The following is a 72,089-nucleotide window of genomic DNA, read 5'->3' on the forward strand; positions in this document are numbered from 1 at the left end:
ATGTAGGGTAGACTAGTGGAGGGGCTTCTCTCATAACCCTGGGTCCTATTCCCAATAAGGTTCATGTGAAGAAGTTTCTAATAAGTGATAACTAAATGAATTCATGGGTAATAAAACTAAGATAATAAAATGTGACATATCGGTATGATTCATCCGAGGGTATGTGCATGTATGATTCAAGTGAGGGTCAAGTGTCTGTATGGTTCATCCGAGGAAATAGTGTGATGGCTCCAGAGGGAGAGTTTTTGTATGATGTTTAGCTTGGGAGTCCTAAGAAATCTACTCTCCACTAGAGTCCCTACATAGTAGATCCACAGAGCGTCTGACCAAGACCTATTGTATTGCATTATCTCATGATCTTGGTTTCAGTCCTTTGTACTATTTGGCATGAGTGTTAGTCATGGATGATTGTACTATGTGTTTGTGGTCAGATCATTATCTCCATTAGCATGGCAGGAGTGGGCCTATGGGTTCCATGTGGTTCTGAGGTGTAGCTACCCATACCATTGTTGGGGAGTGACGTACAGAGTTGGCCATCCTCCATGTTCAGTTTCAAAGCTGGATGTTCACATGGTTCTATGTAACATTTCAGAGCAAGTTCAATTGTGATTTTTTAATTTCCATTTATTGAGATAGTTGATTTATGCTCATGTATGTTTAGTGCGATGTTACTTTCCACTTGATTAGATTAGATGCTATGGATTAGATGTTAGAATTATTCGATCTTCTTTATGCTTTTGAGTGTTTACTCATTGACTCAAATGGTTCTGATACTCCCCGATGTGGAGGTTCTAACTCTATTTGCCTTCTAGATTGATCATCAGGCTTTTCTTTGCAAACCTGGGTGACATAGGTTCCATTGGGCAATGCTGGAAAAGTATCGCATGACTATAGAAAGGAATATCATGCGATACTAGAAAGTATCAAATGATAGTAGCCAAGTGTATTATGCAATATTAGTAATGTATCATACGGCAAAAAGGAAAGTATATCATGCAATACTGGAAAGTATCACATGATAGTTGTAAGAAGTACCACGTGATATTGAAAAACCTGCTCAGGCAAACAACAATTATTTTTGGACTTTTTGAATGTGTTTCAAATGGGTGTTTTGGATACCCTATTGGGTTGTTCCCCTTCCTAGGTCTTGACAGTTCAAAGATTATGTGTTTCTTGCCTGTTTAACTTTCATAGTTAGTTAATGAATGCATTGGTAAGTAGTGATGCTTGGAGATTGTTGGTTGCTTGGATTGTTTGGTAAAGTCTTCCATTGCAATATTTTGATCAATTGCATGTTGATGTTGTTTGGATCCATGCTTGTTGCCTTTTAAAAAAATGTATTGCCTTTTATCTATCTTTGTTCCAAGGATCTTTGATGTAGGGCATTACAACTATACAATCTTTCAAATAAGCATATCCAAGATCTTTGAACAGACTAAACAACAACTCATTTTCCAATATAGCTCCTTTGAAGCTCACAATACATTAATCCTCATCAATCCCTTCTCTTATCAAAATATATTCACATTCAAGTTCACTTACACAAAAAGTGATCTCGCTAATCATACATTGCCCTCTACTATAAGGAAATGATCTTTCCTTTATACCAAGTCCTAAGGAATAAGTATTGAGTTGGCCTTGATGCTTTTTTAATTTATAATAATAATATAGGATAATCTTAAGAGATTACATTACACGTTACATTGTGATTTTATGCATTCCAAGGTTACCAACAAACTATCAGCTCATAGTCTTCATAACTTTTCACATGATGATCTTCTGATTGTGCCCTCTTAACCAGGGGATATTTGTCATGTCATAAAACCTTTGTCTTAGTCTACTTAAGCCAACTCCATCCCTACGAGGAGATAGAATTAGAACAGCAATACCATCTTTCCAGAAGCATTGTCTGAAAGTTACCTTCAATAAATCCTTCATAACTCAAACTAGTCTTCGTATTTCCATATGCACTCATAGATGTAGCATATCAATATACTGATGAACATATCCTCAAGTGCACATAAGATAATCTTTAATCCTCAAACTGCACTAAGCACTTCTTCTTTTGTAACTCTAGTAGTCTTTATAGAATAACAAGTATGTTGACATTAATGACAAACATTGTCATGAATGCAACACATTACCACTGAATCATACCTCCAACAATGCTAATATATTCCCAAATAGGAATATTATCAACATTCATGTTAAGAGGGTGAGAAGAAAACAAGTAGTCAAGATTCATTTGAACAAAAAGGGGAAGGTCTCATTCCAAGACCTCTGTGAGTAGACATTGATCACTAATAACTTTAATCCCAAGGAAGTATGTAACTCCATTTTTTTGACTGCTACTGGCGTAATCTCCACTTGTACTTGTACTTCTTGTCAATGTAGGTCTATCTCTTTGTACATTGAAAGAAGTCTCTACTCTAGGAAACACTTCATTTTGTTTCATCTACTTTTTAAATGTTTATAATCTTGCAAGAAGAGTCTCTCTTACAAAATTAGGCATGCAAAGAATAACTTGTTTAATCATCTATGCTCTTTGATGATAAACATGTGTTAAGGTCTTCAAAATTTTCCACACAATTTCATCTTTTGTCTTTGTACCTTCACAACTCTTAATTTATGTAATTGTCTTTGATATTCTAGCAAAATAACTTCATATAGTTTCATCTTCCAGTATCTTAGCATCTTGAAATAAACATATCCAACTTTACAATCTAGCCTTCTTAGCATGTTCATCACCTTCAAATATTCTTTGTAAAGCAAGCCAAATCCCGTTAGCAAGTTTTAAGTTTTTTACCTGTCCATATTCTGCTTCAAGAAGGGTTGTCAATATTGCTTCTCTTGAAAGCATACTCTACATGAATAGATCTTTTTAAGCTTCTTCACAAGAGTCAAGCTTTTCTTCTCAATCACACTCTTCTTATTTATTATAACCAACCAAAATTTTGGACCCATGCATAGTAGATGTCTCTTCTTCTTTTCTTTCCATCTATCATAGTTAATTCCATCAAACTACATACTTTCTTTTCTGAAGTGTGTCATGGATCTCCTCAAGCAGTTAAGCTTTTATTTCAAAGATCTGATGCTCTAATACCAATTGTTGGAAACTAAAGTCCACCAAGATAATTGAGGGGTGGGGATCACTAATGCATTTAAAACAACTCTCAATATCTTTATTAATTCGAAACATATAAACAATAGATGCAACAACCATAAAAAAATATCCATGCACAATAACACTAGATATGTTAGCTAGGGAAACCCTTGATCAAAGGGAAAACCCTCGTGGGAATGATGCCACAAGATGACATAATAATATAAAAGTTCCTTGTGAAAGGGTAGACCTTGTTAGGAGTCAATGAAATACAATCAGTACTCATGAGTCCCTATTAGGAGACTTTGAATCCCTGTTAGGAGTTGTGCTAAACTTGTTAGGAGTTGAAAAGACGACAACTCAGCCCACTGTCCAAATAGCCTTAGAAATAGTCTTCAATGGACACTATTTCGGATAAGCATATCCAAGGTCTTTGAATTGACCAAACAACAACTTGTTTGCTAATACAGATCCTTTGAAGCTCACAATACATCAATCCTCATCAATCTCTACTCTGATCAAAAAATGTTCGCATTCAAGTTCACTTACATAAAAAAGTGATCTCATTGATCATACACTACCCTCTACCACAAGGAAATGATCATTCCTTTATATCAAGTCCTAAGGGATAAGTATTGAGTTGCATTTGAGGCTTTCAAAATTTACAATAATAATATAGGACAATCTTAAGATATTACATTACATGTTACATTATGATTTTACATGTTTCAAGATTACCAACAAACTGTCAGCTTATAGTATTCATAAATTTTCACACGATGATCTTATGATTATGCCTTCTTAACCATAACATCTTTATCATGTCATAAACCTTTGTCTTAGTCCTCTTAAGTCAATTCCATCCCCGTAAGGAGATAGAATCAAAACAACGATACCTGCTTTCCAGAAGTGTTGTTTGAAAGTTGCCTTTAGTAAATCATTCATAACTCAAACTAGTCTTCACATTTACATACACACTCATAGATGTAGCATCTCAATATACCAATGAACATATCCTCAAGTGTGCATAAGCTAATCTTTAATCCTTGAACCGTGCTAAGCACTTCTTCCTCTATAACTCTACCAATCTTCACAGAATAACAAGTATGTTGATATTAATGACAAACATTGTCATGAATGCAATACATAAGCACTTAATCTTGCCTCCAATAATGCTGATATACTCCCCCATAGGAATATCATCAAAATTCATGTTAATAGGGTGAGAAGAAAATAAGTAATCAAGATTCATTTGAACAAAAAGGGGAAGGTCTCATTCCAAGACCTTTGTGAGTAGACATTGATCACTAATAACTTTAATCCCAAGGAAATATGTAACCCCATTTTCTTCCCAAAACAAAATGTGATGCTTCATACAAATTAAATAGTTGGAATTGATTGTTGATCGAATCTAGCATGTACATGTATTGCCAAAGATGATAAGCTTTATTTGATACCACATTTAAAAGGTAAACATGGAATCCCCCTCTAGGATAATACCCTTGCTTCATAAATAAATGGATAATTAGATTCCAAGGGATAAGGCCTCTCATGCAACATACTTGTTTGTTCCATCCTTAATAGATTTACAAGTAATTTTAATAACCTTAGCATTAGGATAAGTGAGAATGACACCCACCCTAGATCTACCAAGATTATTCCTGGAGGCACCATCATAATTGAGTTTAAATTTATCTCTTAGAGGAGGGGACTGTTTAACCTAATTTTGAATTTTTATTTTATTTTTAGTGTTAGGATGTATAAAGCCCTGAATGGGAAGAATAAAGAGTGATTTCCACTTTTTTTTTTCTTAAATCTCATTGTTCTAAGATTAGAAGAGAACCCCCTCAAAGCTAATTAATTACTTCTATTTAATATTTTTTTGTTGGAGATTTCAAGAACCTTTTTGACTAAGAGACAAGAACTTAGGGTAATCCAATATGTCAAAATCCATTCGGGCAGTTCGAAGAATCTTTTCGGCTAAGAGACAAGGACTTAAGGGTATCCATTCTATCGAAATTCATTCGGGCACGATCCCAACCTAATCCATAGGGCCCGTTTGGTTGTTGGAATATGATTTGAGAATTGGCATTCAAAGTTCTAAATTTGGGATTTTGGAACTTGAAATACAAATTACGGTTTTGTGAATTTGATTTGGGACTGTTAAGTTCATTAATAACTCATAATGCCAAAAGACATTTCCTTCATTTGGTTGCACATTTAGAGAACTAGAATATCACTAAAATAAGCATATTAAAATTTTTATGGACTCCAAAGTAGTTGATTATTGAAGAAGTCAATTAAATTCAACTTCAACAAAGTGAGAATTGTTGGAATTGAATTGGAGAGCTCATTATTGGAAAGGTTTAAAGAATTCAGGCCTTGAATGGATCCCAAAGTTGCAGGAATCAAACCTTTAAATCAATTTCTGGGATAAAGATTCACAAATATCAATTTCTGCAAGAATCGAATCTTCTAGCATATTCTCTTGCAAATACAGAGTATTCAACTGACTCAAATTACTAGTTGCCTTTGGTAACGAACTGATGAATCGATTATTGTCAACTACGATCTTGAACAACTACACCACTATGCCAATCTTTGGTACAAGGTTGCCAGAGAATCTATTGGTGCAAGTCAAGAGCTCTAATAAATTATTTGCATTTCCAATCCCAGGGTTAATCCCACGCTCAAACTCATTGGAGCTTAGATTGATAACTTTCACATGCAACAAACCCCAAATACCATCAGGCACCTTGCCATCACAATTATTGTTATTGATTCTAAAGCATATCAAACTGTATGAAATATGAGGCAGAAGCTAAAATATAAATTAATCATTCGGATGTCAAACCCAATTAAATTTCACTTTATTTGGAATCCTCATTTTGGAAAAATGGGGTTTAAAATGAGATTTACAATGCGAACTCCAAATAACAAGTATATTGAGGGGAGATGGGATTCTTGTTTTTGGGGGTCAAATGGGGACACCAAATCCCCATTTTCTCAAATCTCAATTCCAATTTTGTGGACCCAAACAATGGATTTGAAATTTTTAGGGATTGGGTATGTCAATTCTTGTTTGATTCCAACAACCAAATGAGGCCTTATGGTGTTTGAGCTTTTCACTCAACAAGACTTGATCCCTACTGAATTCATTAAGAATCAACAACTTCACCAATAAACCAAAAGTCCATTAACACTTATATTTATTATTAATAAAAATTATAATAATTCCATAACTCAATATTTCATCCACATATCATTTTACTTTATTTAGAAAAATAAATATAAATAGAGAACGAGTACGTGTTCAAAGCCAACAAAATAAAATAAATAAATCAATTAGACCATTATGCATCACTTTTAAAAATACCTATATATAAGAATCATGCACATGATAAAGATGAAATGTCCCTCAATAATTTTTTGGCACACTTTTTTAAGTACACAACCCAAATAATCAGTATAGAAACTTATAGTTCATTTATGTACTATTGTGCTTCACTGCAGAAAACGCATGAATAAAACGCATGCACATGGGTAACGGTGAGAAATGTCCAGAAGAAGAAAGACTAAAACACGGTGAAAACGAAATGAACCTACCACGAGTTGTTTCAGCCGCTTACCGTGGAGCGTTACGAGTTTTTCACGGGAAAAATCTCTGTTCATCTTATCTTAGAAAAAAGGAAGAATAAGCTACATTTGGATAATGGCGGCTGACAGCTTAGGCATTGTAATCATAAAAAAAGAAGGAAAAAGAAAGCATTTTGCCTGGGTACAAGATAAGAAGCAACTATGGTTGATTCCACGATGTGCTTTTTCTCCGTTTTTTATTAGAGCAAATAAATTATCGCCACGATCTGCAGAATAAGTCCATAGTAGGGGTAAATCTTTAATTCAAAACTAGGTCTCGCTTTAATTGAAGAGCAAGAAATAGGCTTGGAATACAGTTCGAGGTGAAAGGCAGTGTAGATTTTTTGATGGCAGCCATGAAAAAATCTGCAGGCAGGCAGCCAGTGGTAAGAAACAGCAAGGAAGTAAAACTATGGAGGGCAGGGGCTTCCTATAATGGGGAAAACAGTAACAGCGAGCTTAAAAACTTAGTAAATTCATGCCCCGGGGTGAAACAGAGGATAATTTTGGAAACACCCGGGCCTTTGTTGGCAAAATTGTTTTTCAGTTCTCCAGAAGATGCCGTGGAAGGCTTTGCTTCTATTTGGAAGGAGCGTTTGTCAGGTGTTCATTCATGGAGACCCGAACTTTGCTCGGGTTCTGCCAGCGTTCAAAGAAAGGCACAAGAGCGCACGAGAGAGGTTTTTTTGGTATATTTAAAAGAGCTGCGCCGCGGGGAGGTCGCGGGCAAATGTAAGAAGGAAATTGAGGAAATAGACAAGGAGTTTGGTAAGTGTATTAATTTATTGAGGAAGCCCAACAAAGTTCGTGAGTGGCATAAGTTGGAGGGTTTAAAACAGGGGTTGGATGCGCAGGGGAAGATTCTTCGTAAGAAATTTCTGGAATTCGAGAGGGCTTTGCAGTGCTTGGAATCTTATCTGAAGAATCCCCTTGAGGATTATGATTATTTTGATGCCTCCGGCGAGGAAAGGCCTGTTTTTGTGCTGGGCAATGGCTGGACGTGGGAGCAATTACACTGTATAATTGCTAGGGAGTGCAGACGTTTTGAGTCGTCTTTGCCTATGTATTCTAGCAGACGGGAAATCCTGGCACAAGTTCATTTGGAACAGGTTTTTGTTAATTTATCCTATTTTTATTTATTTTAGTTCAATCTCCAGGCTTTTGATGTTTATATTCTTTATGACATTTTGTTATAGTGTTTGTCTCCTTATGTGGCAATTAAGTTCAGTCTTAAGGTTGTTGATGTTTTGATGATAATTTTTTAGTATTTAACACCTAAAATTAGCCGAATTACTGCTATCTATGTCTAATCTTGAGGTTTTTGACATCTCCCTGTGATTGTTTTAGTATTCTCCTTAGTTGTAGTTGAATATTTGTTAAGCCATGCTGAATTTCGAGTGTTATTTCGTAGTTTTGGACCTCCTGTTGTAGCTGAATTACTGTTGACCGAATCAAATGACTAATATTCTGATGTTTTTTGTCATTGATAAATATTTATGCTACTATTTGAGTTTAATTACTGCAGTTGAGATAATTTTTTGAACCTTTGGAGGTTTGCTTTCCAAAATTTTGGTATTCCTCATCTCCTGCCCTCAGTTTAGTTGAATTATTGTTATCTGTTCTCTTCTTGTGATTTCTGATGCATACCTTTTTTTAGAAGTATACTTTATGCTAAACTGAGCTAAATATTAGGTTAATCATGACTACCCCATTATTTTGGTTAATTATTACTGCTTTACTGCATAATGCAGTACACAGGATAAAAATAGTTACCTTGGACGTGGGCTCTGTCGAAACAGAAACTGCAGTGTCATAATACGATTGCTTTACTGTTGTTTCAGCTTAAGAAACATCTCTCTTTTTTCAGGTTGGCTTTGAAGCACATTTTAATGTGCGAAATTGATTAGTTCCATAGGCTTTGAACTTTTGTCCTGTTGCCAACTATACTCAATTTGCTTGATTGCTCTACAGTTAGGCAGAAAACTGAAAGGTTGGATCCCAGACAATGTTTTTTTATGAGTCTTTCGAGCTGCCTGATACCCCTACTGTTCTACAAAGTATTTATCTAATGTCAAGAAAACTAGTCTAGATTTAGACAGGTAAATAAATAATGTAAAGGCTGAATGCTTGTCTATAGGAGAGAAACCTGTGGATGGAGTTTCAATGAGACCATACTTTAACTTTTGGCAGGTAGTCAGTGAATCTGGGCAGTTATTTGGTTGAAAGCAAATGCCAACCTTACCTCCTCCTATTTATTATTTTGTGTTGATGGGTGTTTTATGACCTCATCAACACAGATTTAAGTGCGAACTGACACTACATCTTCTCTTGAGCAAAGACCTCTGGTATACTAAAGATTGCATAGACATAGAGGTGATTCCAAGGTTCCTATTGCAAACATGTGACTTTGTGATGGATATAAGCTTGTTTGGCTTGACTTATGCTGGTAATCCAAGGGGACAAAAGGTAACAACATTTTGTATATTTGTTTATGTAATATCCCGGTCAAGTGATTTAGTTGAACAAAGGCATCAATTGTCCACTACTCTCAATCATAGGCCAGAATTGCCATTCAGACTATGAGCAGGGCATTTGAAATCAACCAGCCGTACAGTGTAGTGATGTGGGTCTACTGTATGGTGTAGGAGAAGCTGACTGTATGGGGTGGCTGAATGGCACACAGATTTGACGATGGGAGAGGTGTGGGGTTACGTACGATATGTGTGGATAAAGGCTGTATGGGGGGATGGGAAGAGTGTGATGTACTGTTGATGGGAGGCAGTGTACGGAGGGTGCCGAAAGGAGAATGGTAGGACCATACACAGTGAGTATGGGGCATATGTAATCCTCTGATTTTCAGTGTTACTTACAATGTGTTGCGTGAAGATGAAGTATAGGATTAACAATGTTATTGCACAAGTGCTAGAGGGATGATTACCATGTATCAAACAATGGCAAGTAACAATCAGTGCCAGAAAGTTGTATTGATTTGCCAAAGACAGGAACAGTTTTAGCCTATGAACACCAAGGTACCGTTTCAGATTTTCCAGATCTGAAACCAAACAACAAAGCAGAATAGGGTAAGGGTTTAATCCCACCAAAACTGTGATAGCTGAATAGGGAAGATCTTGCACTTCTGAAACGGTGAAGACAGTAGAACTCCAACTTGAATTCGCAATTACAATAAACAAATCAACTCGCATACCTACAACAATCCAACCTGATGGACTAGATACTTTGTTGGGTTTAGTGTAGAGATATACTAAATTGATTAGTTCCACATGCAAATGTTTTACTATCTTAATTTGTTTATTTTTATGATGGGGATATTACAATCTTCCTATCCCAAAAATTGCCTGTCCTCAAGCAATTGCAGCCCCAAGTGCTCCAAACTTTGTTAGCCCTCTCAAGTGGCGTTGTCAAGTAGTAGATGTTTCCAATGTATTAGAAACTCCTTGATGGTTTGGTTCCTTAGTTTCCTCTTTCAGATGTCAAGGATCTTGGCAGGTCACAATATGAGTTTCCTTTCTTCATTGACAGGTGGCAGGTCAACTGATACAGTGATGTGGTGATGTTTTGTCCCACGTCTTTCTTCAGGCAAGATAGGTGGAAGACGTGGTTGCGGCCTCCCTCCGATAACTCAATTTCGTAGGTGACTTCCCCTATGTGTTGGGTCACATAGTAAGGACCGTAAATATGTGGCCTCAACTTTTCCTTGCCACCGACCTTCAAGGATGACTATCTATGGGATTGTTGTCAAAGATATACCAAGTCATCCACCTCAAAGCTTCTCTTAATTCGATGCCTGTCAGCATAGATCTTTTGCTGATTCTGTGCCCATTGGAGATTTTCCTTCAGAAGCCTTAAAATGTCTTGTCTTTCCTGAAGCCAATCCTTTGCTCTCGACGCACGATTGTCTCCCAAAATCGTGTCCACAAATGAGTGGGGTTCATATCCATAGAGTGCTTTGAAAGGCACCATTCCAATCGACATGTGGCAAGTGATGTTGTAAGTTGTAATAGTGCTCCCCTAGATGCAACCATTTAACCCACGCCCTTGGGTACGTTAAAAATTGTTGATGCGAGTTTTGTGTCACTACATAACATATTAGTAATTGGATGCTTGATACAGAATATCAAATACACAATTCCTCTCTTGAAAAGTTATCTCTCATGGGACATGAGTATAACTCCAATGTTCCTTACACCGTTGGATACTCGCTCAGTTTTATCAATGTGATTTGCTGGTAATCACGTAGGCGGCCTTACGTTTTCTTGTTTGAGAAAAATTTGGATCTTGGTGAGAAAATGGAGATGGTGGTTCGGTGTGAATGCTAGATGATGTTGATGGCGCGATGATGGCAATGTAGGGTGAATGGCGATGGAAGGTGAGAATGCCGATGTTTTGGTTTACTTCTCTAACTAACCTCTTCTAAGCATGAAATTTGGCTACTCAACTACTCCTACTCCTAAGAATGGAAGGTTAGCAGATGGACGGGGATCGAATCTAATGAAGGCTAACCAGCGGCCCTACCTCCATAGATGCAACGCTTCAAAGGAAAGTAAACTAGATCACCACACAAAGCCTCCCAACCAGCCGCTAGGATGCTAGTGGCCTAGTGTTGACCCCTATCAAACATCTACCAAAGCTACCATGCAACTATCCATTTTATTTTACTCTTACTCTTAACAACTTGAAATGAAATTGCTTCAACTTGAAAAGAAAATTTAACTATGTGGAAGTAGAAAACATGCAATAACACCCAATGTTCTTAGTCAACATGCAATGAAAAAGAGAGCACTTTGGTATTATTTTCGCAACAATTTCTCCAACCCCTCCTCTTTACAAATGAGAGCCAATGGCCTTATATAGAGGTCCAAAATACAATGGACGGTAGAGATCAAAACAAGATCGACGATCCAGATTGGATCCAAAAACCCTAATTAGGGTTGCCACCCCATCGGCCAATGAGAAGATGCCACCTCATCAATGGACCAATGAAAAAAGTGCAAAAGTGGCAACCAATGAGAAGGCACCAAAATGGTGGCCAATCAGAAACAAACACTTGTCCTATTCTAGAAGAAAGAGAAAGTTGCCACTTGGGCTTACATAAGATGATCTTCTAATATAATTCTTCCTTTTTCTTTTGTTCTTTTAGCTAAGGCAATGAACTTAGCTAGCCTTGCGTTAACTTCTTCCATAGGAGGACAAGGTGTGTGCTTCGCTCGGAGTTCTGCTGACTTTGCCACGCTGTTTGCTGCTTGTAGTATCCTTTCGTGATCCTTCTCATATTCCTTTGCAAACCCAATAAAAGCATTGAGTGAGGAAAAGGTGTTCAGATGTTTCCTTTTGACGGCAGCCTTTCCTAACTCATCCAATCTCGATCTAAATCCTGTCTCACTGACATCCTCCTCTCTAATACCCTCAAAATCAAGCGCCACCCCAACGTCGCTCATCATGGTCGAAATGGAAGTGTCGACGCTTGGGCCGTGTTGTGCAATCTCATCATGAATTTCTTCAAGTGTTCTGAATCTGGTAGTCAATGCGACATACCAAGATTCAACTATGCTCAATCCTCTCTCATCACTGTAGCCACTTGATTCTGAATCAGAGCTCACCTCCACTGCGGCCCCTTTATCACTCGAATTGACCTCTTGGCTTCTAGCCTTAGTTATACTCTCCCTTGACGGCGCTGCCCGCTATCTCTTGGCTGGAGGTTCCGAACGTTCTTGGCTTTTCTCTACCTCCAAAGCCCTCTTCTTGCTATTTCTAACTGTCTCCGATTGCCGGCCACTTCCTTCAACTTTTTGTCCGATTGATTCTACTAGACCTTCCTTTGGTTTCATCATCTCATAAGTAAGGAGAACCTTTTGTCTTTGTAGCTTTCTCAACTTGGCATTATACCACGACTTGGTATGCAAATCTACTGTCCTTGTGATTGCCTCCAAGGAAGGATCCTGATGATCGTCCCAATCCACTGGATTCAACTCTGTTCCAACTACTGTCTCATAGTCTTCTCTCAACACACTACGATTATCCTCCAATTGATCGGGAATATCAAGGCCTCTCCATTTGATATCTCTCATCATGTTTACCGACAATCTCGAGAAAGCTAGCTTTCTCACGTGAAAATCATCCTTTGCATTGGCCCAAAAGTCCTCTATAGTGGGAACATGCTTAAATTCGCTTTCATGAGATGCCTTGATAAGATCAACAGGGTCGAATCCTTGCCTTGCTCTGTACCATCCTAGATGATACCACTCCAATTCCTTTTCCGCAGCCTCAAAGGCGGCCCGATTTGGGCAACTATCATTGCCAATTATAATTGAGAAGGAAACGCCTGTTTTCCCCTCATTCCTCATTACTCTATCATAGTGCTCAAGCTGCCTAGCCAATTCCATCAAAACTACCTTGTCGGGCGGGTATCTTGGAAGCCTCTTGGGACAAACTGTACTTCCTGCCACTCTAATGTATGTGAATTGCGGGAATTGGATGAACCAACTCCCAAACTTCTTAATCCTTGCTTCTGCTTCCGATGAAAGTCTCTTAGCAGGCGCCCCTTGTAATACCCTTACTGTCTTCATGGCGAATGCATCGCAAAACATCTTGTAATCCTTGTTATTGTGCAAATGAAGCTGCGGATAGCATTCATGCACCAAATATTGCCCCGGCCCATTACCAATCTCTCCTAAGGCCCTAAGTCCCGGACTCTCATACAATCTAGCAATTAAGTAAAACAGATAGGATCCCATGTAGAATTGCCTTTGGTTTTGAACTGTTCTAAGTTGCAACTCTAAATTTTCACTTATGATCCTAGCCCAATCAAATTTTCCTTTTCCCTTTTCATTTTCATCAATGAAGAAGTACATCCAATTTTCGAATTGCATAGCTTGAGTTAGGCCCATGATCCGGCTGAGAAGAACAATGAGATCGCCATATTCCGGCTTGAAATCTGCCACTGTAAGCCTTGTTGATTTGTTAACTCCTTTCCTTCCTTCGTGTATCCAATTCCGCTTTAGATGTGAGAAGTAGGCCTCTTGGTTACCTTGAAATGATTTGGCCGCCTGATCCACCATTACAACTGTCATGCCCTTGCTTTGGGGAATATTAAATGTCTCTTCAATTGCTTGTTCGCCAATGTTGGCCAACACTCTCTTCCCTTCGCCAAAAATGATGGATTTACTGTTTAGATCAAATCTGGATGCACACTCCATAATCAATTCCGGACAAGGCAAAGTAGGAGGAAAAGCTGCTGCATGTACAATTCCGCTCTTGTATATCCTCATTGCCAAGGGGGATTGTCCTTCCTTTAGTCTGTCCCTCATCCGTATCATGTCCACTGTAGCGATATTAGTATCAGTTATTTTCTTCATTTTCGAGAAGAAGGAAGTTTTGGGCGTCATATCCTCTTTGTCTTTCTTAGCGTTTGCCCGCTTGGGATTCTTACTTGCACTATCATCCTCCATGCTCGTCGCCCTATTACGGGATGGTAGAGTGGTGGACCAAAAGGCAAGAAGAACCAAGTAGTGCAATTCTTAGAAAAGAGCGAAAGAATGGATGTCAGCTTAAGCACTCTTTGCAACTCTAGATGATGACTTTCACCTTAACTAATAATCTTATAGCAACTTTTCGGAACCCGGGATATGACATCAAAGAATTACAAATCCCTTTGCAAATTAGAAAACAAAGCCTCTAAGCTTATCCAACACTTGCCTTCTATGCAAAAATCAAACTTTCATATGTATCTCTTCTCTCAACAAAATTGCCCAAATCTGATATAAAAATTGCAGCCCCTCTAGAAAATCAGAATTTTGTCTTCCACAAATTTCGGCCCTCACAAAATTCGGCTCCCACAAAATTCGGCTAAGCATGAAAAAAAAATCTGCCCTTCCACAAAATTCGCCCAAGCAAAGAAGGAGCAAAATCTGTAAAATCTGCCACCTAGGGCACAAATCGCAGCCCACAAAGTGGAGCAAAAATCCCCAAAACGCAAAAAATCTGGCCCTTAGACAAATCGCCCAACAATGGCAATGGAGAAATTGCTCAAAAATCGCCAAAAAACTGCCTTCCACCAATTTCGCCCAAGTCTGGAAATCTGCCCTTGCTTCAAATTCGCCCAAGCATGAGGAGCAAATGAATTGATGAAAATGAAATGGGAGGGGACTCCCTTTATAGCAGCTTTCACCTTCCTCCCAGGCTAGCCGACTTGGTCCTATAGAGGAAAAAAAAACAAAATTAAAGCTAAGTTAGTGGCCCACTTTAAATACTTTGCCAAAATTTTAATTTTCTAAAATGAAAACTGCACTTTTAATTTACTAATTAACCACAAATTGCAAAACGAAATTGAATAGTGCCTTGGGGATGCTAAAAATTTCTATTTAATGAGGGTTTGCTAATTAATACATCCTTGAAGTTGAATTTTGGCTAACCAAAAGCCATTTCTTAATATTAATTTACCAATTTCATTAAATACCAAAAGCTTTCAAGGCAAATTTAATCTATTAAAGCCAATTTTTGCAATTTTCCTCTAAATCGATTTTGCTAAATAATTAAAATTTTATGACAAAAAATAAAATTGCCTCTAGAGTAAAAATCGATTTTGCAATTTAACTTCATCTTACAAAATTAAATTCTATTTCACCAAAAAAAATAAGATTTTCCAAGAACCTAAGTCTAACGAAAATTTCCTTATTTGAAAATCATTCAAATTTACAATTAAATCCAAATTTTCAAAAGAAATCGTCTAAGTACAAAATTCACAATCTTATCCTGCCAAGTTGAAATCAATTTTGAACTTATTCGGCCTAAGGATAGAATTGATAGCTCTGGAAAATCAAGTTGAAACCGGGTGAAAAATACATCTAACCTTCTCCACTGGCCCTAAAGGCGATTAAAAGGGGGTCCCCAAGATTTTGGGGCGATGTGTGAAAACCTCACAACAAAAATTAGTTTAGAGGTACCCTTCCAGCCACTTATTCAAAATTTCTATTTGGTTGTCAGTTTGGGGGTGATAGCTGGTGCTTAGCAACAATCCTGTCCCTGTCGACCGAAATAGTTTTGTGTAGAAAGTGTTGGGAAAGCGACTGTCCCTGTTACTCACTATATTTCATGGCAACCCGTGTAGGCATAAAACCTCCCTAATAAATTTTGCCACTTGTGCAACTTGGAACTTGGTGGTGGTGAAGAAATGTGCATAGTTTGTTAGCTTGTTGAACACTACAAAAATGCAATCTCTACCATTTTTACCTTTAGAATTCCAATGATAAAGTCCATGGAGATGCTATCCCACTTTTGTTTTGGTATTGGCAATGGTTATAACAAGCCTACCAGTAATGTGTGTTCAAATTTGTTTTCCTAACATGTCACACATTCACGAAAGTACTGCAAGACATCATTCATAAGTCCTTTCCATGAAAATCTCTCCTTGATCTGTCTGTAGGTCTTGAGGAATCTTCGGTGTTTGCCAACTTTAAGGTGTGCATTTCTTTCAAAATTTTCTATTTCATTGTGGATTTAGGCACCTCGTAGATCTTGTCCTTGTAGTAGATGATGTTGCCAACTACCTTGCATCGTTCATCCTGAATGTTGCTATCCATTAGCTTATATGCAAAAGTGTTCTTGGAGTATTCCACGAGCAAGTATGCCTTTCAATTGGCTGAAACTTGGGATAATGAATAGATGGCAGGTTTCTTGACAAAACATTTGCCACAATATTTTTATTTCCTTTCACATATTCAATATTGTAGTCAACGGCTTGAATCTTATCCATTTTTGTTGTCTCTCATTTAGATCCCTATCTTCTAGAAAGCATCTCAGGCTATTGTGATCGGTACGAACAACAAACTTGGCATGCATCAGATATTGGTGAAACTTGGTCAGTGCGTGCACAATGGCCAACATCTTTTTATCATAGATCTAATATATCTGTTCACCCTGTGTGAATTTTTGACTCTCTAAAGCTATCAGGTGCCAATCCTGCATCAATATTGCGCTACTACCCTCATCAGAGGCATCGCACTCAAGATGAAAGTTTGAGTAAAATGTGGCAATGCAAAAACCAGACAAGTAATCATTGCTTCCTTCAATTTCTTGAAGGTGTGTTGTGCCTGTTCACTCCACTGAAGAGATCCCTTCTTAATCAAATCCGTCAATGGTGTGTTGAGCTGAAAGAGCCCTTTTACAAATCTCCTGTAGTAACTGCACAATCCAAAGAATCCCCACAAATTTGAGAGAATTTTTGGCCGCAGTTGCTGATGACATGTCCCTAATATAATACATCTGTCATCCCAAACTCGCACTTGGACCATTTGGCGAACAACAACTGCATCTATAATGTCCCATTTTTTGGAGGAGTTAATTATAAAGTTATCAATTAAAAAATATATATTACAAGGTAACTTTATAAATTAAATAAAAAAAATCTTCTAGAGGTTGCTAGAAGAAGCGGAGAAAAATTAAAAAGGAGGCCGACCTATCAAGGAAAAAAGAATAAATAGGCATTGAGGGCTCATTTCCTATCATCAAGTTTTATTATTGAATTTTTGCTAATGTGCGTTGTGGAGCCTAGGGTTTCTGCAAGTAGTCACAATTGGCCATTGAGAACGAACACTCTCAATTGGTACGCAATTTTGAGGGTGTGAAAGATCACCTGAATTATTGCAACTGTGGGAAGGATATTTCAGTCCTTTCACTTGTGCTTAATTGCTGGTTTGGAGTTTCCAGTGGAGTTGCACTTTCACCATATCATCTTCAGCATTTAGTCTCCACCATTTGATCAATCTAGGTTCTTCATTTCAATCTGTAGTTGCAACAAGTTCTCAATTGTATACAGTCAGTTAGGGTTTCTCTGTAATGTGCTATGTCATAATGTTTTGGTGCTGAAATTTGCCATATCATTTGTAAAAACATTTGGTTTTCATGGAATGAATACATTGGCACTATTATTTCTTTTATTTCAGCAATATATTTAAGCAGTGTATTAAATTTAGGGTTTTGTTTAGTGGCCTATTGGTACAAGTCATTACAGTGGTATTAGAGCGGTTTCCTGCCAGCCTGATAGGGTCACCCAGCCACCATTTAATTTAGTTTACAAAAGAACCAACATAACTGAGAATATGGTTGAGAGACATTCTCAAAGCCCATCCAGAAGTGTGCGAGATGATGAGACTTTACAGCAACAGGAGAGGCTTCTATAGTCAATAGAGGCAAGTACACAGGCAATGATGGTTATGATGCAACATTTGATTGGGGAAAATAGGAGGAATAATCATAATAATGACCAAGATGACAGGAGCATAGCAGGATCACAACATAGGACACGGTCTGGAACAGCTGACAGACCCACACGTCCTACATTTAGAGAAGAAACTCCAGCACGCACACCTGATGCCATGGTAATAGATATTGTAGATGAACTCCGACAAGTGAGGAATGAGTGGGATTCATTACCAGAATATGTACAGGATGGATGGACATTTGACAGGTCCCTGAACTATAGAGCTGCCAGGCAGAAGCAAGTAGATAAACACAGTGAGTTACAACAGGTCACCAACAAGTTGGTATTACCCACATTTGATGGTAGTGGAAAAATGACTGCTCATGCATGGATTCATGAGGTGGATATTTTCCTATCTTTGAAGACGATGACAGAATTTGAAGCACTCAAGTATGCCACTTTACATTTAGATGGGGCAGCACATGATTGGTGGACACATTGCATGATCACATTGCAACACAATCAGGTAACCACTTATCAGGAGTTTGTGGATAGATTGATAGAAAGGTTTGATAAAAAAAATCCTGAAGTTTATTTCTGGGAGTTAGCCCAGTTGAGATAGTCAGGAGGCTTAGAATAATTTATCAATGACTTCCAGAAGCTTGCAGTGATGGTGCTTGAGATTTTAGAAAGGAGGCTAGTCATTTTATTCACAGAGGGATTAACTGAACCACTCAAGGGGTGGATAAAGGCCTTTGATCCTCCTACATTACAGGAAGCCATGAAGAAAGCCCGCAGTATGGCACTTGCAGCTCCAGCAAACCGGTTTAGTTCAAAGAGTTCTTCATCATTTAGAGATAACAAAGGGGAATTCAGCAAGGGTAAAGAGAAGGTTAGTGACTCAAAAGACAAGCTAGCTGCACCTTGGGATAAGGAAACACTTAATAACCTGCGTTGGAAGAAGCTATGCTTCTTTTGCAAAGGTCCTTATGAGTTTGGTCATGATTGTCCTATGAAGCCTAAGGGGAAGGCTAACTGGGTGATGTGGGCTTATTACCAAGGTTCAGATTCAGATATCTCAGAGCACCATGATGAGGCAGAGGGTGAACAAGAGGTAGATAGTGCTGAGAAAAAAGAGGCTCCAGAGATACATTTATAGGAGGCATGTCTGTTTAGTATTCAAAGAGAGGGATCTTTCAAATTTTGGGAAGTCTTGGCAGGACAAAAGATTATTACTCTATTGGATACAGGTGCCACGCATAATTTCATTGATGCACGATTTGTGGGGAGGCGTGGACTCGTTATTGAGGAGTTCGAGGGACTGAGAGTTAAGGTAGCTGATGGATATACTCTTCGTTGTGATAGGATGGTGCGAGATCTACCTTTGCGCCTGAACAACTATGAGTTTAAGGCGGACTATCATGTGGTCAACATGGGTGACATGGACATAGTATTGGGGATGTAATGGCTACATTCTTTGAAGGAGGTTACCCTGAGATTGGAGGATATGGAGATACGATTCGTGGTGGATGGCAAGACTCATGTGCTGCAGGCTATCCGTAATGGTGATGTCAGGACTATCTCATTTAGGCGGTTGGAGAGATTAGCCAAACATAATAATATAGAGTGGGCGGCAATATGTGCTTTGATGCCTACCCAGGAGGGGTAACATAAGACTGAATATCATCCAGATATTCAGAAATTGAGAATCAAGTATGGGAAGGTATTCAGTGAGATTCCACTAGGCAGGCCACCAGACAAAGGTATTGAGCACATTATTGAGTTGGAGGAAGGTGCTAAGCCTGTCATGATCACACCATATCGGCACCCAAAACGACTCAAAGATGAGATCGAGAGGACCATCAATGAGTTGCTAGCAATGGGACACATCAGACCAAGTAAGTCACCCTTTGCATCTTCTGTTGTTTTGGTAAAAAAGAAGGATGGTACTCTACGAATGTGTATTGATTACGAGGTGTTGAATAAGAGAACTATAAAGAACAAGTATCCCATCCCACGCATCGATGAGCTAATAGACGAATTGCATGGGGCTTGTTATTTCACAAAAATTGATTTGAGATCAGGCTATCACTAGATTAGAGTTCGAGAGCAGGATATTGAAAAAACTGCTTTTAGATGTCATTACGGGCATTTCGAGTTTGTAGTCATGCCTTTTGGTTTGACTAATGCACCTGCCACTTTTCAGTCCACTATGAACAAGGTCTTCCACCATCAGTTGAAGAAATTTGTGCTAGTGTTCTTTGATGATATTTTGATCTATAGCAGGACATGGCAGGAACATTTAGAGCACTTGGAGATAGTATTAAGCATTTTGCAGAGCGAGTCCTTGTATGCCAAGGAGTCCAAATGTGATTTGGGGATGACAAAATTGTTGTATCTTGGACACATCATTAGTGTGGAAGGAGTGCGAATAGATCCTGAAAAGATCCGTGCTATTGTTGATTGGCCACCACCAGAGAACCTTACACAGTTAAGAGGGTTCCTTGGTCTATGTGGATTCTATCGCAAGTTTGTTAGTGGCTACTCACGACATGCAGCGCCCATGACAGATTTGCTGAAGAAAGGGGCATTTGTGTGGACTCGGGAGGCACAGGAGTGTTTTATGCGGTTCAAGGAAATAATGACTACATGCCCAGTATTAGCATTACCTGATTTCACAAAGCCATTTGAGCTTCAATGTGATGCTTCTGGAGAGGGAGTCGGTATTGTACTCATGCAGGACAAGCATCCTATAGCTTATGAGAGTAGGAAACTCAGAGGGGCTGAGAGATCATTCAACATATATGATAAGGAGATGTTGGCCATCATGCATGCCTTGGCCAAATTCAGACAGTATCTTGTGGGCAGCAAATTTTGTATTAAAACTGATCATAATAGTTTGAAGCACTTTTTGGGACAGCGGGACCTGAATGATCGTCGACAGAAGTGGGTGAGTAAGTTATAGGCATATGATTTTGATATCACATATGTTAAGGGGACACAGAATATTGTTGCAGATGCTTTATCCCATAGGCCACACCTTACTTCTATGATTCAGATATCAGAGGATTGGCGACACTTGATTGTAGCAGAATATGCCAAAGACACGTGGGCCTTTGCTATAGTGGAGGGGACAACAATGGACACTAGATACACTCTCATAGATGATTTGATCATTTACAAGAACATGATTTACTTAGTCTCAGGATCGAAAGTGAAGCAGTTGATTTTGAGAGCATTCCATAATTCACCTACAGTAGGCCATCCTGGGTATTTCAAGACTTACAGGTTAGTATGGGAACAGTTCACTTGGAAGGGACTTAAGGTTGATGTTTTGCAGTATGTGCGTGAATGTCATGTTTGCTAGCAGAACAAACAAGAGCACACTTATCCAGCAGGGCTCCTACAACCACGTCCTATTCCTGACAGGAAGTGGGAGTGCATCTCTATGGATTTTATTACGGGCTTGCCTAGGGCCCAGGGGCGTGATTGTATCTATGTGGTGGTGGATAGGCTGACAAAATATGCTCACTTCTTCCCTATCGCTACTATATACTCAACAACTCAGGTGGCAGAGGTCTTCTTCAGGGAGATTTTTAGATTACACGGTTTGCCTCGGAGCATTGTGAGTGACAGGGACAGCCGCTTCATGAGTCACTTTTGGCAGGAGATATTTCGGTTCTGTGGCATTGAGCTTACACGTAGTACTAGTTATCACCCACAGACTGATGGTCAAACAAAGATTGTAAACAAATGGGTGGAAGGGTATTTGAGGAATTATGTGGCAGATCAATAGCGAGCTTGGGTTAGATGGATATATCTCTGTGAGTATTGTTACAATACTACATATCATATGACTATACAAATGACACCCTTCATGGCACTTTACGGTTATGAGGCACCTAGTTTCTTAGATTTGTTGTTGGGAGACAGTCGAGTACCCCGTGCAGGTGAACTATTACAGGAAAGTAAGGATATAGTTGCTACTCTCAGAGACAACATTGCTAGAGCTCAGAATCAGCAAAAACAATATGTAGACAAGAAGAGGACCGAGTGTAGTTTTGAGGTAAATGATATGGCTTACCTCATCTTGCAGCCATATAAGCAGTCCACTCTCAAGAAGAGTGGTGTAGAGAAACTCAAGCCACGCTATTATGGACCATTCGAGATCATCAAACGAGTTGGTGAGGTGGCTTATGAGTTGGAGCTTCCCACAGACAGTAGAGTGCACAATGTGTTTCATGTATCACGCCTCAAAAAGGCGTTGGGTCAGAATGTGATGCCTTCTGCAGTATTACCTCCCTTGGATGATGAGGGGAAATTGATCTTAGTGCCAGAATCCATTCTGGATAGTAGAGAGAAGCAACTTCGCAGGAGAGTAATCAGAGAGTATCTAGTTAAGTGGAAAGATTTACCTGATGAAGATGCTACTTGGGAGGGAGAGGTGATTTTGCAGCATCCATCATTAAGATTGCTTGAGGCCAAGCAATTTTAGGAGGGGCGGACCTGTAATGTCCCATTTTTTGGAGGAGTTAATTATAAAGTTATCAATTAAAAAATATATATTACAAGGTAATTTTATAAATTAAATAAAAAAAATCTTCTAGAGCTTGCTGGAAGAAGCGGAGAAAAAAAAAAAAGGAGGCCGACCTATCAAGGAAAAAAGAATAAATAGGCATTGAGGGCTCATTGCCTATCATCAAGTTTTATTATTGAATTTTTGCTGATGTGCATTGTGGAGCCTAGGGTTTCTGCAAGTAGTCACAATTGGCCATTGAGAATGAAAACTCTCAATTAGTACGCAATTTTGAGGGTGTGAAAGATCACTTGAATTATTGCAACTGTGGGAAGGATATTTCAGTCCTTTCACTTGTGCTTAATTGCTGGTTTGGAGTTTCCAATGGAGTTGCACTTTCACCATATCATCTTCAGCATTCAGTCGCCACCATTTGATCAATCCAGGTTCTTCATTTCAATCTGTAGTTGCAACAAGTTCTCAATTGTATACAACCAGTTAGGGTTTCTCTGTAATGTACTATGTCATAATGTTTTGGTGCCGAAATTTGCCATATTATTTGTAAAAACATTTGGTTTTCATTGAATGAATACATTGGCACTATTATTTCTTTTATTTCAGCAATATATTTTAGCAGTGTATTCAATTTAGGGTTTTGTTTAGTGGCCTATTGGTACGGGTCATTACAGCATCTCCATAATTTTGAGGACTTAATCCAAATGCCTCAAATGCTCTTACCAAATTTTACCGTAGATAAGGATCTCATAAAAAATTACCAACAAGAACTTACACAATTGTTTGTTGAATATACAGTTCATGCAAGATTGAAAAGTGGTTGGCGCATTTGTTATTTCAAATGGCATGACCAAAAACTCATAAGGTCTGTGACATTGGAAAGCCTTCTTTTCCGCATCTTGTTCTCTCATATGATTTTGATGATACCCAAAATGGAGATCTATTTTTAAAAAATAAACTGTGCCATGGAACTGGTCGAGCAGTTCATCTATCTTGGGAATCAGATGTCAATTTTTGTCATCTTTTTGTTCAACGCATGATAGTCCACACACATCCGTAATGTCCCATCCTCCTTTTTAACTAGAACCATTGATGATGCAATGGGGCTTGAACTGGGTTGGATCCATCCTTCGTTGAGAAGCTTCTGAATTGTCTTTTCAATCTCATCTTTAAACTTCTTGGGATAGCAGTATGATGTGGTGATGACAGGCTTGGTGCCAACCTCCAGTTCGACAATATGCACAAAACCCTAATTTAAAGGTAGGCTAGGTGGAATGTCTGAAAAAACCATATCATGTTTGTCCAAAATGACTTGAAGCTCATCATCTTGGTAGTACACTCGTTGCCCCTTTATAGGTTTTGTTGAAATGAAGCAATTTGTTGTCTAGGCATTTTTGTCATGTCGAGACAAGGCTTCCATCCGTTGTGCTGAAATCTCCTTCGGTCCATCACCCATCCCTCTCAGCACAACCTTCTTTCCATGAACTTTGAAGGAGAACTCCATTCACTTGAAACTTTGTGTACTCGTCTAAAGTCTCCATTAGAATGATCTTCATGTCATCCAGATCCATTGTAAAGAAGTCATCCATCACCGTGTGGTTTCCCATGGTAATGTTCAGTTGCGGGACTAGGTGAGTGCATGATAAGAGAGTTATTCTTGCCACCTTGACTTGGAATCACACATGTGCCTTTTTAGGTAAACCTCATTGCTTTACGAGTGACAAGTTAATGAAATTAAGTGTAGCTACTTTGTCCAGCATTACTATGACTCTTTGTCCTTGGAGGGTTCACATACCTTGAAAACCATGCACCTCAAGCTATTGACTAGAGCAATGGTGTCAACACGCTGTACCACTGTGGCGTTCCTCTTTTTATGGATTAAGATGACCTCCATGGGATCCTCCTATCAGCTATCCCCTTTGGGTACCAAATCCTCCTATTCTTCCTCATCGTTTGACATGACCTCAATGTAGTGTATTTTTTCTTTTCCTAAGCATTTGTGCCTAGGTTCCCACAACTCCTTATAGATGAAATCGAGTTTTCTCCTCCTAAGTTCTTGTCCTTTGTGTTCGTGGAGGGAAGGTCGACATGGAGGGTCAAGAACGTGTAGGATGAGGATTTTACTTTCCTGTTACTAAGTTGTCGTTGTGCCATTGTGTTCTCCAGATATTTTGTCTTTGGTTTTCATAGGATTTCCTCCACGAGTTACTGAGTGTCGTTAATCTAAACTTGATTCCTTGTGAGCTCTGTCAACAATGACATGAGACCACAAGTGGGATCTTTTGAATCTTCATTCTATCGAGTGGGAACACCTTTGTTTCCAGGTATAAACTTCCATCGACTGTCCATAGGTTGGTAGGATTACTGGCTTCTATACCACTGAAATATCTCGGTTGAGTGATTTAGTCGTACGAAGGCATCAATTGTTCACTACCCTTAGTTGCAGGCCATAATTGCTTTATGATTTTGGAGCTGAACGAGCTTATGAACTATGAGCAGGCCGTCTAAAATCAACCGGTCGTACAGTGTAGGGGATGTGGGTCTAACGTACAGTGTAGAAGCTAATTGTACAGGGTGGTGGGATGTCGCATAGGCTTTTACGATGGGAGAGGTGTGGGCTGACGTATGATATGTGTGGATGGAGGCTGTATAGGGGGGTTGAAAGAGCTTGATGTATGGTTGATGGGTGACAACGTATGGAGAGTGTTTTGATTGCCATACAGTGGTAGGATGCCCATGGACGGAGGGTGCTGAGTGGAGAATGGTAGGACTATACACGGTATGGGCTGTGTGTAATTCTTTGAATTGCAGCGTTACTTACAGTGGTTTGTTGTGTGAAGAAGAAGTATAGGATTAATAGTGTTATTGCACAAGTGCTAGAGAGATGATTACTAAGTATCAAACAACGCCAAGTACTAGTTAGTGCCACAAAGTTGTATTGATTTGCCAAAGATACAAACAGATTTATCCGATGAACACCAAGGTAGCATTTCAAATTTTCCAAATCTGAAATCAAAAGGGCGAGGGTTGATTGCCACCGACATTGTGATAGCCAAATAGGGAAGATCTTTCATTTCCGAGATGGCAAAAAGAGCAAAACTCCAACTGGAATTCGCAATTACAATAAACAAATCAAGGCAAATACCTATGATAGTCTAATCCAATGGACATATATATCCTGTTGGAGGAAAAACTTTTGAGGGAGAAAGAAGTTGTCAACACATGACATGACAAACACCTATATAAATTAAAAATAGAAATGGGCCTTGAGATATACTAAATTGATTAGTACCACACACAAAAACCTGTCCACTTCAAAAAGTTAGGCCTCATCTAAGTCACCCATTTCACATAAGGACAATGTGTTACATCCCAATTTTTGACCTAGCTTGAAATATAGCTGTTGAGGTTCGTATGAAGTCAGTTGGCAGTTTAATTTGATATAATTTGGCAAAATGGTAAGATGGTCGTTATGATTTCAAGTGAAGATGACATGTTAGTTGATTGTTAATCGCGAATTCATGGAATTAAGATGAAAGGTTAACTGTTATGATTATTTATGATTAAATAATTTATAATTTAATTACGTAGAAATTCCTTGCAGGGAGCATGTTGAAGGGGTGGAAGCATTGTCAGAAAAGAATTAGGCAGGGCATCACCATCATTGGGCAGATGGGTAAAGGACCTAGTGATTTGAAATAGAATACATTTGTGGGACTCGCATGAGTTATTTAATAATTTAATTAAATAATTGAGTTAAAATATAAAATGTATTTTAAAGAATTTTATCTTTCATCATATCATTTTAGTAAATACTTATAAACGTGCATTTAAATATAAAAATGATTTGGCACCATTATCATTTAATAATTTAATAGTTGTACATTATAATAATGTTCGAATTATAATAATTGTATTATTATAATCTTCGAATTTTAATCTTCCAATTCTATTCTCTTCTTTTTATTATTCTTGCTTTTCACCGTTTATTGTTGGCATGTTTAATAGAATTTATGTTTTTAAATTCATATAGACTTTTTGGGAATTCGAATTGAATCTTGTAACTGTAGGTAGCCGTAGAGACATGCTTACTCTATATTATGGACTTCCTTGACTATCGGCATTCATTCTTCTACCTCTTTCAATATTCAATTCTCTTGGCAATCGAACCCTTGTTAGATATTTTCATAATTTGCAGAGTGAACCCGAGTTCATATTGTGCCCATTGATTGAATTCTATCAAGCCGCAGATCTCTGAGCTGGTAGGCGGAATCATGCCAAACATCAAGTTTTTATTCAGATTTTCGGTAGAGTCACGTAAGGCCCTGCTACAACCCGTGCACCCTTTTTCATATTGATTTCCTGCTAAGTTTGAATGCGGTATTATTTCTTAAGTCGGCAGTTACTAAGTTAGTGACAATCATCATAAAGAAGATGCTGTTTCATGTTATGCTTGCTAGACATCTTGTAATGCTTGTTGGATAGCATTCCATGGTCATTAATCATGCGACTGGAGAGTCGTATCTTTTGGACAAGGAGCACCTTAGTTTTTCTGTGTACTAACAAAAAGGCAGCAACGATACGTGTAACAAAGTGTTGTGATAATGCTCTGTGTAAATTAACAGATTTCTGTTTCTATTCTGTGCATTATCTTTATCGAACAAGAGATTATTTCCTCTAGCCGCGGGAGCAAGGAGATGAGTTGGATAAAATCACGTAAGGCTTTCTGTGTTCTGAATCCGTTTATTTTCCTAACACTTTACCAGACGGTGTCCTGCCTTATTCATTATGTTTTTGAAAGAATAAATAACCATAAGATTTTTCCAGTAATGGATATGTAAGATGGAAATAAAATGAAATCCATGGATCAACAATCATTCCAGTGTTATCACCATTAATTATAGTATTTGTTTCGCTCCATGCATTCTATAGAAGTTTCTTTGTTTCTCATGATGGCTGTATAAAAGTTTAAGTATTGAATAGCAAGTTATTAAGCAGAATGTAGATTTTGTATTAGAATATAGAATTTGTATAAGAACTTTGTTTAATAAGGAAGTCATATCAATACAAGCTTATACAAAAGTATTTCCCATCTACCTCTGAGATAATGGATAGTACTCTCAGGAAGAACTAGTAAGGATATGTGTGGTCTGAGGTTGGGTGGTTAAGCCCCTGGCAATGTTTCACTTCTTTCCAAGATGTTTGTCATGCATCAAATAGAGATAAGTAATGGAGACAATTGTTATCGAAAACAGGTATTATCACTTTTATTTATGAGGTAAGATTAAATTGAGTTATTTCATTGTTACTGTTACTTTACACCTAGATGCAAGAAATAGAGACGAGGATTTTTTTCATTTATAGAATATCGAATATAAGTATATTTCTAATCTTGAGTTACTGTCACAGTTAAGCAATTAGAAGGAAAGGAACCTGAAACCCTAAATTGATTAAGTGATGACTGGAATCCTAATTGAATCTGTGGTAGCAGAAGTCCTAATTGAATCAATGGTTTTGGAAGCCCTAATTGAATCAGTGGTTTCGGAAGCCCAAATTGGATCAGCGGTATCAGAAGCCCTAATTGAATTTGTGGTATCGGAAGCCCTAAGTGATATAGCGGCAATAGAAGCCCTAAATGAACTGATGGTAAATGATGCCCTAATTGGTACAGTGGTATGTGATGCCCTAGTTTAAAATATAGTGGTATTCAATTGAAATTATTATTTGATTTTGAGATAGCGGTTTTTAGATGTTAGTCATCATGTGAAATTGTTATAGTGTATTTGTGGACTAACTCGAGTGGTTGCAGAAGCATCCCTAGTTTGATTTTGGTCTCAGTTTTCCAAGGTATGTGGTTTTAAATTTCTGTAGTAATTTCAATTGATGGTATTTCAAGTTTTTAGTTAAGAAATTTTGTCTAATTGATTTTAATAGTAAATCTTATTCACATGAACATGCATGATATAACTGTCTCCTTATGAAACAAAGTAATAACTGAATTCTTTTAGTATGTTAGATGTTAATTTAGACCTGGGAAATCCGGTTGTTACACGATGGTAAGAAACTTTTTGAGAAGGAAGGCTTACAGGAATTAATTGGATGATGCAACAAGACTTGACTTAGGAAGAAGGAATTTATGCTTTGCTAGGAGGAACCCTTGGTCCTAGGACATCAATGAATTGGCAAGCAAAAGATCCACTACATTGAGGTCATATTAGACAACAAGGAGGACCATGTTGACAATGAGTTTGACGAGACAAATGAGGAGCTACCTCTTATGAAGAAATCAACATTCCTTGGGAAGAGGAGTGGGACTATTTCTATTATATCCAGTACTTTGATATAATATCTTTCAATGCATGGTGTATAACAAGGACATCGTGCCATTGTCTTGCTTGATAATGGGGCCACTCATAATTTCATTGGTGCTGCCTCGGTTGCTAAAATAGGGCTGTAGATAGTAGAACATGGAGGGTTTGGCGTTAAGCTAGCCAGTGGTCATCAACTACCTTGCACACACTTGGTTCCATTAGTTGAGCATCACCTAGGTGACTACATGTTCACCAACGACTTTTATGTTGTGGCATTGGATTACACATTTAATTGTGGGCATTCAGTGGATGGAGTCTGTCAATAAGCATGGGGTGTTGACTTACACTTCTAGGCATGGTGATGTCCAAATTAGAGTGAAGTAGTGGAATCTTGATGGAGTATGACAAGAAAATATACCTAGGCCCTAGATTGATTTGGGATATTGGTATTATTCAACACGTGATTGCTTGAGGGAAAACAATCTCCAAGAAGGTAGAAACATGATGTTCCATTTATTTCCTAAAGGGAATTAACAATTATTTAAGTGAAGGCTTGATGGATTAATTTAATTTTGACAATTGGGCCACTTTTATTTAATTTTCCCTCTCATTAAGTGTTGTCTTGTAATTCAAATATTGGAGGGAGAATCTTGAAAGGGCACTATAAATGGAGCTCTTGGGAGAGCAATTGAGCGTGGATGTCTGATTGTCTTCTTATTGTCTAAGGCATAGAGCTGAAGACGAAGGACAATTTCTGGTGGTGCAACAAACACCCTGCTCCACTAGGAATCATGATTTCGTGAAGTCTCTAGAGGAGACAAAATTGTAATTATACTTAGGTTGAAATTTAGGCTAGTCTAATGGTTGAATGATAACAGCTCAACAAAGATATTATGAGACAAATATATCCAAACAACTCATTGATTAACCGGAAGAGTAACTATATCAACACTTCAACATGGGACAATCATGAGAGGCTTGATCTTGAACTAGGATTGCAGGCGTACTAAAACCCCATTGCGCGTAACCAGATCATGGAGACAACAAATCATAGTCAGTCTATATAAGTGATTTCAAGGATTTTGAGTAGCATTGATACTTAGCAATTGTTTCATTGTGATAGATTGTGTTGAAGTGATTAGCTCCAAATGCGATAAGGCTCATGACCCTCATCAAATGTGATATTAGAGGGGTATGTTAGGGAATGTACTTGCATGTGCTGTTTTATCATGCAAAGTCTCTTGTTTTGCCACATGGAGATTTTTCTAATGGGTTTTCATAATTTTTCCCTTAAAGAGTTATTTGATGGGTAATCATATTTGTTCCCCTAATTTTTTTTTTGATTCTATAACTCGCGAAGTGTGGGATTCCTTTTGGGTTTATATTTTTTTTCTCAAAAATTATCTATTTACTTTGGGCATCATGCTTTTCTGCAAAGTTTGGTGGGTTTGCTGATTTTTCCTCAAAATCGTGCTAGTTGTTCTCAGTTTTTGTCTCAATCTGCAGGAAAGAGCAGCTCTATTATCCAACATCAGGCTGGTTGTTTTTCTGATGATTTTTGGTACGATGTTTTGCTAATTTTGAGAGGGTTAGTGGCAAACTCATCTCAATGGTAGAGTCGGTGGCAAGCTCTTGTCTTTTGTTGCAAAGCATTCTGAAGAAGGGGACACCCTTCTCTTCTTTTTTGGATGGATTTTGGCTTCTTGGTCATTTACATTTTGTAGATCTAGAGAGAAGCAATAACAAAATGTTTTGCAAAATTTGACACTAAAAGGCAATAGTTAGATGATGACCATTAAGGGAGGGTATTAGAATATTGTAGTTTTTCTTTAATGGACATATTAGTTACTCTTTAGTTTATTAGGTAGTTTATGTTTCCATCTTTAGTTTACTATTGTCTCTTTTAGAAACATTGTCTTTGCAAATCTATATAAGGAGCTTTCATCTTCTTAGTTTAATACAACTAGAACAACGCCAATTTACCATAACAACTTGCACTAAATGCACCATGTGTAGGTATGTTATCATCATCATCATCATCCATAGTGAGTAGTAAGATCTCGACTTTTGCATCCAAGTTGGTATGCTCAGCAGCAAGTTGCAACATACCAAAACTTTGCTACCCCCCTCCTTGGATTGGCATCTTTGCATCAAAGAAGATGCAAATCTGAATGAATATAAACAAAGTCTTTGGCCCTTTTTGAAGCCAATTGGTTTCACTTCAATGAGTGGACAAAGTAATATGCTCTCCAATTTCGTTTAGCGGCAGAAGAACTTGTGACTTGGAGAGATAACCAACAAAATAAAAAGTAATAAAATACATAGCTACTTAAATAATGTTATGTACTAAATTCTACAATATAAAACAAAAACTTATGAGCTGATCCTAATTGTAAAAGATGGGAGGTACTTATAATTTTGATAATGGAGGTACCATAATTTACTAGCCTTCCTTTTCGGATTGGTCATTAACAACACGAGGAGTATGATTTCTTCCGGTGACAAACAAGGTAAATTCTCTTATAATTATCTTCACTTTTGGATCCTGGAAGAGTATACTAAATGCTCGTTTTTACCCATTAGCAACTATAGAATCTTTGCATGGTGGTATTTTCCCTAGCAAAGAAAGCATAACATTTCTGTAGTACCTCAAAGATAAGGCATATGCAAGGAAGTGCAATTACATGGCCATCTTGTTCCAAAGATGATGAATGATTGATTACACCCTTTTGAGAAAGGTTTTTTGGGGGTCATTCTCTTTTCTCAGTATTATCACTTTTATTTTCTCTATCAATGTGTCCATGCCATCGTAGATATCCCCCAAACATTGTGCATTTTTATTGGCCATAGGCATGATAGGTTTGGTAAAATCCAATACATATATCACATGAGCCCACCAATCGTCATCCAAGATCAATGACTTGACCTTTTCGCCTCTCTATATTTGACTACTTTTATACATCCCATTGGTTACTAATAACTAGTTGTCCCAATGCTTCTCATACCTTCAAAAGACATCTCATAACAATTATATGAGAGGCAAGCTGGGTTTCTGCAACTTAGGATCATGTTAATAGTGCGTCAATAACGTAAACAACACATTAAAACACTATTAAAAATTAATATACATAGTGATATAGAACATGACACATAAAATAAAATAAAAAAATTAAATTTATCTTCAATTCAAGAAAGTTGTGAAAATTGCTTGTGACATATGGTGGTTTTTCACAATCATCAGGATCTTTAACCCACTGTATTTGTGAGCCAATTGCTTGCGCCACCAAGTTGAGGAAATGTATGGTGCACGGTGTTCAATGTTAACCCTCATGGGTAACAGGAACTAAAGCATAAATATAGAACAAGGTATAGAATACAGGAAATGTAGAGAACTCAGAAGCAACCCATATAGTCATTACTCATTGAACACAAGGTTGCATCCGTAATGCACAACATTAAAGAAGGCACATACATATAGTGGTCGAGGGGGTGCGAGGCGAATTGTTGCACCTATGTAACTGCTTTGGTTATGCCAATCTGTCTAACTACCAAGTTTCCCGACAACATCATCCCCCCCTAAAAGAAAATTGTCTCCGAACGACAACATCCAAAACGTTCAGGACGAAAACACAAAATAGGAATGGTACAAGTATAGAACTAAGAAGAATAGGAAGTTGTAGGAAGCGTCCCTGGTGGCAACAACTTCCGAAGTTGGTACACCTGTTGGGTCCGAACGTCCAAATTGGCTTGGTATCTCGATGTTTGCCTTGACTACCTCTTTTAACATGAGCGCCACATCCTCTGGTTCAGCCTCCGTCGCACGCCTCTTTGGCCTTGGCTAGCTGGGTCCCTAATATACACTCCTCCTATGCAACTGCTATCCACTGTGTCTTTGCTAGACACTTCTCTTGTAATGTTCCAAAATAACCCCGAGCTGCAAATGGTGCCTCCAGGAATGATGCCTCCAGGAACTACTCATGTGCCGTACACTTCCTCCAGAAAGAATGGTGCCTCTAGGAATGATGCCTCCAAGAACTACTGATGTGTCGTACACTGCCTCCAAAAATAATTCTGAGCTACAAATGGTGCCTCCAGGAATGATGCCTCTAGGAACTACTTATGTGCCATACATTGCATCCAGGGCCCAGAAGTGACTGTACTTTAGTTTAGAAGCCGTACAAAATGACAAGGATGGCTGTACAGATGCTAGTTAGCCATATGGATGCTTGATGATAGAGGCCATATGGGCAAGGATACTAGACGTTCAATGGAAATAATGAAGAGTACGAAGGAATAAGAGACCGTATGGTTAGGAGTTAGCTGTACGGAAGAAGATGGGAGGCCACACGAATGGGTTTAAGCGTCCAACACACAATGCGATATGATTCATATACAAACACAATAGCTCTTGATAAAACACACTTGAATGCGAATAATAATAATTGCCAAAAGATATTACTCCAATTTGCTAGATCCAAGCGACGAAATACATGCAACAATGGAATAGGGTGAGGGTTGAATCCCACCGAAACCGCATTAGCCAAATAGGGAAGATCTTTCACTTCTGAAATGGCGACAATCCCGAACTCCAACGGGAATTCGTAGTACAGAGAAATATAATCCAGAAGCATACCTACTACTACCTACAAGCCGTGCTTAAATACCCATCGGGGAAACCTTTCCGAGGGTGTACAAAGATAGCTGACGACAATACTAAAATTAAAATAGGTCCGAGATATATTAAATCAATTGAAACCACAAATACAAATATTAACTTGGGCCCATATTAATTAATTAAAGGTCCTTTTATTATATTATTTAAATTCTGGGACCAGTTAATTAATTAATTAAATTTAATTATTACATAAAAATATTGGGGACATTACATCTGTGTAATTGCTGCAAATTGTGTCTCTGCCAGACACTTCTCTTGTGTAACTACTGCCAATTGGGCTTCTACGAGGCACCTTTCGTGGGTAACAACTACAAGTTGTGTCTTCACCAAACTCTTACCTTGGGTGGCTACCCCTAACTGCGCCATGAGCGTTGCACACTCTTGAGCCCAAGCCACTTGTTGAGTGGCTAGCTGGTAGCCATCTCCTCCTGAGATCTCTCTATAGCTACCCTAGCTTTCTCCCTAGCCTCCTTGCACCATGCCATAAACACATCTTGCGAAATGCGCCAACCTCTATCCACCGCAACAATAAGAGTGTCAATATATGTCCAAAGATTGTCATTGAATGTATCATTTGGCTCTTCCTCTGTTGTTTGTGCCCCAACCTCAACTAGTTCCTCTGGAAGGCATCCCTCAGTAGCAACATCAACTACCACCGCAAAAGTCATCTATGCACTACCTTCAGTGCCCTCTACTTCAAGGATTGGGACTCCTGGTGCTCCACTTTCCAACATTGTCTAATCAGAGAGGTCTTCACATATTGGAGACTGAATAGTAGCACCTCAAGTTAGTGATGCAGTTTGAAACTGTCATAGTATGTAATTACTGGCATGCCTCATCGCGAGGGGAGTGCGTCCCTTTCTCGGTGCGGAAGGCTTTCCAATCTGCTTAGCCATAGTCATGGGGTCAACTAGTAATGCTGCATCAACTGTTACCACAACATCTAATCCCACTACATCAAGTCTAACTTGAGTCGTTTGCGACATGCTATAGCCTATCTCCTGAGTCTCCATCACCTCCACCACTTCAGTCACCACTCTAGATGGCGACTGATGTGTCTTTGTAACTCCTGAATCTATGTCTAGTGCTACTACAGGAGCTTCCTCCATGACAAGTAGTACCTCTTGGGGTCTCTTCGTGGTCATTACAAGTTGAGCACCATTGGTGGAGTTATAACCACGGGAGCTCTAACCTGGTTGAATGTTGGAACAGGAATAGTGCTGGCAACAGGTGTCAAGTGTGCCGTGGAAGACAACATCGCTGTTGCAAATAATGAGTGAGGCCTGACTGTCAGAAGTATCTTGTCGGCCGCTATCAGTGTCCCCATGTTCCAAGTTTGGACACATCTCCTATCGAGCTCATTTTTGTCATGCGCCTGCCTTCAGCCCACCAAGCGTGTCTAGGTGCTGCCATCTCATAATAGGAAGCCCAGTTGGTACCAACTGTCCTAACCAAATCTCCTTTGATAAAAGGTCATGCAATATTTGTTCCACCATGGCATCCAACAATAGTCCTATGGTGTAATGGGGCATGTAGATAAGTCTTGTTCTGGAGTCATAAACTCATACATCCACTCCCCTAATACAGTAGCCCAATCATACATCCTTCCACCCAACAAGTTATTCATCAACGATACCCGCGGGAAGCAAATGTTGGATGTGCGGCTAGAATCTATCAACCTGCTCTTCACAACATCCATGAGGCATCTCCAATGCCCCTCCCGGATGAATGTCTTCTTAATACCTTAATTGTGATGACTTTCGAAGAGACTCCTCTGTAGTGGTAAGGTCATCTCGACAAACCAACGAAATATACAAATCTTTAGTTTCCTTCGGCATTTTCTATGGCTTCAAATTCACCTTGACACCCTTTCTTGGTAACTCGAACACTCTTCAGAATTCTGATGCTGTGAAGGAAATTGGTACCACTTGGTTCATGTAGGTTACTATGCTCTGCTTTGAAAATCTATTAAAGGAGTCAATCATCGCCTGCAATGGACCTTCAAAATCCTCGATGCACAAGGTGGGCATTTGAATAATTGATTGCATTTGCGCTCTTCGGAAATTATCTTTGACAAGGAGATTATTTGGAGTATCCTCACTCACAAACCACCATCTTCTACAGTCCAAACTGTTTAGGCCTTCAAATGTAAGGATCTGGGAAGTGATAGACTCTCTTTGAGAATCGATCAATGCCATTTGCTGTCCTTGAATCCTTGGCCTTACTTTCTTTTTCGTTCCCCTTGCAACTCTCACACCTGAGGAAAAGGTTTAGGTGTGCTTATTTGTATTCATACTTTTGTTATTTGAATCGCCTGCCTGCAATTGTGCTTTCCAACTCCACTTCCCAGTCGATTGTATAATTGTTTTGCTTATTTTCATTGATGCAAGAAATGGTTAGGTATTTTTGGTGTCCATAGTATAGCTCTCCTCAACCTATTATACCATCAAGCTCGCCGATGCTTTTAGCCGATATGTTCCGTACTACAAAAACCCTTGCGATTGTATGCTTTTGATCCTCAGTGACCTCTGTACGGCTCTCTCCAAGCACTTTGTCCTCTCCAATTGCTTGCTTCCTTTCCCCACGATGGCTATGCCCTCGATTTCCTTTCTAACACATATTCTTGCTTCTAGCTCTACTGTACCTTGTGTAGTTTCCAATGGCCTTGCATTCCTGTAGTAGTGTCTTTGCAAATGCCCTTACTGCCCTTCCTCTCTAACTCCTTGCTCAATGTCCCTCCTGTATTGCCGTGTGACACGATTGCCTCTTTCTGTAACTTGAGTAATCTTCTTCCATTGTTGAGTGTGATCGCTTATGATAGCCCAAGTCTTAGTTCCGTGAGGGACTGAGTGTGCCCATCTTTTTATAATCCCTTACATTTTCTAACTGCAAGTGCTTGAAGTGATGAAGTCTTACAATCCCGTTCGGAGTTGAATATTGTCTATCTCCCCTTGCCATGGTCTGCCTTTGCTCTTGTCTTATCATAGAATGGATAGACTTCTCTCCTTATACTTCAAACGCTCATGCCTTGTATGCATTGTCGTACTATAGAACGTCATAGTATTGTCGACGAGTCCAGGTTCTCCGTATGATACACTCAACTCAGCTCTGAGCCCGCATGTGCAAGTTTGTTTGGCCATATGACACACCCATGCAGGCTGACTACCTCAAGCATATGTTCAATCCTAGTGTTCACTCTTGTAACATAATTCCTATTCATCTTGTACGACCTCTTACGCAGAGGTTGGGCTCTGGGAACCAGAGGAATTTGGTGTATGCATAGCTCCAGGGGTACACCCTTCAAGTCCTTGTTTGTCCAAGCTAACACATTCTTGTACTCTGTAAATATTTTTAAATACGACAACTTTCAGTACGGGATCCTAGTTATCCCCTATCAGGATGGTTTTTGGGTTATACTCATCCTCCAAATTTATTTCTTGCAACTTGGATTCTTGGTACTTGATAGGCTCATCCTTAGGGAATTGGTGGATGGCTTCTTGGTACTTGATAGGCTTCTTTTAATGATAGCTTTCAATTTCCAATACATTGCAGGATGGCGTAAATAGTTCATAGTCACCCATTTGCTAGTGGAATAGGCTGTTCATGGAGTCTGCATCATCTGAATACTCCCTCAATTCCAATACCCCTTCGTAATTGGGTTCCATGCCACTCTTCCCTTCATCCACTTCATTGTCGTGTGGAATCCGAGGAGGATTCCATCTTCTCTCCAACCATCTGGATCCTCAAATCAATTGTGAACTTCCTTCCACCCTTCTCGAAGGATGGAGTATTCCTTTTCCAATTATGGCTCGCCTTTTCTGTCACCAATCATCCTCACCCTAATGTGACATCATATCCCTTGCACTGAAGAGGACTGCTACAAAGTCCAGGGTAAACGGTTGTGTGGTGATTTTGACTTTCTATGCCATTAGGTTCTCAAGAGGCTTGATACCATGTTGGTCAGCTCCCAAAAGATTGAAGGTCAGGGGCCACAAAGTTGGCTTCATGAGGCTCTTCCAAGTCTCTTCCAACAGAATATTCACTCCTAATTTGCCATCCACTATCGTGTCGGTGAGGATAGTGCCTAGTATGCCCATCTCCACCATGACAAGGTGTCATCCATTGTTCACCGTAAGTATCATGGGATCTATTGCCAAACTACTAGGAACCTTGTTTCTTTTTGGGGTACTCATTATGGTTGTTGCATCGTTTAGTTACACGAGTGTGACTGTTAGATGGTTTGGCATAACTTGGTAGTTAGACAGTTTGGCATAACCCAGGTAGTTACACGGGTGCAATTGTTTACCTCACACCCCCTCGGCCACTATATTTATGTTATCTTCTTTGTAAGAAAAGGCATGTTGTGCATTGCAGATGTAACCTTGTGTTCAGTGAGTAATGAATATATGATTTTCTTCTAAGTTCTTTACATTTCTTGTATACAATACTTTGCTCTGTATGTATGCTTTAGTTCTTGTTACCCACGAGGGTTAACTTTTGGCGCCGTTGCTGAATTGAATCTGGGAAGCACGACAATGGAATAGATGGAACTACCTGTGAATGGCAACAGGACAAACCAATGAAGAAGAAATCACATAACTTCTTGAGGGGGAGCACACAATTGACTTCCATATTTTTTTGCGCGCTGTCATTGAGACATTCATACAATAGGAGGCCACACAAGAGGAAGTTACAAAGGACTTTTTGTGGGATGCATTGAACGTCAGTCCCACTATGGATAGGCTTTTGTACCAATTGCCTCATCTATTGGCGCAAGCATTTATTGCACGGCAAAACCAACAAGAAGTCGAGCGCAAACATCGACGACAACAGATCCTTCAAAACTTTGTTGAAAACAACTGTCAGGACAGAGAGGACTACGATGCATCCAAGCGCAGGACAAACCCATGAGCTTTAAGCCTTGGGGGCGACAAAGAACATTTGTAAATTTGTAATGGTAAAGGTGCATAGTCGACTCATTTGTCTTATACGAAGAAATAAATAAATAAAAAGTGTTCTGTTTGTTTGTTATTTATGATGTTTACTTGGAATTAATGCTCTATCTATTGAATAAGGATAAAAATAAGAAGGATCCAAATGATGCCATACACGCAACACACCAAGCCCTAATTCTTGCACAAGCAGCGGAGCAAAGATGGAGGTTTAGGCAACTCGTCGAAGGGAACCTCAAAGGAGTCATGGAGGGTGACCATGGTGGTGCCGTGGGAGGTACAATGATCGAATAACGGTGTATGCCTGAACACCAACGGGTGAAAAGTAGTGAGGATTTATTAGAAGAAACATGAAAAAGGTTAAATTGGATCGAGGAGACGAGAGAGTTCATAAATTTGTCTCGTACACCACGGGTGGAGAATTGGTGTAAGAGTGAAGAGGGAACCAACGCGACTAGAGGTGCCAAAGCAACACGAGCGCGGGTAACCAAGACAGTTTGTTCCTCACATACCAAACGAGCAAGTACAGTTGGGTAACCAAACCCTTTTTGCAAAACCTACCGCAGCACAGTGCAATGCGGGTACCCAGGCTTAGGCGTAGACACAGACCCTGCACGGGGCACAACTGACACATTCGGTAGTACAATTGATGGTACAACAAGTGTCACAACTGGTAGCAATGGTGACAAACAAGTAGAAATCGCCTAAATTTATGGACTAGGCGAAGGAGGATCTGGTTTGCCATTGCCAAATGTGTGAGACAATTTGGACGACAAATGGTGTTACTAACCAAGATGAATGGGTTAAACAATTCCTTGCTACACTCAGGGAGGGAACCATTGATTGGTGTAGATAAGACCAATTTGATGATATGGAATGCGTTGAAGAAGGAATTCCAGAAGGATTTCAAATTACTACGAGACGACAATGAGATACTAGCAAAAATCTATAGTACTAAGGGAAGAATGAGTTTGTTAGAGTGTACGAATGATGTCTGAAGGAGTTACTTGGTAAGATGGAGTGTGCGCTGAAGGATGAACTTAAGATACAGTGGTTTGTTGAGGGACTCGGAACATCTCTCTGTAGGAAAATGAAGATTGTACCTCCTACTTCGTATGAGAACTCCTACAATTGTGCTATGGATTTGGAAAGCAAGTACAAGACATCCAAAAAGGCCGACAAGTCACCATTTGAGGATGAGTCCTCTGAAGGAAGCAGTGATGAGGGCTTAGTAAAAAAGTACATGCCTTGCAGAAGGATCTTCAACAAATGATGAAAGAATTGAAGGCAACTAAGGGAGGGTCAAGCAAATACGAGGAAGGCGAAGTATGGCGTATAGACTGTAAAGAAGCCGGACACGAAGAAGTCTTTCTGTGACATCTACCGGATTATGGGACATTCCACTTAAGAATGTTCCTAAAATATGAGGGTTAGAAACCAACAAGTACTGTTCACACAAGAATAACCCTCCACGTTTGGGATGGGTACCCAACAAAATAGCAATATTGCGTCTTCTAGCAGCTACAAGAATAAGCAACGGGGAGGCCGAGGGAACAATAACAACAATAACCATACTCGTATCTAGTGCGATGCTAAAGGGAGGCAAATGATACAGTGCAAAAATTGCAATCAATGTGGAGACTTTGCCAGGGATTGCCAAAAGGAAGAGACACCATAGAAGCTGTGGAGGTAGTGTGGACCTAGCAACCACGAAGGCGCTAACTTCCCGAGGCTTGGCATCAACCTCCTCTTGATGTTGAAGGGAAAACCAGGAGGAAGATGTTCTGGCGATCACACGCGGACAAGCTAAGAAGGCCGTCTATCTTGTTTCTCATATAGAGAAATAAAGGGCATTGGAGGCAAAGGCTGAAATTGAGAAAGAATTGCTGGCACGTAAAGAGCCAAGAAATACAATAGGTACCTCTGCTCGAGTGATAGCAGAACAAAATATTCTTAGGCAGGTGATGCAACTAGAAATTCCGGTAAAGGTCTAGGCCTTCTTGAGACAATGTCCCACCTTTGTACAACCCTCCTAAACACTCCAACAACATCCAAAAACTATGCTTACATCTTGCCTCAACCAAAGCACCACTTGCAAAACTACAACTTTGTGCATCGTTTGTAATCACTTGGGGACCATATTCTCATGACCCACAATCTCTATGGACCCAATGAGGATTCTGGAAATGAACTTGTATCTTTGACTGTCTCTTCACAATCGATTGCCCTTAAAAACATTTCCCCTTTGGCTTACACTGGAATAACATTTATCGATGAATGGTTTTTGCAATCTTTCCATCCATGGAAAACAATAGAAACATCTCATTCAATCCATGAACCTCTAATTGGTTTTAGTGAGGCCCCATTGCAAATGGGACCCCCTCTTTTTGCTTTGGCAGTAGGAGTAGTGGTCTTAGGTACCTGAAATTTGGCTGAGCCTGGAATTTCTTAGAAGCTTCCAAAATCGAAAACCTTTATTATTACTTCCATGAACCTGAAACCACAACATGCTGAATCCTGAAATTTGGCCAAGTCTTGAATATCTTAGAAGCTCCCAAAATCTAAAATCTATATTATAACTCCTATGAACCTAAAACCACTCTCAAACATCTTGGCAACATCTATATAAAATATAACTCAAGTATAGGAAAGGAAAACCTGTAGTTAAATGTTATATTATATATAAATCATCAATATTCTCTTCAATTAGTTTGCCTTACACATTGTTTATGTTGCTGCAATATATCTTCTATTAATGATAGTGAAACAATTGACTATGTTTCCTTAAAGACCTAGAAATTACCTCCGATCCCAAAATAAATACATAGCTCAAGTACTTTTACCTATCTTCAATTGATCCTTCCCAATCCAATGGTTTTGGGTGATGTACATGAAATACCAAACTTGAATGTATGTACAAATGACCCTTTCTTTGATTTTGCATAAATCTTGATACAAAAGTTACAACATATGCGGTAGTACTGTACATAAGACTATGAATTTAACTTTTGTCTAATGTTGTATCTATTATTTCACTAACACTGATTTTGACCAACTTCTCATATTTGTATTCAAGGGTGTGCTCATTCGTTTGCGAATTTTCATTCTAGACTTTTCAAGTAAATTAATTGCATACATTTCTTGTGAGATTTGAATTCCATCATTTAATTGCCTCACTTCATTCCAAGGAAGTAATGTAATAAACTGAAACTTGTCATTTCAAATTCATTCTTCATGGCATTCTTGAATTCCTCTGTTACTACCTTGCTAATACCTGTGTAAATCAAGTCGTTAGCAGACAAATAGACCATAAGTTAGTTTTCAGTATTTGTGGATTTGACATAGAGTATAGGTTCACTTTCCCTCGTATGACCAATTTTTTGATGATATTCATCTACTCTGCCATACCAAGCTCTCTGTGCTTGCTTGGGTCTGCGAAGGGCCTTATTTTGTTTGTAAATGTTTTGTTCGTTCCCTGCAACCTCATAACTGTGGGATTGTTCTACAAATATTTCTTCATATAAGAAACCATTTAAAAAACTTAATATCAAATTGATATACCAATCAGTTAGATTGTGTTGCCAAGGCTCAAATAGTTGTTATGGTACCCAATCTTGATATAGGAGCATATGCTTCATTAGAATTTACACTTGGCTGCTGTGAGCAGCCTTTTGCTTCTAATATTGCTCTGCGTCTTTCAGTGGGTCCATCAACATTGTATTTGGTTTTGTACACCAAGTTTAGTCAGATAACATTGTTTTCTGGTGGAGGATGTACTAACTTTCATGTTTCATTTCTTTGAACATAAGCAATCTTCTCATCCATGGCTTTAATCCGAAATTCATATTTATTGCATCTTAAAACTGTCTTGGTCCTGCTCTACTTGAATATGAGATGTAAAGCAAAGCAAATTTTTTAACTGGATTAAAACCAGTACCTCCTTTATAAATTTTTGAGATTTGGTACCTTCCTCGCAGGACTCCAATTTGGTGTTGAACTTGATAGTATAGGAGTAGAATCTGAGTTGTTGCTTTGACTAATAGGATACAGTGGAGTGTCTTGTTTTGATTCTATGATCGTTGCTCTGCGTCTTTCAGTGGGTCCATCAACATTGTATTTGGTTTTGTACACCAAGTTTAGTCAGATAACATTGTTTTCTGGTGGAGGATGTACTAACTTTCATGTTTCATTTCTTTGAACATAAGCAATCTTCTCATCCATGGCTTTAATCCGAAATTCATATTTATTGCATCTTAAAACTGTCTTGGTCCTGCTCTACTTGAATATGAGATGTAAAGCAAAGCAAATTTTTTAACTGGATTAAAACCAGTACCTCCTTTATAAATTTTTGAGATTTGGTACCTTCCTCGCAGGACTCCAATTTGGTGTTGAACTTGATAGTATAGGAGTAGAATCTGAGTTGTTGCTTTGACTAATAGGATACAGTGGAGTGTCTTGTTTTGATTCTATGATCGTTGCTTTTTCTTGATTCGAATTTTCCTTCCATTTCCAAACTTTTTCAGACAAAGTTACAATGGGATTGATTATTGAGTTTTTTCATATTGAAATATACAACTTTTAACTCTGTCTCTTTATTTGAGCCAATCAAAGTACATTTGCCACTGTTGTCATCAAGTTTTTGTCTTTTTTGTGCAGCTGTATGAGCATAAGCTGTGCAACCACACATTTTAAGTTGTGCCACACCAGGCTTTTTTCCATTCCGTGCCTCATAAAGATTCATATTCTTATGCTTTTCATTGAACATCCATTTAACTAGTAAACAAATGTAGCCACTACTTCAGTCCAAAAAATGCTCAGAAGATCCTTGGCCTGAAGCATGCTTGTAGGCATTTCCTTGATTGTATATTTCTTGCATTTAGCTACTGTAGTTTACCAAGGGGTATAACATCCAGTTAGGTGCCTTTGAATATAATTGTTTTTTCGCAAAAAATGAAAATTCATCTGAAATGAATTCTCTTCTTGTATTTGTACATAATATTGAAGGGACAAAAACCTCTTTTGTTTTTGACATTAACTTTACATATTTTAAACATTGAAAAGGCTTTTGACTTCTCTTTAATAGAATAACCGAAGTTGAACTGTTGTAATCGTTGACAAAAATAACAAAATGCCTGTTGACAAGGTCTGCAGTTGACCACAAATATGAGAATGCACTTACTCAAGTGGTGTCTTTCTTCTCCAAGCTGTTCTTACAAGAAAATAATCCGAGTGCAAGGCAAACTTCACATTCTTGATCATCCTGTTTAATATATGATAATTATCCCACCATTTGCTTCTAATAAAGTAGTTTTAGTCCTTGAAAGTGTAGGTGTCCATATCTTGTCTGCCATAGACATGGTTAAGACAATGTTCAATGCATGAGTTTCCCCATATACATGTCCAAGGGGAAAAATTGTGTTATTTAGCATACCGATTGTTGCTTCAATCTGATTGTTATCATTTGTTTAAAAAATGGTAGAATATCCTTTTTCAATAAGCTCTCTTATGTTTAACATATTATGGGCTAATGCTAGCACATATAAAACATCATGAACATACTTTATTGCATCTTTTTATGTCTTGACTGCAATTGATAGATTCTTCCTTTATTACAAAGATGCTATTATTGTTTGTCATATGACTACTACAACTTCAATCCAAAAGTCATACATTTTTAGAGATTTATTTTGTTGTATGATTTTTGAAAGTAAGTTGTTCTTCATTTTCTTCGGAAAAGTTAATACATTGCTTATGCTACTCCCAGCAATCATATTCATAATGGCCAAACTTTTTGCAATACTAAGATTCTACTTCTGATTTGTAAAGGGTTTGATTGCCTCTTGTATTATAACTACAAAGTCTTCCTCTGTTATTGTTATTGGAACCTCTGCCTCTATTGTTAGTTTTGCTGCTTGCATGTTCTTGTACTCTAACTTTTCTGTTCCTGTATTAGATGATTCATCAAATTCTTTTCCCTTTTCTTGAAGTATTAGGTTCTGATTGAAAAACTTATTAAATACATTTTTCGATTGAATCTATTCATTAACAAGATTGAAGTTTAGACGAAAGTATCTCCAAATGTCTTGACAATTTATTATTTATTATATTCTTTCCATAAAATCTAATGTGATTTACTAATTCCATCACCCTAGTGAAAAAGTCTTTTATGGATTCCAAAGCCTTGATGAAAGATTATCAAAATCTCTTCAATAAAATTGAAGTTTAATGGTTTTCATCTTTTCAATTTCTTGAAATGCCGTTCTGCAGTAGATGATATGCCTGTTTTGATTTAGTTGTTGGAGATATGAAGCGATTCTTGGAAAAATCGATTCATATACTGCTTGTTGAATAATAAGAGGGCTTTTGAATCCTTCTTCCCATGCTCTTTTAGCTGATCCCATTGTACTTGTGTGCAAGTGGCAAGAACTTGTGCATGTGTGGGTTCTGTGTAACCAGTTTCAACCAAAACCCTACAAATCTTGATAAATAATTGGTGTCTTTATTTTAATACTCCAAAGTTAATAGTTATCCCTAAACAAAGGTATCGGAGGTTGAGACGATTCAAACCACTGTTGTTAGTAGTGATATCTCGATAATAAAGAAACAAAGAAAAATAATGTACTTATTTTTCTTCTTATTGCTGAAATTTGCTGACTTCCAACAATACAATGCTCTAAAATAGATTATTGCTCTCTTTGAAAATTCAACTTTTCAAGTGCAAAACTTTGCTCTTGGTACTGGTATATTTCTCTCTCTTGCTAGACAAATCACACTCTCGCTAAACAAACCAAGTATTCTATTCTGATACCAATTGTTGGCTACAGAGAGATTATTACAGCATACCTGGTCACCAATTGTTGGATTCAAGAAGACATTATAATTTATGGTATATAAATATAAAGGATTGTCCAGCTTGAAAACCAGTTTTGCTGATTGTATTTCACTCCTACCCTGAACATCAGCAAGAAGAATTGAATGTAGGTCTAAATTTTGACTTGTATATATTTTTTGACTCACCTTTGTCATTGTTGTGAAAGGGGGAGAAGTAGCTAAGAAAATTGTATATAAATGCATATTTAGAGCATAACAGAAAAGAATATAGAAGACACATAATAACATCAAACTGTAAGTGCTGCTGCTAATTATCCTGCCTCATTGAAATCATAAAGTTGATACATGAAATTATGTATAGGATGCATATAGTGGTGGCTAATATGATGTTGTTGTTTAAACTTAAAAGGATGAAGTGGTGGTGGATAAGGTAGATGTTTTAAAGAATCTTAGTCTTTGATTGAAGATAAGTGTAAGAGTATGACATGATACAGGATATAACGCAAGGATATTACTATGAGTGCCAGAGCTAAAAGATAAGGATAGGACAACAGATCAATTATAAAGATGATGACATTAAGCAGACCTCTGTAGGACAGCAAATTACTGTGTTATAAATTATATTTTGATAGAAGATGCGTGCTAAAAAATGACACTGACATTTTCATAAACATGATGTATTTTAAGTGGAATGCTTGTTTTCTCAGTAGGTTTCATGTCGGTTGATGACAGGTAATGGTACTAATTGGAGAAACAGGTTCTGGGAAGAGTACCCAAATAGTGCAATTTCTTGCAGATTCAGGGTTTACCTTGAAAGGTGCTGTGGTATGCACACAACCCAGGAGAGTGGCTACCATGTCTCTAGCAGCACGAGTTGCCGGAGAATGCAAAGGATGCTATCAAGATACACACACTGTCTCCTGTTTCACCACTAATCCCAGAGATAATTCTTTAGCAAAGATTTCCTATATGACTGATCATGCACTCCTCCAACTATGCATGTCAGACTCAGAGTTGGAACAGATTAGCTGTATTATAGTAGATGAAGCTCATGAGCGCAGCCTAAGTACAGATCTACTGTTAGCCTTGCTCAAGAGATGCTTGTTGAAGAGACCGGAATTGAGGCTTATCATAATGTCTGCAACAGCAGATGCAAAGACCTTATCAGATTATTTTTATGGTTGCCAGACGTTATCTGTGCCAGGAAGAAATTTTCTTGTGGATATTAAGTATGTTGCAAATGATGACGTAGAACTGGCACAAAGCTCTCCTATCAAATATGGGCAATTGAGTGTTCCTTCATATGTAACTGAAGTGATGAAGATAGTTGCCGAGATTCATGCCAAAGAAGAAGATGGGGCAATTCTCGCCTTTTTAACTTCTCAGACAGAAGTCGAGTGGGCTCAAGATCAATTCCAGAATTCCTCAGCAATCACACTTGCATTGCATGGAAAGCTTTCAATCGAAGAACAGAATTGTGTATTTGAGAATGCACCTTTGGGAAAAATGAAAGTTATTTTTGCAACAAACATAGCAGAGACATCTCTAACAATTCCTGGTGTGAAATTTGTGGTGGACTCTGGCATGGTGAAAGAGAGCAGGTTTGACCCTAAAACAGGCATGAATGTGCTGAGTGTGTGCCGAATAACTAAAAGTGAAGCAGCTCAACGATGTGGTCGTGCTGGTCGAACTCAGCCTGGAGTGTGCTATCGTCTCTACACAGAGGAGGAATTTAATGCTATTGCACCCCATAAGGATCCAGAAATCTTGCGAGTTCATGTTGGCATTGCTATTCTGAAGCTTCTAGCACTGGGTTTTAAAGATCTTCAATCTTTTGATTTTGTTCAAGCCCCTAGCCAAGAAGCAATTGACATGGCTATAAAGAATTTATTCCAACTAGGTGCAGTAGTTTACAGCCAGGGATGTTTAAAATTGACTGGATTTGGTTGGAAACTTGTAAAGCTAGGAGTAGAACCTCGTTTGGGAAAGATTATCCTTGATTGTTTTGATCAGCGTTTGGGTAGGGAAGGCCTTGTGTTGGCTGCCGTGATGGCAAATGCTGGTAGTATATTTTGTAGGGTTGGTACAGAAGCAGATAAGTCAAAATCTGATTGTCTAAAACTCCGTTTCTGTCATCAGCATGGAGACCTTTTTACTCTTCTTGCAGTTTACAAGGAGTGGGAAGATAAACCCCCAGGTAAGAGAAACTTATGGTGCTGGGACAATAGTATCAATGCTAAGTCAATGTTGAGATGTAGAGATACAATTGCAGAAATGGAACTGTGTCTTAAGAATGAACTGAACATAATTGTTCCAAGTTACTGGTCTTGGTCACCACTTGCTTCTAGTTCTAACAAACATAGCATAGCTTTGAGGAAAGTTATTCTGTCTTCAATGGTAGAAAACCTAGCCATGTTTTCTGGGTATGATCGTGTAGGCTATGATATTGCTTCTACAGGACAGCAAGCACATTTACATCCTTCTTGTTCATTGCTAACATTTGGTTACAAGCCTACTTGGGTGGTATTTTCAGAACTTCTATGTACAACTAGGAAGTTTTTGGTTTGTGTTACAGTTGTGGAAGAGGAATGGGTCTCAGCTATTCAACCTCATCCTTCATATGATATTTTCCTATTGAAAAAAATTTTAATGCAGAAAAAAGTAATTTCTGGACTTGGGCGATGCCTCTTAAAAAGGTTTAGTGGAAAGGCTAATTGCAATCTCCATGCACTTGTTCATCAAATTCAGCAAATATGTAACAGCCATAGGGGTGGCATAGAGGTAGATCATGATAATCAAGAAATTCAACTTTTTGCTGTGGCAGAGGAAATGGAACAAGCATATGGCTTGTTGGAAAATGTATTGAAGTGCGAGCAGAGGTGGATGCTTAATGAGTGCATGGAAATGTCTTTGTTCTATGCATGTGGTGGTAAGTACTCTCCTGCAGCACTTTTTGGTGCTGGGGCAGAAATTAAGCATCTTGAACTGGAGGGTAAATACTTAAGTGTTGAGGTTTCCTGCTCAGATGTACATTTGCTTGATGATAGAGAAGTACTATTACTTTTTGAAAATTGCACTGATGGCATAGCCGGTTTCCACAAATTCTCGGGGACAGGACAAGAAACTACGGGTACTGGAAAGTGGGGCATAATAACGTTTTTGTCATCAAAAGCAGCTGAGGCTGCAGTTCTTAATGCCAATAATTTGAAAATAGGAGGTTCCTGCTTGTCTGTCTGTCCATTTAATGCTTATCCTATAACAGATCATAAAAGGCCCGGGTTTCCATCTGTCAAAGCAATGATTATGTGGCCTAGGAGGCAGAGTAAGGGAGTTGCTATCATAATCTGTGCTGATGAAGATGTTGATCGAATTGCATTTACCTGCTCAGAAATGATTATAGGAAGATCTCGTGTGCGCTGTAGACGTGGAAAAATGAATGGTACTGTTTTTATGACTAATCTAGATATAGAGTTCACTGAAAACGAATTAAGGAAGACTTTAGGAAATGTCACTAACAGGAAAATTGTGGATCTCTACATTATTCGACATCCTGCTGGTATACAGCCTTCAGATGCCAAGTGTGAGGCAGCTCTATTACAGGAACTCGCAAAGTTTGTACCTCGAGACAAGTGCCAGGTGCTTGTACTTAAATCTGATTTAAAACATTTAAATAGACGTGCTCTGGTTACATTTGATGGTAGCATACATCTAAAGGCAGCAATGGCATTATCTCATCTCCAAGGAAAATTTCTGTCTGTCTGTATGCCTTGGCAAAAGATAAATTGTGAACAGACATTTTGCAGCACTATTCTTTGCCCGGCTCCAATTTATTCTGTACTAAAGATGGAATTGAATAGTCTGATCGAGTCTTTTCAAGATAAAATCCCAGGTATATGGCAAGAGTTTTAGTTTATTTTTGAATTTACTACTCGGATTCTAAATTTTAGTAATAGTCTTTGCCATCAGCTTTATGTTTTTGACACGAGTTAATCTCAAAATCTTACTAGTATGGTGTGTGCCTTCCCCAAATTGTGTGGTTAGCCCATAGCACTTTTCTACAATATAATCTATGAACAATTGGAAACAAAACAAGCATTTTCAGTACTTAAAACTACACAATATCACCTGGCAATCAGGTGAGCTTTATGCAACCAACCTTTTATAAATTTAGGGATGTATAATTATGCTGAAGACAATTTTATTTGAAATGGACAAGCTCATTTTCACGATCCATGGTTGATATCATCTCCAACACATTGCCAGATGATTCAAGTCATGTGGACCGTTTGACATCATCCCACCGAATTAGAGTCAAATCAGCAAACTGCTGTGTTCAATGGATGAAGTGAAGAAACAGTCATGTTAATTTATAAGGAAGACATTTGTGTCAGTTCTCCGCTTTCTCTCATATGTTCTGTACAGTCTTTCAGCTTAGTAATAACCTCTTTCACAGCATGCATAGGATAGGCCTAATAATAAATATTTGTGAGTACAGAATGTTTATGCATACAATATTTTGGCAAGACAATAACATTTTTATATTTAAGAAGTACTTGTCTTGGTAGATCAGTACGCATACAATATTTCAGGAAGACAGTATTATCTACTGGAAAGTGTTTGTTAATGGTATTCCATTTTAATATCTCTATATCTGTATGCCATTCTTAGTAAAGATATCAACACAGTAGATATCATCTCGTGATCTCACTATAATGATATGTATACAATATTTTGGCATAATCATTTACATCTGCAGTACATCTAAATGAAATGCAGAGAGAACTGCCTCCTCCAAATGGTTCAATTATGTAGAAAGACTTGATGCTATTGTTTTCTGAAGAAACTCTGAACAAATATGCATATAATCTATACTACCTTGCCTCAAGAATTGATTGTTTATAGCCAATATAATTTGAAATCAAAATCTTTAGGCCTCTCTTCTAGACCCATTCTGAAGCATTTTTGGGCCCTGTAGAAATGCCCAGATTTCAAATGTTATATACAGGCAGACCCAGAAGCTCTTATATATCAACTTCGTCACGATAAAATAGAGTAAATACAGTAATGTAGATAGCAACCTGGCATGTGGCTAGCTCCATTCACATGTGAACATGTCTAGCTACAGCAGATCACTTTTCAAAATAGTTCTGACAAACTATAGAATGCCTGTAAGTCATCGGATTTTTGAGAAGATTGATGGCCTGAGATGAGCTTAAAGCAGCAATACATCACGTGTTTCTGCTGCAATGGCACATCTTTTTTGACTATAAAAATTGACATTCATATTTATTGTGTGAAGATCGTTTCCGAATTTGCTACTGAATCACAATATTTCCAGTGTGATATATTGTAGTTTTCAAGTCTAAATGTGTTGTGATTCATTGGAAGTGATACATAGCAGCCAGACTATGCCAAGGTTATGCCCAACTTAAGTTAGCAGTGTGACCAAGAAGAATCTGGTAGACTGCTCACCATTTTAATAGAAGCCCACATGCATATACATTTATAATTTTACAGACTTTGCTTTAGTAGAAACAAACCATAAAGTGAGGGCCTCAGTGTAAGGAAAAAGCCCCACATTCAATTCTAACACATGACAGCTAAAAAGCCAAAGATGCTAGAAAAGTTGTAAGGAGCAGGTCACAATCTATATTCAGTCAAAATCCATGGCTGTAAAGTTTCTGCAAATTCTATGACTAAATCAGAGATTAGATTCAACTAAATCAGAGATTAGATTCAACCTTCTTTCTGTCCTTTCTAGCTTGCTGTAAATAACTTCAATGTATTGTCTTGAATAAATTAGAAATATAAATCTGAAACTGTCTTTTCTTCTGCAAGTTGTATATGGGCAGTATTGACTAAGGAGCAGACTTTATTGTGTTCATGTGTGCTCTTAGACTTTAACCATACCCATTATAAATAGAGAGATCTAGAGACATGTCCTTACAAGGGACATGTCCCTTCCAAAACATACTTTAACTCATCCCTAGAAGTTGGTGACTTTTCCATGAAACAACAAGTTTAATTATAACTTAACGCAAAAGAGTTTTAGTTAAATCCAAACTAGTTCTAAGGATAGACGCCGATATCCCTAAGAGGATAACAGCAAAGACTTTGGATCAATCTATATCATGTAGGAACAGATCCAGACTGATCTGTTATCAGATCAGTAGGATTACAAGTTACAGAATTAACATTCCCTCTTAACTTGATAATGATACAAAGAGATATCATATCTAGCAACATCAATAAAGATGAACAAGCAAGAATTGATACTCTATATCTATTTGAATCTTCTTAGCATGTGGTATCATAGAACACATGATACAATGTCATATTACTAAACCCCTGTGATATGACAAATCACTGCTACTAGTGATAACAGTATTGCAAATAATACAATATACAGGATAAATCTGAAGAATAATTTAAGTTCTTCATTTATCGAAGTTGTGACTCATAGATATTGGTATTCCTATATCACAACATGATCCTGAGTTAAGAGCTTGCAGAACACAGGATAAACTTCGGAAAAAATTTCTTCTTTTATCCAAATTGTGATATAGAGACATAGCAATGTCTACATCACAATGTGATCTTGAACTCATCTAGATTCTACAGTAGAACTCTACTGTTTAGCACATTATCTAAGAGATTGTCATCTCTCATAATGTCTTTTATGCAAGTGTTCATTATCTCAGAGATCATCACCTCTTGAATAATGAATACAAATGGTGGAACCCATAACAGTCAATAGCTTGACAATAAAATTATTTTATTAATAATTTAAAGAATATAGATGGATTACAATTCAACCATACCAAGTCTTCTCCTGAAGTGGTCTATCTTCACTCTAGATAGAGGTTTGGTGAGTATGTCTGCTGTCTGATCTGCAGTGCAAATGTATTCTAATTTTACAGTATTGCTGTCTACCATATCTCTTACTTAATGTTAAGGAATTTCAATATGGTTGGACCTGTCATAAAAAATTGGATTCACCGAAAGCTTGATGGAACTCTGATTATCACAATGAATAATCATAAGATTCATAGCTTGCCCAAATAATCCCACAAGTAACTTCCTTAGCCAAACTGCTTCTTGAGAGGCCATCTCTGCTTCAATGTATTCGGCTTGTGTGGAGCTTTGAGCTACTGAAGACTACTTTCTGCATATCTAAGATATCATTGCTGATCCTAAACTGAAACAACATCTTGAAGTACTTTTCCTGTCTTTAACACTTCCACCCCAATCTGAGTCAGTGAATCCATGTAAATCTAAGCCAACTTTCTCATATTTGAGCCCGAGATTAAGAGTGCCTTGTAAGTATCTCATAACATGTTTGACTGCAACTAGGTGAATCTCTTTTGGCTCCCACATAAACTGACTTAAGGCATTAACAACATAGCAGATATCAGGTCTTGTATTTACCAAGTATATAAGGGACCCAATCCTCTGTCTGTAGAGAGTAGCATCTATAGAAGGTGATTCTATTGTTGCTTCTTTAAGTTTATGTAGATTAGTTTCCATAGGAGAAGACATAGACTTGCAATTCTACATTCCAAATCTCTTCAAAATATCTGATGTATACTTCCCTTGAATAAGTGTAATGTTGTCAGAATTCGACCATACTTCTAGTCCTAGGAAGTAATGAAGGAGTCCCAAGTCTTTCATCTCAAATTCTCTAATTAGATCTTTCTTGCATTGATCTATGAGATGATCATCACCTGTTATAAGTAAATCATCAACATATAGTATTAGAATTACCATATCATTTTTATCTTTTTTATAATATAAATTTGGATCGGCTTCATTTTTGGAGAATCCTAAGCCGGTGAGATACTTATCAATTCTTTCATACCAAGCCCTTGGAGCCTGCTTAAGCCCGTAGAGAGCTTTCTTGAGCCTGCAAACAAAAACGTTAGGATCATGAGTTTCAAATCCTTCAGGTCGCTCCAAATATACTTCTTTTGTAATCTTTCCATTTAGGAATGCTGTTTTTACATCCATCTTATGTACTTTCCATCCTTTCGATGCTGCAATGGCTAGGACTGCTCTTACAGAGGTATATTTGGCAACAGGAGCAAAAGTTTCTTCATAATCAATCCTTTCTTTTTGAGAGAATCCTCTGGCTACAAATTTGGCTTTATATTTCTCAATGCTACCGTCAGCAGCATGCTTTATTTTAAATATCCACTTGGAAGAAACAACAGATTTTCATTTAGGTCTTGGAACAATTTCCCAAACATCATTCTTCATAATAGATTGGTATTCTTCTGTCATAGCTTCTTTCCAAGTTGAATGTTTAATATAATAGATTGGTATTCTTCTGTCATAGCTTCTTTCCAAGCTGAATGTTTAATAGCATCTGAAGGATTGGTTGGTTCTGTTTTGGACAAATGATTCATGTTTGCTGTATAACTAGTTTATTTACAATCCTAATGAACAATAATTTAGTTAAAAAAAAAAAAATGAAACAAACAATACTAAATTGAACCCTTCAAAGGGGGAAAATCAAGGCCATTGACTGCACACGAGATACAAGGCAATGGTCATTGTTCATTGAAACATTATTTAGGAAGATTTATTCGATTTTGTCCGAATGTGTATTGTGTGTGAGATAATGGAATGACTCTATAGAATTGCCTCCAATCAACCAAGCTTTCTGACATTGATCATATTTTAATGTGAATGATTTCATATTGCAGATAAATGATTGATCTCTACATGGTTAACTATTTTATTTGTGAGACTCATTTACACTTATGGTTTGACTACGCCAAATTGCTGAATTTTGTTGCCCTTTGTCTCTTTCATTGAACCATGATTATTGCTAGTAAGTGCACATAAAGGCAATGTGTTGTTCATTTAACTGCGAGTATTGCTAGTAAGTGCACATAAAGACAATGCGTTGTTCATTTAAGCACAGGTAATGCTAGTAAGTGCACATAAAGGCAATGCATTGCTCTTTGAGTGTAGATGCCTTTTTTAATATGAAAGCTAATAAAATACATGCAGAAAAAGTATGTATATTGTTTATTGTGTCAATCATGTTCCTTTCTGTATATGGAGCCTGTTTACTGTACAGTTTGGTATATGGAATGCTATGTTTTAATCAGTTGCATATGATATTTTAGAACTACCGATTCATTGATCATATAAATGTCTTATAAGTTTAAGTGTCATTTTTTGTTCTGGTCATATATTGACACTTTAAGGAATTAGCTTGTGTAGGTTTGAAGATAGAAATGAGTAAGACTGAGCGTGGATCCCACAGAATCAAAATTCTTTCAAACACAATGGAAGCCGTTGCAAAATGTAGGTTTTCACTAGACGGACTACTTAAGGGGGTTGTGGTAACAGATGTTAGGCTTGATCCTGCAGCCATACAGCTTCTTTTTACTCAAGAAGGGATCCAGCTTCTAAGGTATTCTGAACAGAAGACTAAGACCTACATTTTCTTTGAAAAGCGTAGCCTTATTATTAAAATTTTTGGTCCACCTGACAAATATGAGAAGGCTGCTACAATGATGATAGATGGCTTGATGGGACTTCTTGAAAACAGTTATCATGACATACCCATTAGAGGACAAAGATTCCCAAATGGATCAATGAAAGAAATTGTCAAAAGATTTGGTGTTGATCTATGTGGACTTAAAGAAATTATTCCCGAGGCAGACTTTATCCTTAACACACGGCATCATGTTTTGTCTGTTCGAGGTAGCAGGGAGGCAAAATGTAAAGCTCAACAGGTTATCACTGAAACTGCAAATAGTCTCAAGTGTGTTGCAGATAAGACTCTAAAAATTGTTGAGGAAAGGGAAAATGCTTGCCCTATCTGCCTCTGTGGGATTGAAGACAGCTACAGGCTTGAACAGTGTGGGCACGCCTTTTGCAGGTCATGCTTAGTTGACCAATGTTACTCAGCCATGAAGAGTCACGAGGGTTTTCCACTTGTTTGTGCTCATGAGAACTGTGATGCTTTGCTGATTATTTCCGATCTAAAATCTCTACTTTCAATTGAACAGTTGGATGAATTATTTCAAGCTTCACTGGGGGCATTTGTGGCTTCCAGTAAAGGTACATACAGATTCTGCACCACTCCAGATTGCCCAGCTGTATATGAGGTGTCAAGTTCTGGCAAACTCTTTGTATGTGGTAATTGCTCAGTAGAGTTGTGTACAACCTGTCATCTAGAATATCATCCATACATCTCTTGTGAGAAATATAGGGAATTTAAACAAGATCCTGATGCTTCTCTAAAAGAATGGTGTCACGGCAAAGCAGATGTCAAAAGATGTCCTGTTTGTGGTTTCACAATTGAGAAAAGTGATGGTTGTAATCATGTCAATTGTAAGTGTGGTAAACATATTTGTTGGGTTTGTCTTGAATGCTTTGACAGTAGTGAGATTTGTTATAATCATATGCGTTCAACGCATGGCAGTATTAATTAGTATCTTCAATAAAAATCCTGTGTTAAATGCAGAATCTCTCTCTCTCTCTCTCTCTCTCTCTCTCTCTCTCTCTCTCTCTCTTCCTATGGCATGTTAACTGAAACACAACTCCTCATCAGCATAGGACTAAGACGCTGTCATTTTTCATAGAATGAATTTAACAATACTAATAATTTTTTTTAATTAAGTTTTGTCAGTTTCTTAAAGAATAAGATGCAATTGGTTCTGAAAAATGATGTTTCTGTATCATTATTCTTCCAGTTTCAAAGCAGACGAGGGTCATACTATTGGTTGAATTATTGAAACAGATGATAAACGTGATGTCTTTTGTATGCAATGGCAAAAACGTGATTGTTCTACTCCAAGAGACAAGCTATGGGATCAGACACACTTCGGTATCGCATTATATAGGCCATTCATTTACATATCATTTTCAAATTAAAATAACATTCAGTGTTATATAGCAATTCTATAATGAGTCTTTTTCTTCACAGTTCCTTCAGTTGTTATTCTTAAAGCAAGACAAGCAAGAGTCTGTCAATAAAAAAACAAACATCAAGGCTTAATGAAGAGAGAAAGTGTCACTCCTAAACTAACTATACTACGAATATCCTACACCTCTCTTAACACTACACAAGGAATCCCTTCCTAAGTAGGATAATGGCAAATTCAGCGTATTGTTGGATGTCGTTGAAGGAAATTACCAAATGATATAAAGTGCCATCAAATCACAATGTGCCGCCTCCACCCTACAACTAAAGGGTTTCTACATTTCTTTCTAAAAGGAATGAATGAATGAATTTTTAATGGCATCCACGAGGCCAGGCAGCCTATGGGACCATATTCATGTTCTTTACAAAGTTATCCCGCTTGCTATGCATTTGCCTTAGGATACTAGCTGCCTTGTGTAGTTTGGTTCCCGCAAAGGGTTGGTGTAACTGGCCCTCCTTTGAAGTATCCTCATATTTAACTCGAATGTCTTGGTATGCAATGCTTTCATATATAAAGTGCATTCTGTTTCAACATATCCTTTATTGCAAAAGATGCATGTTCTTTCTTCCTGTGCCTCCTTGGGTACCATCCATCTACCTGTCTCACATCACAGATGATGGAATCCCATTCTTAGCTGCGCAATCAGCAGCCTATTTTTACCTTTCATGTCTATCTAAAGGCAGTCTTTAATTTCAAGATACCACGTGGGGTTGAACTCTTTCACACAGCGTATCTTTTTTCTCCCCATTTGTTTTGTCCACATGGTAGTTCTAAATTTTTCCAAAACAATTTTTTACCCCTTCATTTGTATTGGGGCGCTCTAGGATGTGAATGTTCCACTTAACCACTTTTCATTCTGTTTCATCCATGTTTTCTTTCTCTTGTCTATTTCCTCTTTAACCACCATCTTGGGCCAGCATTGATCGTTCATATTTTTAACCTTGTTTAGATAATTTAACAAACGAATAATCGCAGAGGCTTCCATCGGGAACATTCCTGCTTCCGCCAAGAGTATCTCATATAAGGTATGGTTGATTTGACTTTAAGTGTAGTAATGATAAGGTGCTTCTGTATTCTTCCTATCTGCTTCCATTCATGAACGGTTAGGTTGCCCCCCCCAAACCTCACAGCCATACAACACAACCAGAGCAACCAATAACCCAAAAAGAGTTTTTTTGGTTTTCCAATGCTAGGGTTCCCCCTGCCTACACCTGTTTTACAAAAGAAAGAGTGCCTTCCATCCTCTTGTATCTACTTGATTCTACAAGTTTCCCAATTGAGTTCGTTGTTAAAATCTATGCTCAAATACTTGTATTCTTCCACAATTTCGAGAGTATTTCCTTCTAAATGAAAATCAACTTGCTGCTGTTTCTTCTTCAAAGAGAAGATCATAATTTGAGTCTTGCTAGTGTTTTCTTGCATCCTAACTTCTTGGCAAAAACCCTCCAATGTTCTCAGCTGTTCTCTTAAATCCTTGGCTGTTTGAGCTATTAGAATGAGATCATCTGCATATAGTAGTTTAATCACGTACTTAGCAAGTTGGACTCTGCCTCTTGAAGTTTTGTTTAACCAGTCTTCTAATTTGTCAATATATAATCCAAATAAGGTGGGTGATAGGGGGCAACCCTGTTTTACACCGATATCACTGCCAAACCATTCAAATATGCCATCTTTTGTTCTGATTCTAGCTCTAACCCTCTCATAAAGCCTATGAAAAGCTGCACGAAGCTCATTTGGTACTTTGAGGTCCTCCATGTGATTCCAAAGCGCATCTCTAGGAACCATGTCAGATTTTTTTTGAAATCAACAAAACAATAGAAAGCCTCTTTGTCCTTGATATCCTGAACTTTCTCAATGAGGTGTCTAAGGGTGATGCAGTGATCGATAGTGGAGTATTTTGGTCTAGAGCCGTCCTGTCCTTTTGTTCCCTTCTCTTCTTTTCTGCTCAGCTATTGATTCTGCGCTCTACAATGCCCCCAAATAATTTACCAAGGAGTGGGTTTACCATGATCATAAGGTAGTTGGATTATTGCTATCTCCACTCTTCTGAAGAGGTATAACCATGTTGGTGGTCCAGCTTGTTGGGAAGCCACTTTGATTCACTTTGTTGAAAATATTTTGGATGTGAGGAGCAAGAAGTTCCACTCCCCATTTCAAAGTTTTAGCTTGCAGCCCATCAATGTCTTTTGTTTTGTTATTTGCTAGATTCTTTTATCCTTGTTTTATATATTCCACTGGGAAAAGTTCAACAAAAGTGTTGATTCTGGGGGGATGTTTCTATCTTCAGTTCGCTCATAGAGAGTTTTTGCATATGCTATCCATTGACCGTCTGTGATATTGTTTTCTAGTTGCAACTTCTTTTGTTTGAGCTCTCTTCAAAATCCCTTAGGATTGAGTTTCCCTAGAGAAATAAGTTCCTCTCTTCTTGCAGTGAGAAATCTCTCTTTTTTTGCTTTTATCAAGCTCACATAAGTTACTTTTCTCTCTTTGTTTGAATCATTTCCCTTGATCATTTTCTTTGCTGCCTTGCACTCTTCATTGTACCACAGATTGGATGGAAATGTGTTGCTGTCCCTTTTCTTGAATCAAGATCTTTTGCAAACCTCTAATGCCTTGTGGATTATCGGGACAATGCTGCAGATATGTTTTTCATGCTCCCTTGTTCCTTGTTGTGGGTGATCATCTTTTGCTATTTGGAGATGGTACTTTAAGGCGGCCACAAATAGTTCTTGGTTTTCTTGGTTCATGATAATTTTCCCTTGAGATTTATTGTTCTTGGGCAAGCTGACACCTATTGTCTGCAAGTTATAGTTATGAATATCCAAGTTTATGGACAGCGGCATGTGGTCAGATTTCAGCTCAATAGGACATGTCCCAATCTGAAAATCCAGAATTCTAGATGTGGAAGCTTGAGAGCAAATGACATAGTCTACCACACTGTGGCCATTGTACGTCTTACATGTGACACCCGCTGACCTCGACCATTTTTTCATACTGTTACATATGATCAAAACATGTAAGCTGCAGAGACCTAGCAATAACCCCCCGAAATGAGACACATTTGCTTGCTCGTCTTGTGATACTCTTTTCCATGCATGATATGTATCTTCCTCTAACCAAATAGGATTAACCTCTCCTCCACCCTTGCTGCCCAACTGAATTGTCTGATTATTTGCTGTCCTTGCATTGAAGTCAACCATTAAAACTATCACTCCCATAGAGCTGGAGTTCAAGCTGTCTTTCTTTAACATAGCATTTGGATCCTAGTTGTCAAAATCATTTTTCTTATATAGTTTGGAGTTTTTTGGAGCAAAATAACACACCCAGCCAAATTGTTGTACCCTTTCTTACTAATTTCAACCATATAAATTGTTTGTTTGGATCTTTTTATTCAACTTTTATAGTAGCTTCCCATTCTTTTCTGATTAAGACTGCAACCACCCATGTCCATTACCTGTTTTTGATCCATTATTCCATACCAAGACTTGATTATAACCATCAAAATCTGGTACCTTGCAGCCCTCGTGTTCATGTGTCTCTGTAAGTATACTGATGTCTTTCCCTTCCGCTACTGGCCCTAGTCCTAAGATTGAATTTAATAAATAATATTAAAGATAATAGTAAATAAATAAATGAACAAATAATAATAAAAAATATTTATTGTTATTCTATACCAAATTGATAAATACTCTATTACACCAATTGATATATTAGTAATATTATTCTCTATTAATATTGATAGTTAAATAATAATAGAGAGAGATATATAAAATGGATAAGGAATTAATAATTTTAAATTCAAGAACCATAAACATTTTATTTGAAAAGAAATCAAAATAGATATCACAATATAAATATTTAAATAATTACTAAATGAATAGAATAAATGAAATAACTATGGACCATAATCAATATTATAAAAATAGCAGATAGTAAATATAAAACAAGGGACGCAAGTGCCAAAGTTCCTGCCATATGTGTTGTTGAAGTGTTGAGATTTGGGAAAATGAAGGTAGAGAATAAATCATTTGGAGATGTGAAAATATAGTTAAATAACCATTGTTCACAATTGTGGGTGCATTGGAAGTACATATACAATAAAAATGAGAACTACACATGATGAAGATTTACAAAAATACTAAAATAAAATCATGGAAATTATATGTACTGTTTAGAAGCTTGGAGTGTGAAGTTACCTTGCTGGTAATTGCTTTGACAAATCCTCCCTTATCTATAATTAATACATTTAATAGATAGAAAATGCAACAACATAAAATAGATAAAATAATTTCTTGTGATTTAATAGTTGGCACAAGTGTTTTTTACTTATTGTTGTTTCACTTCCATATTGACTTCACCTTCTTTAACTCCCTTCAATCATATTCAACAGAAGACCCACAACATCTGAAAACTTCTTTTAACTTAATACATTTTATACAAATACATATCTTTTAAAATTTCTACATCAAACCAATGTAAAATGAAGAACTAATTAAGTGCTTTAATGCATGAAACAACTTGGTTAACTATACCTTATGGAATGAGATAATCAACTTATTTATTCACTATTTAAAAATAATAATATTTGAACTTACTAGTTACACAATTTTCTTAAATAGTTGATAGGATAAAGTTAACTAAGTCTATGACTTTAATAACGTAAAAACACAACATCATAGTGGAGAGATAAATATTTTTGTTAAAAATGTTTTTTTTTTCAACTCCCACACTAACAATAAAAGCCAAGATATCCAAAATGTATCTTATTAATTAAAAAAAATAGTATTGAAATTAATTAATTAAACATATAATTTACATGATTGATAAATTAAAAAGTAAGCAATCTTCTTATGACTTTATTTAAAATTCATTAACATAAAAGGTCAAAAGCATTTGACCAATTCGTTTTGAATGTAAAATGTGATTCAGGAAGAGATTTACTGGAAACAAAAGGCTCACATTGATTGGTTGCAGGAAGGGGATAGAAATACTAATTTTTTTCATCATTTTGTTCAGGCTCATCGTAATAAAGGGTATATTTCTTCTCTTGTTACTACTAAAGGACTTAAGATTTCTTCTCAGTCTGCTATGACCAAGGAAGCCCTTCAATTTTATTCTAACCTTTTTACTGAGGATTCTTAGCTTGTAGCTGAGGAGAACTTCATTCTTTCATGCATTCCTTCTCTTATCACCAATGTTATGAATGATTCTTTTCTTCGTCCAATTTTGATCTCTGAACTTGAAGAGGTTGTGTTTGGGATGAATAAAGGTAAAGCTCCAAGCCCAGATGGCTTCCCTATGGAACTCTTTCAGGAATTGTGGAAAATTATTAATATGGATCTCTTGGAGGTGGTTAAGGAATCCCTTCAGAATAAGCAAATGCTTCGTGCATTAAATTGTACTTTACTGACTCTTATCCCTAAGAAAGAAGGTGTTGACAATCTTGACTCCTTTTGTCCCATTGCTCTTTGTAATGTTGTGTATAAAATTATCACCAAATTGATTGCTGCCAGACTCAAGATATGCCTTCTAGTTGTGATTTCAGAGGAACAAGGTAGTTTTGTGGCTGGTAAGAAAATTCTTGATGGAATTGTTATTGCTTCTGAAGTTATTCATTCTATGCATATATCAAAAGAGCGAGCTATGCTCATTACGTTGGATATGGCTAAGGCTTATGACAGAGGCAAATGGAGTTTTCTCCAAAAGATCCTCTTGGCCTTTGGTTTCTGCCAACAGTGGGTGAACGAGATTATGAGTTGTGTTACTTCAACTTCTTTTTCTATTCTGGTGAATGGTGTTCCTTCAGAGCCCTTTGGTGCCTTTAGAGGACTTTGCCAAGGGGATCCTATTTCACCTTATTTCTTTATCATTCTAGCTGAGGGTTTGGGCTGCTTTCTTAAGCTTCGTGCTCACCAGGGTTTGATTCATGGGTGAAAATGGGGTGCTGGCTTGGCTGCTATTTCACATCTTCAGTTTGTGGATAATACTTCATTTATGGGAGATGCCTATCTTCAAGAAGCTACTTCTTTTAGGTATGCTTTGGATGTGTATCTTGCAGCTTCTAGACAAGAAGTTAATGAGAACAAATCCTCCATTTTTTTCTTCAATACTCCCCAGGCTATGCAGAGGCATATTGCTACTATTTTGAGGTTTTAGATTGTGTCTCTTCCCTTTGTTTATTTGGGTATTCCTCTTACTATTGGTAGACATCCTAGATCTTCCTGACAAGTTTTGCTTGATAAACTATGGCAACAGGTTAATCATTGGAGTCATCGATGGCTATCAACTGTTTCTTGCCTGACTCTTTTAAAATATGTTATTCAAGCCCTTCCTATTTACATGTGTTTTGTTCAAGCTGCTCCTATGTATTTTCTTCAAGAATTTGATGCTCTGTCCTGTCAATTCCTTTGGAGTGGGAACCTTTCAACTTCTAAATGGAGTTTGGTTAAATGGGAAACAATGTATAGACCTGAGAAGGAGGGTGACCTTGGTTTATGATCAGCTATTTTAAATGGACAGGTTCTCACTGCAAAACTTTATTGACATTGGTGTACTAACCAACATCAACTTTGGGCTTATATTCTCACCCATAAGTATTTTCCAGATATTGATGTGGTTCAAGTTCACTGCTTTCCTCTAGAAGGGAGAGGATCCATGATTTGGAATATGCTAAAGTTTGGAGCTCAGTTGGTTAAAGATGTTCTCTTTTGGATTTGTCATTTGGGATCACAAGCTTTATTTTGGCTTGACTCTTGTGACAGGCACCCTCCTATTCTTACCACTCATCCTCAACTACATGCACTCTATCAAAATTTTAGTGCTGCTAGTTGGGATACAACTAATTTTTATAAGATAGGGTGCGTTAGAGGTTTGGCTCCTTCCTTTCATTGGAAGCACCCTTTTGAATGGCCTCCGGGAGGATCTGAAGAGGATAGGAGTTGTTTTAGATTTTGCAATCTCGTGAGTGTAGTACTTTGGTTGGTAATGATGTTCTTGCTTGGGACAACAAAGATTTGTTTGGAAAATTTTCAGTGTCTGCAGGATATGTTGAGCTTCTTCGACAGACGTTGGGGGACATTCAGATGCCTTGGTGGAAGCAAGTCTGATACAAGTTTTCTTGGCCCAAATGTAGTTCTTTTATGTGGTGGTGGTCCATAGCGATGTCTTACATGGGATAATTTATACAAGTGTGGCTTCCAAGGACCCTTAATGTGTGTTCTATGCCGAACTAGTGAAGAAAATATCTCTCATCTCTTTTTCCAATGCTCTTTCACTAGACATATTTAACACTCTTGGTGGAATGTGTGGAACCAATCCTATTGGCATGTTTCCTCACTGGCAGAATTCTTTTCGCGCTAGGGTAAGGCTCCTGTCAAGACTTCATTTCTTCAAGTTGCTTGAACTCTTGGACCCTCCTTTATTATTTGGCATATCTAGTTGGAAAGGAACCGTCGTATCTTTAAGGATGAGTTTTTAGAGGTTCCTCACTTATGGTGGAAAATTCTTCATTCTTTGGGGGAAACTATTTCTGCAAAATGTGACACTTCTAAGGCCATGGAACCAGGGGAGGATATTTTCAATAATCGTCTGAATATTCCCCCCTCACATGGAAAACTTCCAAGAAAGATGTGTAGACATCCCTTGCGAAAGATAAATAGGGTGGGGAAGTGGAGTGCCCCTCCGTAGGGTATTCTTAAAATCAACACCGATGGGTCTTCCAAGGGAAATCTAGGCCCTGTTGGCATTGGTGGTGTTGGTAGAGATAATAAGGGGGATGCCTAGTTTGTGTTTTCTATTTATAAAGGTCATCACATTAACAACCTGATGGAGGCCATAGCTATTTTGTATGGTGTGAAGAATACTTGTGACCTTGGTTGGGGAAGGCTTATTTGTGAATCTGACTCACAAGTGGTGATACGTTTATTGAATCAACAACATTATGAAGTTGTTAGTTGGAAGTTAGCTTTGATTGTAGACTAGATTCATAATTTGTGTGCTTCATTGGAGTCTGCTACTTTCACTCATATTCCCAGGGAATGGAATAGTGTTGCTGATTGTTTGGCGAAGTGGGCGTCTGACCATATATGTAATTGGAACATTGTTGATAAGACAACTTCCGATGGGCTTGTCCCATCAACTTGATCACTTGTTTGATCTTGATAGGGCTATCTGATGCCCTTTCTCTGTTTGCTCCTATTTCTCTTTCAGCTTGAATAAATTTTCACCCCTCCTTTATTTCAAAAATAAATAAAATAAATAAAATAAATAAAATAAATAAAATAAATAACAATTTCATGTTTAATAAAAAGGAGGGAAACAATATGGAAATCTATATTTTAGATATATAAATTTTATAAAATTATCAATATAAGCTTCATAAATGAGATTAGATAAGACAAGATTAGATAAGATAGGAGGAACAACTGTTCAGATTTATTAATTAAATGTTAATGATGTAACAATTCTCTTTTAATTTTGTCTTTTGTAGAGAATAATATTGATGTTTCTCCTAAAAAAATGGCGAACTTAAGCAGAAATGCCAAAAAAGCAGGCCGATTTTGTAGTCACAGAAAGTATTCAAAAAACCCTTACTCACAGTTTTGAAAGATCAACAACCTCGAGTTGAATTCAAAGCCCCGAATCAGAACATAGTATCTCCCAAACCAAAAAGACATGGTGAGGATGGATTTTGCAGTCAAAACTACAAGTAAATTCTCCACTCTAGAGAAATTGGAGGATAAGGAATTCCAAGGACATCATCATAGTGTTCACAAATCCATTGTTTCGCAACAGGAGGATAGAGGAAGGCAGGTGGATAACCCATCTTAGTATAGCCATTCCAAGCTGAAATCTCCTTGCAGTTCTTCAGGTTCACTGGGGTTACAAAGATCACAACCAATTATTTTTTGTTGTTGCTAGTCTAGACAAATAGATTAAGGTTTTCAATCTCATTAAGTATGCCCATTCCAACATCAATGAATCAATTCATAATCAAATAGGGTTTTGTGCAAATGTGTCTGTATATTAGCTCCATTTTCTTTTGAAATGTCCCAATAGGCTAGGGTTTCCTTATCCTCATTCTTTAGAAGCCTCCCATAGATCATATATCCCCCACATTGGAGATCCGCAGATGCGAATTACCTTGTTTCAACAAAGTGCAACAAACCTTCTGTTATCTTGTAGTGCCTCTCCCATTTGACTTTTGTAAGTCGTCCTGATGGATGTGACCTTGATGATCTTTTGTTGTGATGGGATCATGATTGTGACCCTGAGTGGTCTACACTGTTGAGGTGTTTGGATTTATGCTTCTTTATCAGTTACGTTGATTATGCTTTTGACTGATCTTTGAGATTATGATGTGATTTTTGGTTCACTGAGGTTTGTGCCAGTGGTTACCAGGAGCGATGTGGTATCATGAGGTTGTTCCATGATTACCCTGAGATGTGTGCAGAGATTGCACTATGTTCTTTTACCATGCTACACTGGACTAGGTTCCTGTAGCAGTGGTTAGTCATGTTTATGACTGTGTTTGCTTATGTGTTTTAAATGCCTTTTAATGCAAAGTAATCAATCATTATTAAATGCTTAAGTAATTAGAATGGATTGTTCTTGTTGGATTATTTGGTTACATGCTACAGACATTTACCTTGTTTTATTTTGATCTGAGAGATATCTGTTCTCATGTTATGTTTACATTTGAGATGACCTGAGGGTCAAATGTTACTCTTTGATTCCAGTATCATAGATATTAGACTACTATGCTGTTCAGTCAATCATATTGCATGATGATGCTATTTTGAGATGACAATGTGTTTTGTGATGTTATCTGGTTATTTGGTATTTGGACATACCTCTGATTTTGTTATGTGATGGATTTAATGCTATGGTTATTTACTTCATTCTTGCGTTTCTATGCCTTTTGCGAACGTGAGTGATGTAAATAGATTATTTTAATATAATTAATTAAATGGTTAAATTAGGTGATTTAATGCATTTATTGCTTCGGCTATATTATTATATGCAATTGCACTTGATCGTGTTGTTTAGTGTGCAGGATTTATATCCTTGGCAGTGGCACATGGAGTTAGTGATTCAGCCGTTCATATTTTACCAATGTCGTCCTTGTATGGTCGATGTATCCTTAATTAAATGTTTGTCTTTCGGTGATTATTAAATCCGAACTCATTTGCATTATGTGATTAGACCAGTAAGCGTGTCTGTGCATTTAGAGGTTCGCATTGTCGCGAAAGTGTTAAGGAGATTTATGTGTTTTTGGGTTTTCGGGCTTTTTAATTGATTTATTTTAATTTCTAGCAGCTTTGCCATAAATGAATTCCTATTTTTGTTTGGGTCAATTCGGAGTTTAACTGGATTGGCTAGTTAAATGCCCTAATCGATTATTCACTTGAAAAGTGAATAAATATCCAAAAAGGAATTTAATTCCTCACTTCTCACTTTCAAATTGGAAAGTTGGAGAGTAAAACCCAAAATCCTCTTCATGAGGATTTACTGTTTTGTTCATTGTGGGAGCTACGGGCGTGGGATCATCGCGAGCTTGGGCTCGTTGGATCCAGCTTGGGGAAACCTTGGATTGCCAAGATTTTCAGCTACTTCTGCGAGATATTTATTTTATGGTTCAGATTCCCGTTTTGCCCTTTTGGCTGTGAGGTAGGGCTTTCCCGTTTTATTGTTTTTGCTCCGTTTCAGCTTCTGTTTTTGGTAGCCGTTTGTTTGGAGGCTGAGAACTAGTGTTTCCCTCCGTTTCTGTATGCTAGTTCTACCTGGTTGGGTGAGTATGAACATTTCCCTATTTTTTGGGATGAGGGTTTGGGATTTTGCATCATTATGCTGGCCGTTTTTGCATACGGTGTCTGATTCCATTTATTTTTGGATTTTTGGGGTTTTTGAACCCAAAGGCCAAATGGGTTTTAATGTTGAAGTTTTTTTTTCAAAATTTGAGATTTTTTACCTCGTTTTGCGTGCTGCCCTATTTTCTCGAGTTTTCTTGGCACATTGTGGTTCGTGGACCTAGATGATCTATTTGGATATCAGTTAGACCACTTTTGCACTTTTATGTTGCATTGGGATGCGTGTTGCATCCATACTCCCGACGTGTTCGATTGAGTGATTTTATACCTGTTATGGTTTTTGTTGGACCTTTGCTTTTGTTTCGCGAACCCTAGGATTCGTGTAGAATCCATACTCTCGGATTGAGGCCGATTGAGTAAGTTCATGACTTTTGGTCTTGTTGCATCATTAGGATTCGTGTAGAATCCATACTCTCGGATTGAGGCCGATTGAGTGATTTCATGATGTATGATTTTATTGGCTTTGGGATTCGTGTAGAATCCTTCCTTCCCCTGTTGCTTTTAGTTGGGTGTTTTCTTCGCATTATGTTCTCATTCTTGTCCTTGTGTTATGATCTTTGTGATAGTGGTGCGCCACACATGAGTACGTGCACGTACATTTGTTGGGTGACTTGCGAGGCCCGATCTTCTGTGAATTTGCCGAAAGTTATGATCATTGGGGTTGGGATGGGAGTATGCATGCCCACGGGCACTTGTTGTAGGATGAGCATGGGTAGGGTAGGGTAGCATCTGGAGGGGGCTTTTATCTCGCAGCCCAACGATCATGGCGTCATGGGTTGGTAGAGGAAGCTTTAAATAAGTGATAACTAAATAAAATGTGTGATTGTTAATAAAACTTAAGATAAGTAAAATGTGTGAGCACCCGATTAAGTTCGAGGACACAATGTGTGAGCACCCGATTAAGTTCGAGGACACAATGTGTGAGCACCCATTTAAGTTTGAGGACACACGATCCGAGCTTGGGCTTTTTGATGCCAAGCGACTCTCCAAGATGTTAGCCCCTACATAGTAGCCTATTGAGTGTCTGACTAGGACCTGTACTCCTTGCATTGTCTTAGGTTCTTGGTTCAGCCATCATACTGTCTAGCGTGAGTGTTAGCCATGGATGTTGTGTTTTATGTGTGGTTGTGGTTGAATCATTATCTCCATCAGCACGGCGGGTGTGGACCTACGGGTGCCACGTGGTTGGGAGGCGTAGCTACCTTCACCACTGCTAGGGATCGGTGTATAGAGACGATCTTTTGTCCTAGTGCGACTATTGCTGGATGTTTTCACTTGGTACTTCGAGTTTCAGAGTATGCTTTCTTGTTATTTATGCTTTCATTGGGATGCTTGTATATCATGTTTAGATGATGTTATTTTATTTGGTGCATTCCCTTATTATGATGTTTAGCATATGATTAGATGATGTGATTTTCTTTAGTAGTATATTTGTTGCTTACTACTGTTTAGCATGCGATAGGTGATGTTATCTACTGTAGGATTATCTTATGCATTATCACTAGCATGTTAGATTTTCTTATGCTGTTATTATGCATGTTTTAGTAGTGACGTCCCTATTACGACAGTACTGACGATCTGGTCGGTGGCTTGGGATGTTACGCGCGGGGGATGGCTAGGACCCACGATGGTCTTATGATGCTATTGACGGTTGGGAGGAACCACGTACTTAGTTTGGTTGTTTTGTTCCTGAGATGTATTTATGTACATTGCGATGTTGCTTTTGTTCTCTGCGATGTTTATTCAGTGTGCTCTTTGCTGCGGTAGTTTAGATGGTAGACGTTCTTCTTTCTGTGTTGTTCTTGCACTCGAGTGTTCATTCCTCGAGCCTTTGTGGATCCGGTACTCCCCGATGTGGAGGTTCTTTTGTTGGTTTTTCCCTGTTTTTGAGTTCTGGAAGTGTTTTTAATTTCTATGGGCGACATTTGTTCAGCATTGTGCGACACTGATAAAGTATCGCATGCCCATAGAAAGAATGTCGTACGATACTATAAAGTGTCACACGCATTACTAGAGAAGTGTCATACGAAACTGGAAGAGTGTCGCACGACTTTATGAGAAATGTCGCGCGATACTTTTCCAGTATCGCACGCCTTCTTGAGAGGTGTCGCACTCAGTAAGGGAGAAGTGTCGCCCTCCCTTAGTAGTGTTTAAAATATATCCTTATACTTAAGATATATTTTAATATATGCAACAAATCGTTTGAGATAGGTTTCAGACCTCTCAGAGATAAGTTATGGATTCTAGAAAATTTCAGGGCTTCAGAAATCCAGACTTAGCCAATTTTCAGGGCTTCAGGATTTCAGGCTTAGCCAAATTTTGGGATTCTGCATATTACCCCAACTTGGTGTTTTGTTGATGAGTGGTCATTTCTTATGCCCTCATCTTGTTGTTGTCGTTGTTGGCTTTGTTTGTGTGTGTCAGTTTGGTAGTGGCGTTCGGAGATTCGTTGGTTGCTGGGATTGTGTTGAAGTCTTCCGTTGCAATCGTTGTGATCCCTGTATGATGTTGTCTTGTGCATTCATACTTGTAAAAAAAAATAATCTTGGCTTGATTTGAATCCTTGTTTCCAAGGATCTCCAGGCAGGGCATTACATATCTCGAATCCTCCTTTTCCTGAAGAAAATATCAACATCATTAGCAACTAGGAAAGCGAAGATAGATGGCATGAATGTTAAAAGGTTAGGGTATTTTCCTTTTGGAATGGTCCTAAGGGAGAATTGCTCAATCTTTCTAACTGGTTATAGGAAAATTGCGAGGAGCAGGTAAGTATTTCTCACTTTTTAGACAGAATATTGTATTTGCATTGTAAGGATGAAGATGTTAAAAAAGACTTTATTTTTGTTTCTGAATGTTTTTTCAAAGGATACGCTATAAAATTTGTAAAATGGCTCCCAGACTGTAGGGAAGAAATGTTAGATTTCATGTTACCAACATGGTTTATTATACAATCTTTGCTCCAGGAGCTACTTCAAATAGAGATACTTAGAACATTAGGATCTTCTATGAGAGATCTAATAGGTATAGACTCCTCTTTTCAGTGCTGTAACAATGTGAAAATGCTCATCAAAAGGAAGATTAACCAATCAGTTTTTATGCAAAGGAAAGTAATTACAAATAGAGAAACATATAATCTAAATTTGCATTACTTTGACGGTAAAATATCAAAAATAATAAGATTAGGTGATGATAGGAAGATCAGATTCAAGACACTACCACTTACTTCAAATTTCAATAGCAAGTTTCTGATGTTGAGAATCAGGAAAAATAGAATTCATCAAATGATCCTTGATAATAAGAAACCTACACATTCTTTTTAGAAGATGGAGATTCACTCAGATCCTATGCGCATAGAAAGGACAGATAATAAAGGGAAGATGGAATTGATCTTAGCAGGAAAGATTGAATCTTAGCTCAGGTATAGAGGCTGATTATAAGAAAAACCCATGGTTTAAAAAAGAAAACAAGTTAATAGGAAAGCAAAGGTCCTCTAAAAAGAAACAAAATGAATCAAATAATCGAAAAGGACAGAGTAAGATTGTAGAAGAGGGTAAGGGCATGGAGATCAATGGGGGAACAAAACTACAACACTATGATGGTCAACTGAAATCCAAAGATATGGGAAAAGGGAAAGTCTAGCATCATTAATTCAAAGTACCAAGGATTAAATATAATCTATGGAAAAAACACTATGGCTAAAAATCCAAGCCTAACATGCGAAGAAGACAAAGACAAAGATATTTCAGCAAGATAACAAATAGAAGCATTAATTAGTTTTGGAAAGGACGGTTTAGAGGATGTGGAGAATTCACTTTTATTTGAATTGAACATAGGAGGTGAAGGGGAACCAAAAACCCCATTTGAGGTTATTAAATCTAATCAACTCCACTCGCACACTATTGAGGATAGAACAATAATGCCCATCAAAGAGGAATCCAATAGGTTAGTCAAATTTTGGCAAACTCCATCAGCCTTAATTAACTCTCCATTTACCCTAGTCAACAATCAAAAGGATAAGGACAGTGAATTAAATAAACAAGAAAATCTCTTTTTCATGATTTCTTAAATAGGGATACTATATGTCAAAGTGAAATGGAGAACTTGAGTATATCAAAGACAGAAAAAGACAACCTTGATCGATTAACTGAAGAATTAATGCAAGTGTTTAGTTTTCAAAATATTGATAAAAGTACAAAAACTTAGAGAGATGATTTAATTAAGAAAGTACTCAAATTAGGAGGAGACAATTATACATGTGAAGATTTGAAAAGAGATTTGATGAACATTGAGAATGAGGATAAAGATAAGAGTCAATCTTAGATAAGCACAAATAGAACACATATAGAGAAAAGGGAGAAGGTTATGGGAAAGGATAGCATAAAGTGTACAGATACAGAGATGAATAATCAACCAAGCCTAATAAATCAATTTTTAAGAGAACTGGAATTTAAGGAGACGAAAGAAAAAGATAGCAGCAAGTTGATTGCTGCTCAAAATGTGCAAAAGAATATGGATAAACTTGGGATCCAGATGAATCAAGAAGGCTTAAACTCACCCAAGTGTGGCAAATTGAAAAATAAAAGAGGAAGGTAATCTTTGAAAGAACTTAGGGAAGCAGATGGATAGAATAGATAACAACAAAAGATAGATCAGATATTTAACAATGGGAAGGGGAAGTGCCTTTCGAAAAATTCATGAAGATTACAACATGGAATGGTAGGGGTTTATATGCCCCTAGCAAGAAAAGACTTCTAAAACAAAACCTAAAATTATTTGAATATGAAATTATTTTATTACAAGAAAAAAATTAAATAATCTAGAAGGAATTAAATTAGGCAAGAAGTTAGACATTTGGAGTATCACTCTCCAAGAGTCTTTAGGTGCATCAGGGGTTTTAGGATTCATTTCGAATCTTAAGAAAGTAACATTAGATATTTTAAACATAAATAATAACTAGATTAGTGGTATAGTCCAGAGTCTAAAATCTAATCTCAAGTTTATTATAGTTAACATCTACGGTCCAA

At 37.8% G+C, this 72,089-nt stretch overlaps 1 protein-coding gene across 2 annotated transcripts; it reads left to right on the plus strand.

The window, feature by feature from the left end:
• The first annotated feature begins 6,918 nt into the window (after window positions 1-6,918).
• Window positions 6,919-55,739, plus strand: LOC149569940 (ATP-dependent RNA helicase DEAH12, chloroplastic-like). 2 transcript variants are annotated; one of them, XM_089822617.1, is made up of 3 exons: window positions 6,919-7,848; window positions 45,987-49,143; window positions 54,477-55,739. In XM_089822617.1, the coding sequence occupies exons 1-3, from the start codon at window positions 7,087-7,089 to the stop codon at window positions 55,703-55,705; spliced, it is 5,148 nt and encodes a 1,715-aa protein (XP_089678743.1). In that variant the 5' UTR covers window positions 6,919-7,086; the 3' UTR covers window positions 55,706-55,739. The 2 variants fall into 2 exon arrangements, with proteins under 2 accessions (XP_089678743.1, XP_089678744.1); XM_089822618.1 differs by having other exon boundaries at window positions 54,486-55,739.
• Window positions 55,740-72,089: the final 16,350 nt, after the last annotated feature.

This window comes from Cupressus sempervirens, chromosome 3 (genome assembly GCF_028749045.1).
Source record: "Cupressus sempervirens isolate cs-2001-9-10 chromosome 3, ASM2874904v1, whole genome shotgun sequence".
NCBI classification, from domain to species: Eukaryota; Viridiplantae; Streptophyta; class Pinopsida; order Cupressales; family Cupressaceae; genus Cupressus; species Cupressus sempervirens.

Excerpts from the sequence above, each read along its gene's own strand:
- LOC149569940 (XM_089822617.1), top strand. The coding sequence starts at position 7,087 with ATGGCAGCCATGAAAAAATCTGCAGGCAGGCAGCCAGTGGTAAGAAAC. Across the intron at positions 7,849-45,986 it reads CACAAGTTCATTTGGAACAG|GTAATGGTACTAATTGGAGA; the intron begins GTTTTTGTTAAT and ends GGTTGATGACAG. Across the intron at positions 49,144-54,476 it reads TTTTCAAGATAAAATCCCAG|CTTGTGTAGGTTTGAAGATA; the intron begins GTATATGGCAAG and ends TTAAGGAATTAG.